The sequence below is a fragment of the Papaver somniferum genome, unplaced genomic scaffold, assembly GCF_003573695.1.
Source record: "Papaver somniferum cultivar HN1 unplaced genomic scaffold, ASM357369v1 unplaced-scaffold_10, whole genome shotgun sequence".
Lineage (NCBI taxonomy): Eukaryota > Viridiplantae > Streptophyta > Magnoliopsida > Ranunculales > Papaveraceae > Papaver > Papaver somniferum.
This window is the reverse complement of record NW_020618825.1, coordinates 118,791-190,879: the sequence shown is the minus strand read 5'-3', so window position 1 is coordinate 190,879 and position 72,089 is coordinate 118,791. Positions and strand designations below refer to the sequence as shown.

The 72,089-nt window shown below is 36.3% G+C and overlaps 1 protein-coding gene across 1 annotated transcript; it reads right to left on the bottom strand.

Moving 5' to 3' along the window:
- Positions 1-46,245: 46,245 nt before the first annotated feature.
- On the bottom strand, positions 46,246-47,062 carry LOC113326835. The gene is made up of 2 exons (XM_026574512.1): positions 46,971-47,062; positions 46,246-46,744 (listed from the first exon to the last, which is right to left on the bottom strand). The coding sequence occupies exons 1-2, from the start codon at positions 47,060-47,062 to the stop codon at positions 46,246-46,248; spliced, it is 591 nt and encodes a 196-aa protein (XP_026430297.1).
- Positions 47,063-72,089: the final 25,027 nt, after the last annotated feature.

Below are 72,089 nucleotides of genomic sequence, written 5' to 3'. Positions count from 1 at the left end.
TCCTAATTCCAAAAAACCAAAACTTTTCTCCCATTCAAAAACCAAATTTTACTTGCTCCCATTTTAACAACCAAATTTTTTCTTCTTTAACCCATTAAAACCAAACTTGCTCCCAAAATTTTAAAAAACCAAAAAAATGTCTCCCACCAAAACCAAATTTTTCCCAAAAATCCAAACCCTTTAAAAACCAAATTCTGAGCTTTGTACATAGTTACTTAGCTTTTGAGCCAATCATGTCTAGATTTTGGCCTGCTTCGGGGAGTGGAAACAAAACACTTAGAGAACTTGCTTACGGGCCAAATTCACATTGTGATCCTCCTCCATTCCATGATGTCAATAGTTATAGGAATTATTATGGACATTTTCAAAGTCCCGAGCCTCAATACATGAACCCTAATAACTATTCACACATGCATCATTCATCACAACGTGAAAATGAACATTTTGCTAGTGCCTCACTCACACAATCATCACTGATCGATCAAATAGAAGCTCGAATCACAGCTTTAGAAATGCAATCACATGAGGAATCTGTCACATCTAATTTTCTTAGGCAACCTGAAATCTATGCATGTCCCGCATGTGGTAGTTTAGACCACCCTGTTGAGAATTGTCATATTTTGCATACTTTTAGGCAATCTAGAGAAAATCCAAGGTATGAAATGCCCATAAATTGTGAGGATGGTAGTCATTGGGACCATAATCAATTCTTTGAGGGTTGCGATCAATATTTTGTAAACCCTAATGACCATGCACACATGTACCATTCACCACAATTTGAACATGAAGAATTTGGTACTCCCATGAATTTAGACTCCACCACAGAAGCTTTAAGACTCTGCAAGCAAGACTATGATAGATCTACATCACGAATTCATGCATATTTAGATCAGATTTTGCTTCACCTACAAAAGGAGGAAATTCATGAGGAAATGTATGTTGTCCCTAATGAAGTGTTCCCATTCATGTAAATAATGTTGAATATGAACCTAATTTAGAGGAACATGAATCGACTAATGACACCACCACTGTTAATGAGGACCAATATGTATGCTACCATGATGATGATTATGATGATTATGATGATATGTTAGAAGAACATGAAAATATTGTGGAACCTGTTGGTTCAAAAACATATGGCTTCTCGCCCTCGACCTTCATGCATGTTGTTCTTTCTAATACTCATTGTAATTCATATGATTTTGATATTGACATGGGATTCGTACAATTATTCTGTGAAGATGAGAATGACATAAGAATAGTTGAATCTTCTGTAGACACTAATATGCATGAAAATATATTTGATGTGTCTGATTCTCTACCTAGGTCACATTGTGATATTTCTCCTGATTTGCCAATGCATGAGAATGAATCTGTTGATGATGTTGATGACTCTGATTGTGATCTTGCCGATTTGTTTAATGATTGTGAGCATGTTATGACACTTGTAGAAGACTTAGGAGATGATGATGTGATTAATAATGATGTGCCTATCGTCCTACATAAGTCACAATATGATGGCCTTCCACCCAACCTAGATTTGGTTTGTACCCATATTGTCAAACCGACTTTTCTGAGAGTCCCTAATCTAGGTTTGGAACTGTGTGCTTCCCAAGTCCTCTTGGACTATTTTGCATCTAAGAATAATATCTTTGAGGAGCCACAGTTGGAATTTTCATGTTTGCCCGTCCATAGCAAAGTACACTTTGAGTTAGATCTTGTGCATGATGAACCCCCAAAGCTGCGCGATTTTGTTATCAAAATTATATCTTCTGTAAAATCCAGGTTTGGGGGTAGCTCATTTGATTTCACAGCTTCACGTGCTTTTCTTTCATGTGTGAAGTTGTTGAAACCGCTACACTTTGTCTTTTGGGTTGATCCTCAACTCTTTAGATTGTTAGTGTATGGTGAATTTTTGTATATAATCCAGTAGATAAAATTTCTTAAAAACCCTTTTGTTCCTTTTGTATATATTTTGCTAATCCAATATGATCTCGGCTGACATATGTTGGATTCTTGCCTTGAATAACGGAGTTCTAATTTTGCTTTCGCCGAAATCGGGTATTCTCTTTCCTTTTTCTCTACTCAACATGATCCTCTTCATATGTTGTATTATAATTTTGTTCATATTTTGAAACATTGAGGACAATGTTTAGTTTAGATTTGGGGGTGAAAAGTAGATACTTTGATAATATGCCATAATTGAAAACAAGAACTCCTTCTTTTTGAAAAAAATGAAAAAATGAAAATAAAAAATTAAAAAATGATAAAAAAATCATAAAAATGGAGCTCATTTACCTTGAAATGTTGACTCTTGTGCAAATATGTAATTTTTAGGAGTCTTAGTCTAGATATTTAGGCACCCTGATTCTAGCACAATTCACATAGTGATAAGAAATTTGCACGCGCACGATCTACCAATACATGTATAGCCTCGATCTTCAAGGTGTTTGATAGGAAGTTAGATTGCCAATCACTTTAGAATACTGAATGAGACTTGACTAGCTTGTTCTTTGGTTGGCTGGGATATAAGTTGGAGGATACGTTAAGAAAAGCAACCATAGAATTTGACCGGATGCATTCGATAAGGGCCACCTCTTGCTAAGAGTCATGTAATTATGTTTTTCTTTTTGTTCATGTATCAAAAGTGTCACTATGTTGTAAAGATCAAAGTTATTTCTTACAAAAAAAAAAAAAAAATCAAGTATTTATTTATTCCATGTTTTGTCATGTTAAAGACAATAGTTCTCTCTTGTTCCAAAAATAAAAGTGAGTAATCAATGTAAATAAGAGTCATGTAAAGAGTTATCTTTTTGTTGTAAATAGTCTTGTAATAAGCAAGGAGGGTGCAGCCATCGATGTATAACGCGGGTAAACTGAAATATCACCAACTCATTGGGTGAACATTCACAATTCTCGTAAAGCCGGACAGCTAGCTTGGCTTAGAATTCGGTTCTTAGCCTAAAAACTATCTCTTGGTGGTTAGTAGTCATAACTTCAGGTCATTCTAGAAACATGTGTAGATACACTTTACACTCTTATCACATGTCTTTATTTGTTATCAGTGCTAGGATTGTGTCTTTGATAGCTAGATTGACATCTCCATTTTGCTGTGAGCTTAAACTATCTTGCACATGTCACATTTGATGGAATCTGAGCTTATATTTTGACCTAGAACTTTGTAGGTACGTTCTAAGCAAACCTTCACGAGACTTCAACTCGTCCACTAGGGACACTTAGTGGTTTAAAAGGCTTAGTGCATACGCTAAATGCATTCGAGAGACCAGCGACAGTGGTATAGTTAGGATTTCCTTAGTTTTGTTTTACTTGAGGACAAGTAAAATTCAGGTTTGGGGGTATTTGATGAGTGCCTAATAATGTATATATTTATCCCTTTTTATTGGCATTTAACTCATCTTTTGTGCATTAATTCTACATTTTATCCCATATTCTGTATTTTCATTGTTTTCAAGAATAAATATTTTTCTTACTTAATTTTGCATTTTTAGGTAATAAATAAAGTTTGGATGAATAGCAGAGCGGAAAAGAACAGAAAAGTAGTGAAAAGCCGGAAGAAATGACGCAAGGAAGACGCAAAGAATGGAGCGCACGTCCAAAAAGCTAGGAATGGGCTCAAGAAGGAAGAATTGTTCTTAAAGAAGATATGGGCTTGGCATACCCAAGGCCCAAAACCCTTACCCAAACCCATTTTCTATATCCATACCCGCCTCCATTCTCAGCCGTTAGATCGGATCCATCTCATCATCCAATGGTCGCTTCTTCATCGTTCATCAAAATCTGAAGTCCCTGCAAAACACCATAGTACCTAGATTCCAAGCCTTCAGATTAGATCACATTTAGATCCTACGGTCGCTTCTTTGCCTGCGCATCAAATCTCGATACTTCCGCTTAACACTACAACACCTAACCTCGATCTTCGCCGTCAGTTTTGATGTATCTCGTCATCCAACGGTCTCCCCTCATCCATTTCCATCGCGCCGTTAGATCATTCCATCATCCTATAATCCTACGGTCCATCTTCGCGAAACATCAAAATCCTCTACACCTGCTCAACACAATAGTATCCTATACCTATACCCTAACCAAACGCCCCCTCCTTCTTCTCCATCGACTTCTCCTCTTTCTCCCCTACCCCGACAGTTGCAGAACCACCACCACCTTCTCCACCTGCTCTGACTCCATCACCACCTCTACCTGTCTCACATCATCCCTAAACTACCAACCCATCATCACCCCCTAACTATCTAGCCCCCTATTCCCTCAATCTCTCACGTTTCTTCCCTGAAACCCTAAGCGTGAGAGGTTGATGAAGTAGGTGACCTAGAGAAGAAATCAAGGTATGGGAAAGGCACCAGGAGAAGCAGAGAAGACATGGGTCGATGCTAATTGAGGAGATTTGTCACATCAAGGTAAGAAAAAACCCAAACCCTAATTTCAGTTAATTTGGGGATTTTCGAGTAAACTCTAATTACTGTTAGGGAGAAGCATGGAGGAGCATTATAGAAGATATGGGTCTGATTTGTACTGTCAAATTAGGTAGAAATAATTTACCTAATTTCTGTTTGATTTTAGGGATTTTTTGGGAAGAACCCTAACTTGTAATTGGGTATAAATATGACTGTGGGTGTGATGTAAAGGCTTATCTCTGGACTAGCCAGTGTATCCCCATGAGGGCTGGACTAGCCAGTTCCTCTTGGGTAGATTTTTCTTCCCTGTTTTGTATTTGTAGATTTAATTTTAATTTTCAATTTTAATTCCAAATTCAGTTTTAGTTTGTCTTGTTTCAATTCATGTTTTGCTATCCATGTTTTGCTATCCATGTTTTTTTCCATGTTCTGTGTATTGTTCAGTTTCTCCATTTGATGTAATGCTCTGTACTGTTTCTGTTATGTATGTTCTGAATCCCAAATGCTAGGACTAGATGAAATTATGAACCAGCTGAGATAGTCTTCATCATGTGCAGCTCATGTTCAGTGTTGCTAAGCCCTTAGACTAGTTGTGCTTTAATCAGACAATTAGCACTTTGGTAATTATTTTAGCTGTGATTAGAATATCCCTTAGGTTAATGGTGGATTCAACGTCCTAGTGATCATCCTCTTGTCTTCATTGTTTTCTTATTTCTGTTATTCTTATTTGCTCACTGTCCCTGCCCTTGGCTCACTGCCTTGGTCTTTCTCTTTGCTTCATTTCCATTGCCATCCTCACTGCCATTTTCACCATTTCCTTTGCTTTTCTTCACTATCACTCTCCACTGCCACTGTCACCTGTTTTGTGTTTTGTATTTGTATCTGTTTTCTTGTGTTTATTGTTTTATCATCCATTGTCTCATTATTTCACTACCATCTTCATTGCTTTGTAAATATCACAGCTTCACTGCCACTATTTGCTCTTTCTTCTCATTTGTTTCTCCTGTTCTTGTTACTGCATTCATTACCTTGTTTTACAAAAGCCCAGTGTAATCTAGTTCATAGCTCAGAAGCCTAGCTAATCTAAAGGCCCAGCCAACTGAGCCCAAAACCATTTCATTGTTACAAAAACCCACTAAGCCCAAAGCACAATTAGAAGCCCAATAGCAATTTAGAGCCTAAATAGCTAGAAAACTCCAAAACACTCCCAGTCTCTGTGGATCGACCCGTACTTGCACGAGCTACAACTGACGACCGTGCACTTGCGGTTATAATTTGTAGGACCTTTTAGAAGCCTACCAACTTTTTGGCGCCGCTGCCGGGGATTCGTATGATTTTGATATTGACATGGGATTCGTACAATTATTCTGTGAAGATGAGCATGACATAGGAATAGTTGAATCTTCTGTAGACACTAATGCTAATATGCATGAAAATATATTTGATGTGTCTGATTCTCTACCTAGGTCACATTGTGATATTTCTCCTGATTTTCCGATGCATGAGAATAAATTTGTTGATGATGTTGATGACTCTGATTGTGATCTTGCCAATTTGTTTGATGATTGTGAGAATGTTGTGACACGTGTAGAAGACTTAGGAGATGTTGATGTGATTAGTAATGATGTGCCTATCGTCCTACATAAGTCACAATCTGATGGCCTTCCACCCAACCTAGATTTGGTTTGTACCCATATTGTCAAACCGACTTTTCTGAGAGTCCCTAATCTAGGTTTGGAACTGTGTGCTTCCCAAGTCCTCTTGGACTATTTTGCTTCTAAGTGTAATACATTTGAGGAACCACAGTTGGAATTAGCATGTTTGCCCGTCCCTAGCACAGTTCACTTTGAGTTAGACCTTGTACATGATGAACCCCCAAAACTGCGAGATTTTGTTTCCAAAATTTTATCCGTTGAAAAATCCAGGTTTGGGGGTAGCTCATTTTGTTTCACAGCTTCACTTGCATGCCTATCATATTATTATTGTGTGAAGTTGTTGAAACCGCTACACTTTGTCTTTTGGGTTGATCCTCAACTCTTTAGATTGTTAGTGTATGGTGAATTTTTGTATATAATCCAGTAGATAAAATTTCTTAAAAACCCTTTTGTTCCTTTTGTATATATTTTGCTAATCCAATATGATCTCGGCTGAAATATGTTGGATTTTTTTTGCCTTGAATAACGGAGTTTTAATTCTGCTTTCGCCGAAATCGGGTATTCTCTCTCCTTTTACTCTACTCAGCATGTCCCTTTCCATATGTTGCATTTTAATTCTTTCCATATTTTGAAACATTGAGGACAATGTTTAGTTTAGGTTTGGGGGTATAGAGTAGATACCACGATAATATGCTATAATTGAAAACGAACTCCTTCTTTTGAAAAAATTGAAAAATTCCAAAAAAAAATTAAAAAATGAAAAATCATAAAAAAAATGGAGCTCATTTACCTTGAAATGTTGACTCTTGTGCAAATATGTAATTATTAGGAGTCTTAGTCTAGATATTTAGGCACCCTGATTCTAGCACAATTCACATAGTGATAAGAAATTTGCACGCGCACGATCTACCAATACATGTATGGCCTCGATCTTCAAGGTGTTTGATAGGAAGTTACGATTGCCAATCACTTTAGAATACTGAACGAAACTTGACTAGCTTGTTCTTTGGTTGGTTGGGATAGAAGGTGGAGGTTACATTAAGAAAGACAACCATCGAATTTAACTGGGTGCATCAAAAAGGGCTACCTCTTGCAAAGTGTCATGTAATTTTTGTTTCCTTTTGTATATGTATCAAAACTGTTTCCTTATCAAAAAAAAAAAAAAAAAATCATGTATTTTTCAATTCCATTCTCTCTTGTTCCAAAAATAAAAGAGAGTAGTCAATGTAAATAAGAGTCATGTAAAGAGTCATCTTTTGTGTTTTATTGTAATAAGCAAGGAGGGTGTATGCCATTGATGTACAACGCGAGTGATTGTGAAATACCTCCTACTCATTCACAATTCTCGTAAAGTCCGGACAGCTAGCTAGATTTCGACCTTGGTTCTTAGCCTGAGAAACTATCTCTTGGTGATTAGTAGTCATAACTTCAGATCTTTCTTTACACATGTGTAGATACAATTTACACTCTTATCACATGTCTTTTTTTTGTTATCAGTGCTAGGATTGTGCCTTTGATAGCTAGATTGACATCTCCATTTTGCTGTGAGCTTAAACTATCTTGCACATGTCACATTTGATGGAATCTATGCTTATATTTTGATCTAGAACTTTGTAGGTACGTTCTAAGCAAACCTTCACGAGACTTCAACTCGTCCACTAGGGACACTTAGTGGTTTAAAAGGCTTAGTGCATACGCTAAATGCATTCGAGAGACCAGCGACAGTGGTATAGTTAGGATTTCCTTAGTTTTGTTTTACTTGAGGACAAGTAAAATTCAGGTTTGGGGGTATTTGATGAGTGCCAAATAATGTATATATTTATCCCTTTTTGTTGGCATTTAACTCATCTTTTGTGCATTAATTCTACATTTTATCCCATATTCTGTATTTTCATTGTTTTCAAGAATAAATATTTTTCTTAATTAATTTTGCATTTTTAGGTACCAAATAAAGTCTGGATGATTTGCGGAGCAGAAAAGTAGTGAAAAGCCGGAAGAAATTACGCAAGGAAGACGCAAAGAATGGAGCGCACGTCCAAAAAGCTAGGAATGGGCTCAAGAAGGAAGAATTGTTCTTAAAGAAGATATGGGCTTGGCATACCCAAGGCCCAAAACCCTTACCCAAACCCATTTTCTATATCCATACCCGCCTCCATTCTCAGCCGTTAGATCGGATCCATCTCATCATCCAATGGTCGCTTCTTCATCGTTCATCAAAATCTGAAGTCCCTGCAAAACACCATAGTACCTAGATTCCAAGCCTTCAGATTAGATCACAGTTAGATCCTACGGTCGCTTCTTTGCCTGCGCATCAAATCTCGATACTTCTGCTTAACACTACAACACCTAACCTCGATCTTCGCCATCAGTTTTGATGTATCTCGTCATCCAACGGTCTCCCCTCATCCATTTCCATCGCGCCGTTGGATCATTCCATCATCCTATAATCCTACGGTCCATCTTCGTGAAACATCAAAATCCTCTACACCTGCTCAACACAATAGTATCCTATACCTATACCCTAACCAAACGCCCCCTCCTTCTTCTCCATCGACTTCTCCTCTTTCTCCCCTACCCCGACAGTTGCAGAACCACCACCACCTTCTCCACCTGCTCTGACTCCATCACCACCTCTACCTGTCTCACATCATCCCTAAACTACCAACCCATCATCACCCCCTAACTATCTAGCCCCCTATTCCCTCAATCTCTCACGTTTCTTCCCTGAAACCCTAAGCGTGAGAGGTTGATGAAGTAGGTGACCTAGAGAAGAAATCAAGGTATGGGAAAGGCACCAGGAGAAGCAGAGAAGACATGGGTCGATGCTAATTGAGGAGATTTGTCACATCAAGGTAAGAAAAAAAACCCAAACCCTAATTTCAGTTAATTTGGGGATTTTCGAGAAAACCCTAATTACTGCTAGGGAGAGCATGAGGAAGAACAGTGGCAACATGGGTATGATTAAATTAGTCGAATTAGGTGAGAAACCCTAATTTTGTCACTGTTCAATTTGGGGATTTGGGGGAATTTTTCTGTAAACCCTAATTTGGGTGTCTGGGTATAAAAAGGGGACTGTGGGTGTGAAATTGGCTCATGCTGGACTAGCCAGTGTCCAGAACTTTGTTGTTCTGTATATGTTCTATTCTTGGTTTTCACTGTGTAATGTTCATGTTCTGTTTATGTTCAATTTTTGAATTCATGTTTCAATTATCTTGTATGATGTATGTTAGTGTTAGCATGTTAGTCATGAGCTAAGTCTCACTAGCTGAGGCTCAGATGAAGCTTTAGTGGACTGTTAGGTAGTGGAATGTTAGGTTAGAAGCCTTAGTTCACTGAATTGATTGAGCAATGGGAGAAATCAGTGCTCACTAGTGCTTGTGATTGATTGTACTGTCAAAAGACAGTCAATACTAGGAGCACATCAGTTGAGCAAGCTGATTATCTTGCTATTCCCTTTTTGTATGCTTAGGATCTTAAGTTGGCCTTAACTGTCACTTAGTTCCATTAAGGATTCAACCTAGAACTACACTATCTGGCTAGGTCACAAGGGTGGATTCAAAGCCTTAGCTTTTACCTCCACTGTTACCATTTGTTTCATTGCTGCTCCCTTGCCTTAGGCTAACTGCCTTTGTGCCTCATTGCCACTGATTTTTGCTTCTTTCCCATGATCATTGTTAGTTTGTTTCACTGCCATTGTTAATCCCTTAGTTATTGTTCCCTATTCTTCCCTGTTCCTCATCTCTGTCTGTGTTCTCTTTTATTCTCTTTCTTTTGCTATCTTTTGCTCTTCTAGTTTCTCTGTTTTGCTCCCCATTAGTCCATTGAAGCTCACTGTGGCCTAAGTGCATTGATCATTAAGAGCCCAGTCCAGTTCACTGTGGACTCATTCAAAAACCAAACTGATAGCTCTATCAACCCCAGCTCACAGTTCACTTTCCAAGCTAAGGCCTGTCACTGTCAAGCCCAGATCCTCATACAAGCCAACTGAGCCCAAAGCTCACTTCAACACTGAGCCCAAGTTCAGTTCATTGAAACCAAAAGCTAAAAGCCCAGGTTCATAGCTAAAAAGCCTAGCTCCAGCTAAGTCCCAAATCATACCAAAAGCCCAGGTTTAATCCCAAGCTCAGTTCACTACACTGAGCCCAAGGCCTAAAGCACTTCATCATTACAACAAACCCATTAAGCCCAATTTACTCAAAGGGTATTCAAATCCCAACAGTTCCAAAGGGTATTCATAACCCATTGGTACCACAACCCTTTGATACCTAAAGCCCAATAGCCAACTAGAACCCAAAATAGCTAAACACTACAAAACACCCCCAGTCTCTGTGGATCGACCCGTACTTGCACGAGCTACATCTGACGACCGTGCACTTGCGGTATTATTGTAGGCCCGTTTTCATTTCGCTTCAATTTTATACGCTTTTCCGGGCCCACCAGTTTGGGAACAAACTGTTGCTATTGTTTGAGTAACCGTAACAGTTTTTATTGAAACTGTCATAAAAACTGACAGTTTTTACTGATTACCATCACCTCCACCACTAGCGCCACCACTACCTCCACCAACATCACTACCACAACCATCAACACTAGCATCTCCACAACCGTCACCACCATGTCCGCCGCGTCCACTACCATGAGTTGGTCTTCTTGGACATGAAATATAAATTCTATAAAAGTACACTTCACAAGATTCGACCTTGAGACCTATTGCATTAATTATAACTCTTGAACCACTCTTCCATGTTTTCCTTTTGTTTAATGTTATCCAAATAAAATATTTACTCTCATTAGACAGTAAACTATACCTCCACCAACTTCGTCGTCACACCGCGCAACTACAACACAATTTATATTTTTAATATTCCTACATATTTTTACAACTTGTGTTATTATTTTGTATTATATTCGATTTTTTCTCAAACCTTAGGTAACCATCAGTACGAGCCATGGCTAGCTCTCGTGCTTAGAACTAAATCAAAATATGTTAAATTAATGTCAGTCCATAACTAGTTATTTTTTTGAACCGGATACCCAAAACTAGTTATACAAATAAATAATTTACAGAAATGTCACGATAATGTCAACTATGGTAACATATTAAACATGTTGCAGTAACATAGATATATAGTAACATTTAGTTTAAAAAACGTTACAATAATGCCAACTACGGTGACATATTAAATATGTTACGGTGACATAGGTATATAGTAACAGTTGGTTTAAAGAACTGTAATGGTAATGTCGACATACGAAATATGTTACAGTAACATGGGTATATAGTAACACTTACTATAATAACAGTTACAGTATGCAACCTGGATGACATTATGTAACAGTTCTTGCGAAAAGTGTTACTGTTATTTAACTATCTAACATTTAGTAACAGGCATTTTACGAACTGTTACTTTATAAAAGTTTGAACTGTTACTAAATGTCACTTTTCTACTAGTGCTTTTTAGGAATTCGTTTTGGTTTTGTTGATTCAATTTCTGTAAGTTTGGATTTTTGGTTTTATTGTTGTTGGGAAAACATGTAGATCTAATTGTTTAAGTAACTATTGTTGGCGAAAAGAAAATCAATCTCATAATCGTTTTCATTCAAAAAAAAAAAGGAAAAAAAGAAAAGAACATTCAATTCTCAATTGGGTTTCAATTTTCTCTATTAAAAACATCTAGTTTATCTGATTAAAGGATGTACTAGTTCGATTTATTTCTAAATAAACGATTTACGGTTTGCAATTATTTGATTAAATCTTTTAATCATGTCTATTTGGATCGAAAAAACAATTTTATGTTAGATTTCGTAATAGGAGAATTTTTCATGGATTGGTTATCAATTAGATGTGTTCCTTCAAAATTCAATTATTCACATGTACTGAAAGGGTGGTGCAATTGCTGATGCTAGACAGGTGTTTGACAAAATGGCTAGATGAATTTTGTGTTGGAGCTTCTGATTTTATTATTATGTTTGGAATTGTTTATGTAAAGAAGAAAAGTGGACTTGGATTGGTTGGTTGCATAACCAAGTAATAAATTATTAACGGTAAATCTTGTCATCATGGCATTATAAGAATTTAGCATATCTAGCAGGATTTTGGTTCAATGAACTTAATGTTAGTAATGAACTTACTATTGGTTGTGCTACGAAGACTCAAGTAATTGCAAATGGTTTTGGTGCTTGTGTATTTCTTTTTGCTGTTGGTGGACATGTCTTATAATTTTGCCTTTTAATGTACATAAGAGAGTATTCCCGTGGTCATCTAGTTTTGTAGAGTTTGGTTGTTACAAGTTATCTGGTGCATATTTTGATCTGTGCATTTTTATGTTGGTTATGATCTGTTTTTCGATTTGTATTGGTGAAGACCATTTTTAATCCCTACATTGATGAACTAACTAGGTGACAGTTTAGATGAATTCTTGTTCCTTATGCTTAAAATTTTAATGTAATCACTTGCAATGGGGTTTAGATAAGTCGTGTTCCTTTTGTGTTTAACCAGATTATTGCTTTCGACCAGATTTCTTATCAATGTTTTATTATTTGTTTGTCTTAGGTTAAAGAGATAACCTAAGTGTCACTATGGATTTTCAAGAATTTGCATCTAATTCTCCACCTTGTTTTCCCTCCATTATTTTCCTTTCTTTTTTTTAGGATCTTCATTTGCCCCAATTCATTATTTTGCTGAGTTTTGAGACTTGAGAACAAACATCAAAAAGCAGAGGAGGAAACTGAGCAGGTATGTTTTTATTAATATTATTATTTTATTTTTTTGTAGAATTTGAATGATTAAACTTCAATTTATGTGATAATAAAGCATGTGATACCTACGTTGTATGTCGACTTTGTGTTTATCAAATCGAATCGTGTTAGGTAGTCAGTTTGTATGGTTAGTAATATTGGGTTTTGTTTGAATTAGGGCTTACTGTGCACCATTGGAGAATGTATTTATGCATATAACATGTTTGTAATATCACCTCTATTATTTTTGGTACTTGAGTTTCAAATATATTTCTTGTTTGATAAGGATGCAAAGAGTAGTAAAAGGATATATGGTAGAATATAAATACTTTCTATAGTTAGTCTTAGCCTTTTCCATCGTCTATGTCGATGAATAAAATTATATATGTATGGGAAGTGGAATGACTTGATTGAGAATTTGAATTTGAATTTCTTGCAAGCACTTTTTTTACTAATCTCACTTTATTGTTTTCCAGGGGTCCTCCTAAAGTGTATTTGTAAGTTGCTGCCCAGATTAGTTGGATTTAAAGAGATTACCCTGGCGTTCAGTATGGATTTCCTAGAAGATGAAACTATCGACAAAAGTTGGTTGGAACTGCCAAGAAACCATCCCGACTATCAAGCGGGTGTCAAAAAGTTCTTGAAATTTTCATGTCGCGACTTAGAACCAGGGGAGGACATAAGGTGTCCGTGTATAATGTGCAATAACAAAAACTTACTTAAACCAAGTATAGTGGAGGGACATATAATATGGAAAGGGTTTCTGCAAGGATATGCCCATTGGATATACCATGGGGAGGGTGAAGAGGAGGACTATACGTCTACTGGTACTGTGATTGGGGATGAGGATTATAAATGAGATGGTGCCTGCATAGTGACGCAGTTTGCACCACTGACGAAGACGATGACTTTGAACTAGGCGATATGGGATTCTAATAGTCTGCATTTGGGGAAGGTAAAGTTTATGCGCTCTGTTCACGTGTATATAGTAGTCAAGTTCTTATTTTTGTTTACGAGGAATTCAACCTTTTTCTGTCTTGTTTTGGTTGTATGGAACTTTTGAACTATATTTTTGGTATGTGCAGCTATATTACAGTGGCTCATTCATGTCTTTTAGTCATTGTTTTTCTCTTGGCAATGAAGTAGGTTTAGAATTGCACTACTGGAAATGTCTTTAATCCTGCAGTGGTTGCTTGGTTATGCAGTCACTTCATGCGTTGTAAACTGATGTAGTCTCTATCTGTTGGTGATCTGTAGTCCAGGTGATACTGATCTTGGCGTCTGCATAGCGATTCTAAACATCTACAATGAGTTTTTTATCTGTGCAGCGATTTCCAGATTGATGTAGGCATGTTCGCCCACTGCAAACTGCTGCAGTTTACATGTATTTGGTATGCAGTCGCTGTGATCACATTCTTAGAGCGGGGTTTTGATTTATATCAAATCTGTGTTGGTCGGCAGCGTAGTGCTTTCACCTGCATAACTTGTTTTTATTTTGCAGTCTCATTCCTTGTCCCAGTTCTTGTCTGTTGAGACTAGATTTTGTTTATGATGTAACCTTGTATTTGTCTTGGCCTTTTCTTTCAATATAACTTTTCAATTTTAAAAAGAAATAATAGCATTTGCAGTCAGTGTTCCATCTCAGATCTCCACTATTAGCCATAAACAACCCCTTTTCAGATAATTTCTTAATAGCCAAAATAGCCTGCTAAGTACTTGATGCTCCAGCTTAACCATTCTTAACCCTTGAATAAAATTTATTTGACAGCAAAAACTTAAATATAATTATGTAACCTCCATCACGCAAAAAATTGCCTTTAGACTAGACGAATGACAATAGAGTTTTCAATCAGAATTCATGTGCACAAGCCTACTACTTTAACTAGCTATCTCGAGTCTTCTTACATCACACTAAGGATTCGGCCCGAAAATTGTATAATTATACATAATTCAATTTTCATTGAATTATGTATCGCATTCACTTGAATAGATCACTCCCTCATTAAATTAATTGGTCCCTTTAAATGAAGCTACTAAGATGCTTAAGTTGGTTCCCAAAAGTAGCTCAATGTATATGCCTACTGTAGTTGGCATGGTTAATTTCCAAAGGTTTAATCAACTAGGTTTACTGGTAGTTGTGCTACTTTAGTGGCTGAATAGAGGGTTAGGCAACTAATATGCCGCCGTTGTTTTTTTCCAAGTGGTTGAATGTCTCAAGCTACTAGTGCATTCGTTTAGTGGGCGCATACTTATTTCTAATGGGTTTTAGAAACTGTAGTTGCTTACTGTTTAGTGGCCTAAATCAATACACACCCCCAGTTGCCTTCCATAGTGGCTTAAACTGTTAAGCAACTAAATTTTCTCTGTTGTTGCAAACATTTAGTAGCCTTTGGTCAGTTTTTTTGTAGTGAGTTATATATGGTTGTGGCAGATGAAGAAGCAACTGAAGAATCAGTCCCAACCTGATAATGCAACTCCACCGAGAAAAAGCAAGTACGCAGAACCAAATGAACCTACATCTCAGAGGCGATCATCACCAAGGTTCAAAGAACCCGCAGAACCAACTGATCTTAGAAGTACTACACAAACTCCAAAGCCTCGACAATCTGAAACTACCATACCATCTATAGCTGATACAAATACTTCTCAAAGGCGAGCATCTCCAAGGTTCAAAGAGTTTGCACAACCAAGTGCTTCTAAACTACCACCATCTCGAAAGAAACTAGCTTCTAAGAACAACAAAGTGTCGACAACTACAAATTCTAAAGAAGTTGCTGGAAGTTCCAAAGCTGGGCGCAACAATGTAAAACGGAAGTTGGACATAAGCACTGGACCTTGTCCAAATGTTCAACTCAGGTATCCAAATGATACTTTTTCAGATTTTGAAGCGGAAGAAGAAGATGAAATTTTACAGCACAACAAAGACATGGCAGAGGAATTGCCTGCAGATGAAGAAAAAGATAATGGTGATGATACTGAGACTGATGTGGGAAAGGAACTGGAGAATGATGATGATGGTACTACTGATAAGCAACAAGGTGAAGAAGGTGAGGTTGTGGAACCTCCGAAGAAAATAAAGTTTGTTCCACGTGGACCAATACATATGCATGCATTGAGGTTAGAAAACATAACTACAAAAAGTGTTGTTCCCTTCAACGTTAAAGAACAGCCGGTTGGTGACCCTTCCGTGCAGCTGGCCAATTGTCTAGGGATGTTAGCCCGGAGAAAAATTCCGCTAAGGCACAAGGATTGGAGACTTGTTCCTCAACAGGCCAAGGCCAACATATGGAAGATAGTCGAGGTAATTAAACTGATTCTTAACTCTTTAATTAACTCTTTTCATTAGTCGACAACTCTTTAACTCATAGCAGATCTAATTAAAATGATTTACGCTTATTTGCAGCAACGGTTCATTGTGCCTGAACATTACCAAGACTACTATTTTGGCAAAATGGGAACGTATCTCAAAGAAGCTCGATCCAGGAAAGCCACTTTGGTACTCGAGACGTATGATAAGCTACAAGGGGAATAAAGAGAGAAAAAGCTTGCAAAGCTAATGCCCACGAGCATGACTGTCAGTGAGTGGGAAAAATTTGTGTAACGTGTAAACTCAGCTGAATTCATAGTAAGTACTGTTTCTAATATAATGAATGACTATTTGAAGCTTGAAAAAAATTGGAATGTGTCTAATGATTGCTCTATTTCCCTTCGCATGTCAATAGAATCAAAATGCAATAAGTCCGTTCGAGGCATACCACCCCTCACACGCTTAGTCGACAAGGTTATGCCCGCATGGAGGTGCAGATGGTATGTTTCATTATAATTTTAGCTTTATTACTTATGAACAATGCCCAAGTTAGTAATGAAGATGTTGAGCGGTGCTTAGCTTTGTGGATTAACTGCCAAGTTTGTCATGCATAAAATTAAAACTTATGTAACTTTTGTATGCATATTTTTTTAGAAGTTGTTAACTAACTGGGATTCACATTTTCTTTGCAGCAAAAAGTTCTGAACACAACTGAACCGAACGATAGAGCTGATTTATGGGTAAAGGGACACAAACACCCTGACGGAAGGGACCCAAATCCTGCTGTTCTAGAGGCTTTTGTGAGAAATCTTCTCTTCCTTCTCTGAATTTATGTGTGCTTCAATAGTGCAAGAATATCTTATATGTTTCAAACTTGTATAGAAAAAATTGAAGAAGCTCAATCAAATCATGGTTCTGATGGTGGTGACTCGTCCCCGACACACGATCTTCTTACAAAGGCTCTTAGTGAAGATAAAGGGGTAAGACTCAAAGGCATGGGGTATGGAGTGACACGTAAAATGATTGCAGCCAATGCCCACTACAAGTTGATCATTAAAGAGTGTCAAAAACCTGTAGAGCAATGAATGATAGGCTTGTGATGTTGGAGGTGAGAATTTATCTTGTTAACAGTTTGGTTTTAGGTTTTCTTTTCTATATCAAACATGATTGTGCCCCTCATACTTCCGGTTTGTTTTTTCTGTAGGAAAGGAGCTCGAAATGTGTCTGCGATGAAGTCTCACACTCTCACAGGTCCAGTCCAGTTGCAAGCAACAACCAGTCTAGCACTAGCAGAGTTGTTCCATGTACTCAAAAAGCCTCAACTACTCCCACTACCACTCCTGTTAGCATACCAAATGATGTGCAAGTGCCAGAGAAATTTACAGCTTGCAAGTTACTATGTTGGTACAAGGATGGCGAGGTGGTGGCTGATACGGAGATACGTGAAACTGATCCATTGCAGGAGATACATGGGATGCCAATAGGTTTTAGAGCCTATACTGTGTGTGTGTGTTGACTCCTCATGTGATGAATGCTCATGTCTACAAGCAGACCTCAGAGTTCAAGTATGTTGCTGATGCTGTTTGAAGTATTATCTCATGGCCCAAGGATCGAATAGTATACTGATAGACATCTTTCATAATCTTATTGGAGTGTTAAGGAAACTACTTTTTGTTACAAACATCTATATCACTGCCATTTTTTTAATGTCTGTGTTTAACTTGAAGAATGTAAATGTGTTTAACTGGCAGGTGAACCTAAAAACAGTTCAGGTGAATGTGTTACACTGTTCAGATGAATGTGAATTACTTTCGACATTTTGGTTTCAGCCCTAATTTTTTTTTTCAAAATAATTTTATGCATACAACTCCAAACAAAGGTTGTAGCTACATATTCATCTACTGAAAACAGAAGTTTTTACTTCAAATATTACAATCCTTAAGGCTGTTGTGTTACAAATTATGACTACACTAGACAAAGGTTATGAGTACTAGTAATTGTAATATACACAACCATTAGGGGAGTTGTTTTATAGAATTTTAAAATACATAGCAGGGATTGTGAAATGAAGTATAAGAATATAAATAAGAGATGTGCAAGATTTTTGAACAACCCTAACACGAGTAGTGACAGGAATAGTCACAACCCCTGAGAGAGTTGTCTTACAAAATTGTACTACACATATTATATGTAGTGAACTGAAGTCTTACAATATTAATAAGAGTAGTGACATGACTATTCACAATCTTTGTAAAGGTTGTGAAAGAAACTCTAGAAAATTATGTTGGAGTGTGACAACCATTACAAGTGTAGTGAAACTCCTACTCACAACTCATGGGGTGGTTGTGATACAGGTTTCTGCTATACATAGGTCTTGTTATGGAAGGATGTCCTACAACTCCTGTATGTATAGTGAAAGTCTGATTCACAACACCTGTATGTATAGTAAAAGTAGGATTCACAACTCATGTAGATGTTGTGTTAGTCTTTCTAAATAAAATCAAAATACAGTCACAACTGAAGCAATGGGTAGTCTAAACTTGAACCACAACTACGTCCTACGACTCATAGATGATGGTTGTAGAAAATCGTGGACCTTCTACAACCCCCGTTCCGCAACCTACTGGAAAGTGTCGTCGTTGTCCTACGACAACCCTTCTGGGAATTGTCAATGTATGTTTTTCACGTAGTGATAGCAGGCGTTTACGCTTCATTAATTCTAAAAGTTAAATATCAACTGTAAATTGAATTCACTAATTTGATCTAAACACTAACACCTACATAGCTAAACAGCAGGGGATTTATATGGGAAGAGACTCAAATCAAGGTGCAAGTGGGGGCGGGGTCTATCGATGCTGCTTGACCCCTTATGAGTCCGGAAATTTAACTAAACTAGTTTAAGTCCATTAACGGAAATTAACCCGACCGTTTAGCCATCGATCATAATATGGGATCACGCGATTTTATCACCTGAATTGTAGCCTTCCAAGAAGTTTCAGAACCCTTGCAGAGTTGTCAAAATTACTATTATTTTTCGGAATTTCCAATTTTGTCCTTAATTTGCGACTGATAGTCATTTACTCCGCCAAGCAATTATAAAATTTCCAGTCCAGACTGAATGAAGTTTTCCTCTATTGATTCCCTCAAACACCACACAGAGGCCAACACTCAACACCTTCACACAACAAACACAATTCTTAGCAAACACATGCTCAATATAAAAGTACCATGCTATTCCTAAAACACTAAGGCGTACACTGAGGGGCGGAGGCAATGTAGTGCAAGTTGCACACCATTAAACGTCAAATATTGTATCTCTAACCAGTGTTAGTTTTGCAAGACCAAATTAAAGACCATGATTTTTGCACCCCTTAAAATCCTAAGTGTCCAACAGTCCAAGACCAATGCCACTACCCAAGTGGAATTATCTCTTTCGTCTCAAATTCATTTATTTCACTTTTCATGACTATCGGCATTGATATTTGTATCTCTAGCGCAAAATGAAGCATACATCCTATCCAAGACGATCCATTCTTGTTCATCATATAATCCTTGCACCAAGCGACATCAACAAGAAGAACCTATTTCGAAAATCCATTTAAAATAACTTTGAGAAAAGGTAAAGCTAATCCTTATGGGCTAAATTGAACTTCTAGATTGGCCAAAAAGTGTTGCAAATCAATAAAAAAGTGTGGGAAAAAATTAAAACTACTTCTGTCTACTTCTCTCTCATAGCATTTGCTCGCAGTTCAACTACCAGTGAGATTGAAACACTGAACTGTTCTGCACTCAAAAAGTAACTTTAACGCTGAACCAATCAGCGCTCTATACGTTTTATTAAATATTTAGACAGAACGTGATGGAGAGAGAGGAAAAAGAGGGAGAGAGAAAGGAAAAAGATGGAGAGAGAGAGGAAAAAGAGGGAGAGAGAGGGAAAAGTTGGAGAGAGAAATGATAATGATTAGTTGTTTGGAAAATAAAATCATGGACGTTGTTTGGTTCAGCGTTCAACGCTGTTCTATTCAGCATTTCGCTGCTAGATTAGAAATACCATAGGACTTAGGAGGTTGTCCTAACTGACGTGGATGGCCAATCTAGATGCTATATTAGAAGAACATAGGGGTTAGCCTAAGATCTCTACTTCCTTCCCCAATTTTGTTTCCCAATTCGATTTTTGACCTAATCTCCCAGCCTAATGTTTCGATAGAATTAAGATGGATTATATACCCCACCGTAGAGACATCTCTTACCGTACATGTTATCATTTTTTACCGAAAAATGATTGATTTTGAGCCATTTATTTTGAGTGTAAAAACGTGTAAATTAAACGACGTTAATCATTTTAACAGATTAGTTATTTGACCAAGTTGACTAACGAGTCAACGACACAAACAGAAAATTGGACAAACTTAGGACCATATCTTCCAATATACCAAAATCTAGGACCCAAATACTAATTAATTCATGATAGACGCATACACGCATATATTATCATTACTTGGGCAAAACAACTTGAAGGATTCCAAAATAGTGGATGTGATTGTAAGTAGAATAAGTAGAACTGCAGCGCACACTGAAATAACCGCTCATGGATTGTTGAAATACTCGCGCTTGAGCATTGCTTTCCAGGTGTGCCTCCTCTATTTGTAATACCCGTTCACTAGCTTTCTAATCTAGGTAAGACTATGAATTTATTTTTAAAATTACCTCTGAACCAAGCTTGGTGAAGATATTAAAGACATCTTCATCGGAGCCTAAAAAACTTTTGAAGATTCTTGTTTTACGAAGAACTGCAACATCTTCGGCAGAATTTATGAAATAATCCATTAAAACAGCATAAGAAGTCATTTGGTAACGTTCGATGTATAATTGCTCGCAAACAATAAGATTTCTAACCATTGTATCGGTTCCACAGTAAATATATGTAGGAGGAATTTCGAAAATACCATCGCTGCTAAATTTGATATCCATAAATCTATCATTTTCAGAACCATTCTTGAACCATACTCCTGCACGAGTCAGCTCTGCTCCACTTGGAATTTTATGTTGGATATTTTCAATAACATAGAAATAAAATGGATTTCGGTTTTGGTTTGCCGCTATGACGGGGAAGCTTCATGTGTTTAATAGACTCAATGGATGATAGTTAGAGATGAAGAGACACCTCTAATAGGTGTGATGGTTCATAAAAGATACAACCATTCCCAATAGACACTTATGTGACTTGTGGAAGTGAAGAGGCATCTCCAATAGGCATAAGTTTCCTATAAGTAGTGATGATTTGTTTTCATTCATACAATGGAAAATATATCTAAATCTCTGATTTCTTTTCTCTCTAAGCATCATCAGAATCTAAATACTGTGTGTTCTTGGTTCGGTCAAGGGAGTACAACTCTTAAACCCAACAACGTTGTTAGGGCTTCAGTGTATCCTGAAGGCAATATTTCACTAACCAATTGTACTCGCCAATTATTTTGGAAGGGTCTTAAATAATTGCTGAATAGAATCGTAAGGCCTTGAAGCTTGTGATATTGTTAGAGCATTGCTTGGTCGAACTCGTATGCGTTACTATCTCAAGCATGTTTGTAAATGTTAGTGATCAAAAATATAAGTCTTGATTTCTAGCCTACATAGCTAAAGGTCTCGGACTAGGATAGAAAGTGTAATTGAGCTCAAGAACTCCTTGGAAATCATCATACAAGACGAAGGTCTACTCAAGGAACTGGTGGATCTTCATCGACTAAAAGGTATGTGGAGACTTGAACTTATCTGTCACTCAAAAGTCTATTTACTCTATCTCTTATTCTTGAGAAAAAAGTCGTTTTGATGTATAGACTTTCATTATACACATTTTTTATTTCGAGCCGAGTTTAAGTCTCCTATCTATTTATCGAAATATGTGTTGGTAAGCTTTCACTTTAGCCAAAATCATCTTTACCTAGTGACTTATTTCATGTTATGTTTCAATCACTTTGAAAATTGCTCTGACGAAAAATGGTCTGTGAATAACGTCTATATAAAGTCCTCTGAGAATGTTTCAATGATTGAAATGAGAATTTGGATTACATAACCATTGGTAGGATATAAGCATTATTGTGGAAACACATATATGTATAAGTCCTTATTCCTTGAACCAAAGTTTGATAACTTCATAGATCAAGAGTAACGGAATGTGGCGTGATCCAAGTCCGCGAACTGGCGGAAGTTCTCGTCCGAGAATTTTTTTTGGAGTTTGTTTACTCCTCCCGTGAGCTTAAGTCCGCAAACCCAGTCCGCGAACTTGAGTTGGTTATATCTAAAACCGGTTGTTCTTGAACTAATGTTTATATAAACTAAGGAATGCTTTTGCAAACCGTGGCTATAAAGTTCATGAACCGATTCGAGTGAATCAAACCGTTTTTGCTTCGATTGTTTCTTCTGTAGTTACATAAGATCTAAGCAATTGAACAACTCTCTAACTAGTTTACTTGAGTCATTTGAACTAGTTATGGTGAAGAAGAATATGGTTGATATGAAGTTGCTCATATGGCTAACCATTTGGTTAACTATTGTTGAACCAACAAATGTTAATGTTTGGGTACGGTTACATAAAACCAAAATTGGATATTTCATTTGTGTGTAACAAGCTAAGGTTTCGATCCAACGGTTGAGAAATATTAGCTTGAATCTAATCAGGTTTTCATCTAACGGTGAATATTGAATGCTTTGTTACCAAGCTAACATTGATTGTAAACCCTGATTTGAGAGACTATATAAGAGATAACTCTAGCAACTGGGAAACCTAATCCCCACACCTTACGTGTGATACTAGTTTCATAAGCTAGAGTCGATTCTCCTTTAACTTTTGGTTTTCTTCTTCTAAAACCAGGTTAACGACTTAAAAACTTCATTGGGATTGTGAAGCCAGACCGATACTACTTTCTCGTAGTTGTGTGATATGATCTTGCTGTTTCTATCGTAGGAGTACAATTGTAATAATTGGATTGAGATTATATCTCCGATAGGCAAGATATAAAATTAATCACAAACACTTCGTCTCATCGTTTGTGATTCTTCAATATCTTTTTTCGCTGCGTCGATTAAGATTATTGTGAGGTGATTAATAATACTAGGATGTTCTTCGGGAATATAAGTCCGGGTTATTGATTGGTTCATGTTCACCTTGATTTATCAAAAGACGAAACAAAACTCGTAGGTATATTCGTGGGAGACGGATTTATCTATTACCGTAGACTTTTCTGTGTGATACAAATTTGTTTATTAAAGTCTTTTACTTTGGGTCGTAGAAACTCTTAGTTGTGGGTGAGATCAGCTAAGGGAATCAAGTACGTAGCATCCTTCTGGGATCAGAGGCGTAGGAGCATAATTGTACCTTGGATCAGTGTGAGATTGATTGGGGTTCAATTACAGTCCAAACCGAAGTTAATTTGGAGTAGGCTAGAGTCTGTAGCGGCTTAATACAGTGTGTGTTCAATCTGGACTAGGTCCCGGGGTTTTTCTGCATTTGCGGTTTCCTCGTTAACAAAATTCTGGTGTCTGTGTTATTTCTATTCCGCATTATATTTGTTTATATAATTGAAATATCATAGGTTGTGCATTGTTCAATCAATTAGAATATCCGACCTTTTTGTTGTTGATTTAAATTGATTGAAACTTGGATATTGGTCTTTGGTACCATCCAAGTTATCTCTCTTTGATAAAGACTCGCAAATTTCTATTTGCTTGAGTAAAGATCAAATCGAGAGATTGAGATATAAACTCTTTGATACACTTTTTATCTAGATTGAGTCTGACTGTCTAGTTGATTCTCTAGAAAGTATATTTGAGTTTGTCCATACAAATTGCTAATCGAATTGTTGGGTGTGGTTGTTGTACCCCCGCTTTTTCAATTGGTATCAGAGAAGGAAAACACGTTCAAGACCTTACAAGTCTGTGTTTGTAGCGATCTGAGGATGAACGATACTATATCCGATAAACGCGCCACCAGAAATAAAAGTTATGTCTCGTCTGCTTCTATTAAAGAGAAATATTCTTCAATCTCAAATATAGACGAACCTTTTGTTCAAACAAGATAGACAGGCTTCGACATGTGTTTTTCCGATTACCCTTCAAAAAAGTCTATCTTTCTAAATGAACGGGAAACAGCTGAAGAGAGTGATTAGATTCTAAATCTTGCTAGAATCCAAGCTGATAGATTTAATCGGTTAAAACATCATGTAAATACTGTCCTTGGTGTAATAAGGGACTGCAAGTTCAAAGAAAATACTGAGAATCACTCCTCACGTATGGTTCTCGAGGAAAACCTCGAAAAGGATGCCGCGGAAATAGAACATCGCTTGAAGAAAATCTCTATTCAAGGATGCTCTAAGCATTCTAATATACCAAGTACTTATGTTACGACTAATAACGTTCCAGCTCCAGAAGTAAAATCGGAATCCCTTCCTGTCAAAAAGAATGTTCTGAATTTCCCATTGATCAAGGATGTTCCACATCACATGGAAGGAAGAAATCTCCTAACAAGGTTGTTAAGACTACTTTGTCTAATCACTCTTGTGATCAGAAAATATGCCTCTTTTGCGATGCAAAAAGCTCTGCTAAACAAAAGAGAAACTCTAGGTTGAATAAAACCTCCTTGGTTCAACATCAACACACCTTAGATTTAATTCTCTAAGGTGTAACTGACATTCGTATGTGTAAACCAGTTGGTTTTTGTACTTACCCTGTATATGTTTCAAGGAAGGTCAATTAAATGAGTTCCTCAAATGTCCAGAAACAGAATAAAAGTCTTAACAAGAATCGCCTAAGAGGAGATAAATTTAATTCCTTTGGAAACAACTTTACTCTTGATATGAATGAAATCCCAGAAGAAAGAAGGAAAATTGATGATATAAGAAACAACCTGATGGAGATAATTGAAGGATAAAAAGAAATTGTCGACAGGTTGTCATCCTCCTCAAGTCAAAATTCTTATGGTAAGAAATCTAACTATGTCTGTATTTTGATGACAGTAAATTTTATGATAATTTCTCACATAAAAAAGGATCTCTCTCTAGATTCAGAAGGAAAAAGAGACTCGACCATAAACACAGTTCTTTTAATGAGCACAGAGCTCATACTTGTGCTAATTAATCACAAGGATCAAGAACTTGCTTATAAAAATCCTGTTGAGCAAGATGTGTAAATTTCAGGTATACTGTGGCATTTTTGTGATCTGCTTAGTTGAGATATTCTCTTATCGTTTATAGATAAACTAGTGTCTGCAGAAGATATTACCTAAAAAGAATTTGTAGTGTATATTATCTTTTCTCTCTTTATGCAAGTCTTGTTGCATTTTTTGTGGTCTGCTACACTTGTGCTCTAAATTGCTTCTCTGAAGTTGTTAAATTTGTTGAGCCAATTATGGATTTACCTGTAGCAAAAGGGTCGAGTTTTGGTTTGGGTCTTGTTGTATACGTATGTGTACACATTTTACCATCTCGAGTCAACAGTTTGAAAATCCTAAAAACCTTCTTCCCTAAGAAACCTTTAAATATCAAACCTTTGAGTCACGTTTGCATACTCTAGGTTTTGTCAAGAATGTCTTCTTCTTCACGAACTTGTGGTTTTGCTAGAGGCTTTCTTGCTAAAGGTATTGGTTTTGAGATAGTGGTAAAAGTGGTTCGATTCTCAGACTTGTGAAAGATATTAATTAGACTTAAATTCTAATATTAAAATAGAAAACTCACTAAAAAATATAGCAAACTCAATCAAAGATGATATCAATACTAAAAGAAACACCGAGACTAAGATTCCACTATTTTCCAAGTTAAAAGTGATTAAACCAATACTTATATTTATGCAATTTTCTTGTTTAATTTGATTCTAAAATATTCCAACAAGTAGATTTTCAAAAGTAATAATTGTAAATACCAAGTATGAAGCATCAAAAGTCTTAAAACTAAGCATACTCCATCAAATTAGATCACAATCACTCAAATAAAAATCATATTCAATAATAGTTCAAGGCAAATAATCATATAATTATTGCAAATAAAAAGATAAAATAGGATATACCACTTTTTGTTGGAAAAATAGCTTCCTCTATCGCCTCAGCAATGGGGTTTAGCTCCTCATATTAATCATGATCTCAAAATATGTGTTTGTTGCTCATAAGATGATTAGAAGAGTGAAAAGTAATAACATAGACTGTTTGCAACAGTGTATTGGTGTTGCAAAACAGCTGTTACAATGGAACTGTTATAGAAAAAATGTTGCTTTGTAACTGATTTTAAGACCCTAAAATACGACTGCCCTGCACAGCTTAATGTTCTTCAGCTGTTAAACAACGACACTGTTGTGCGACTGTTTACCGTGCGTCAATGTTCTTCGCGTTCTTCTTCTTCTTCAGCAGCAGCAGCAGAAACAGAGTTTGGTAAAGCTCTGATTTCTTCTTCTCTGGCTCTCCTTAGGTTCCCAAACTCTCGACACCTCTTCTATATGACCCACGACATATATTTATATCAAAAATACCGATTAAATATCTCCCAAATCTTCCAAAATCTCTTTCCTTCTCCTCACGGCCAAGTTGCGGCAATTTCTTGTTTTAGGATTTCTACGCGTTTCTGAGCTTTCCTTTTTATTCTAAACTCTTCCTTAGATAGATACAAATATTTGGGAAGGTTTACAGCGCTTTAATCTCTCTAAAATTCCCTAAAACAGGTCACACACGTGACTTTCCATATTTTCTGTTGTGAGAAAAATCCGTCGATTGAGCCCAGTCTAATCGATTTAAACACCCATATCATATTCCTAGACCCATAAGGTGTCTATCCTATGAAATTCAGAGGTTTAATCCACCTCAAACTCCTCCAAATCACGATTGCCAAAACTGTTCTTCACTGCACTATTTTCCCGCCAAAAACCTGGTTTTTGAAATGTTGAAGATGGTTGCCCCTTATCCAGAGTAGAGGTGCGATTAGCAACTGCCTGGAAATGGGATGCCCCTTAGTAATTAGGTTACCCCTTATCCAAAGTGAGATTCCGAATAGCAAATGTCCTCCGGGTGCTTTCCGACAACTTTTCGAGCCAATTTTTTCCAAAAATATTTATTAGCCAAAAATACCTACAAATAAATTAAACACCATAATAAGTACAAAAATGAGCCCTAACAATATATAGAATCGAGACAAATCGGACACAAAAATGTGTCTATCAAATACCCCCAAACCTATTATTTGCTAGTCCTCGAGCAAAAATAAAATAGAAATAAAATACTAACTCACTGTTGCAAGCGTCGTCCATTGCATTTAGCGTATGCAATAAGCCTTTAAACCCCTAGGTGTCCCTAGTGGCGGAGTGTTGTCTCCGGAGGGCTTACCAGAGGTATACCCACAAAACCTTTATACTCCAGACCCTAGCTATCTACACAGAACCTTGGAAGGCACTAAAGAATCCTGATGCGAAATTCCAATTGTTGTACACGAGTTTGCACTCAAGCATACTAAAATTCATATGAAGTGACAGAGCTCTACGCAGATAGTCGCACTATGGACATCAATATCCGGAGTCAAAACTAATCACATGGATAGATCAAGAAGATAGATATAGAAAAACATAGATGGTTTTGATGTTTACTAGGTGAACGGTGTTTCTCATATATGTCTGAAGGCCTCCACCAAATGAACCTATCCTAATGGACTGAGATACCGGTCTGACTAATATCAACACACTGGCATATACAAGGGTAACAGTGGTTGATAATCGTAACTCTAGGTCAACACAACTGGCATATACAAGGGTTCCAGTGGTCGACTTTATTGAATTTATTCCAGTTGGTCTGGTCTTTTTTTTTTGTTTGTATCTCAATCACTCTAATTCACCCTAGCATTGGTAACAACTTGAATCGTGAGCCCCACCTAATCACTTAGAGAAACATAGTTTAAAAACAAAACAAAATAAAAACAGAAGTGAAAAGGACTCAACGAGATATGGTGAAACTATCATGTTATTTCTAACACCTGAGCTCTGTGCTTTTATGAATAGACTCTTTAGATGTTTCCATACAGAAGAACTTTTTGACCTGGAGAAAATGACTTTCGTAAAATATTCCTATCATGCAAAAGTTTCATTTTGTTCTTATACTCCTTAGCACTATCGTATGCATCTCTACGAATCTCGTCCAACTCATTGAGCAGGAGCTTTCTTTGAGCTCCTGCCTTGTCAAGTGAAAATTTTAAATTCTTAATAGCCCAATAGGCTCGATGCTCTAACTCAACAGGCAGGTGACATGCCTTTCCAAACACTAAACGATAAGGTGACATTCCAATGGGTGTCTTAAACGCAGTACGGTAAGACCATAAGGCATCAGTAAGCCTCGACGACCAGTCTTTCCTATTTGGATTAACTATTTTCTCTAGAATACGTTTAATTTCCCTATTGGAAACCTCTACCTGACCACTAGTCTGAGGGTGATATGGGGTTGCTACTTTATGGGTAATACTGTATTGTTTCATTAAAAGAGAAAACGGTCTATTACAAAAGTGTGAACCTCCATCACTCATTATAGCTCGCGGCGTACCAAAACGTGTAAGTATATTCTCTTTCAAAAACTGGACTACGAACCTGTGTTCATTCGTTTTACACAGAACCGCCTCAACCCACTTAGACACATAGTCTACATCGACAAGTATGTAAAGATAACCAAACGAAATAGGAAATGGACCCATAAAATCAATGCCCCACACATCAAAGACCTCAATCACTAAAATAGGTTTCAAAGGCATCATATTTCTACGGGAAATGGTTCCTAACTTCTGGAAACTCTCACAAGAAACACAATGACTATGGGAATCTTTAAACAACGAAGGCCAGTAAAATCCACACTGCAAAATCTTAGCAGCAGTCTTCTTAGCACTAAAATGACCCCCACATGCATGTTAATGACAAAAGGAGATAATACTAGACTGGTTACTCTCAGATACACATCTCCTAATAATCTGGTCCGGACAATACTTAAACAGATAAGGATCGTCCCAAAATAAATGCTTAACCTCGACTAAAAACGTAAAACGATCTTGCTTACCCCAATGTTGAGGGGTTCGACCAGTAACAAGATAATTCACTATATTTGCATACCAAGGTGATTGGGAAACAGAGAACAATCGTTCATCAGGAAAGCTATCCCTTATAGGGAGGGAATCACTAGGGGAACTAACAACTAGCCTAGACAAGTGATCTGCTACTAAATTTTCTGCACCCTTTTTGTCTCTAATGTCTGGGGAAAATTATTGTAACAATAGGATCCATATAATCAATCTAGGTTTGGTATCCTTCTTAGATAAAAAGTATTTCAAAGCGGCATGACCTGTATAGATTATGATCTTTGAACCTAATAGGTAGGACCTAAACTTATCCAAGGAAAACACTATGGCTAAAAGTTCCTTCTCGATAGTTGTGTAGTTCATTTGGGCATCATTCAGAGTTTTGCTAGCATAATAAATCACATGAAGTAATTTGTTTTCTCGTTGTCCTAAAATGACGCCTATAGCATAATCTGAAGAATCACACATAATCTCAAAGGGTAGGTTCCAGTTAGGTGCCTGGACTATCGGGGCAGTAGTGAGTAAAAATTACATGAAGTAATTTGTTTTCTCAAAAGCCTCTAAACAAGCATCATTAAAGACAAACTTAACATCTTTTGCAAGCAAATTGCAAAGAAGTCTAGAAATCAAGCTAAAATCCTTAATGAATCGACGGTAAAAACCTGCATGCCCTAGGAATGACCTAATATCTTTTATGGTTTTTTGGACCTGTAAAGTCTTAATAAGGTCAACTTTTGATTTGTCTACCTCTATACCCTTTGAAGAGACGATGTTCCCTAATACAATTCCTGATTTAACCATGAAATGGCATTTTTCTCAATTAAGCACTAAATTTTTTTCCTTACACCTAGTCAACACTAATGTCAAATGATGCCAGCACTCATCGAAAGATGAACAAAACAGTGAAAAATCATCCATAAAGACCTCTAAGAACCGTTCTACCATATCAGAATATATGCTCATCATATAACGTTGAAAAGTTGCAGGGGAATTACATAGCCCGAAAGGCATGCCTCTATACGCAAAGGTACCAAAGGGACAGGTAAAAGTGGTTTTCTCTTGGTCTTCTGGGGCAATAACGATCTGATTATAGCCGGAGTAGCCATCTAAGAAGCAATAGTGACTATGTCCAACTAATCGCTCTAGCATTTGGTCGATAAAAGGAAGGGGAAAGTGATCCTTCCTTGTGACCTTGTTCAATTTCCTATAGTCAATACATACACGCCATCCCGTGGTCACTCGGGTTGGGATTAATTTATTATTATCATTCTGGACTACAGTGATACCTGATTTCTTGGGGACAACCTGAACAGGGCTGACCCACTTACTGTCTGAAATTGGGTAAATAATACCTGCATCTAACAACTTAAGCACCTCTTTTCGAACTACTTCTTTCATGTTAGGGTTCAATCGACGTTCCATCTCCCTAGAAGGTTTGGAGTCTTCCTCTAAATGAATCTGAAGCATACACACAGTAGGACTTATACCCTTAATGTCTGTTATAGTCCACCCTAAAGCTTCCTTATTGTCTTGAAGTACATTTACTAGCCTACTTTCCTGATCACTATCCAAATTGGAAGCTACATTCACAGGTAAAGTCTCAGATGGGCCTAAAAACACATACTTTAGAGTATCGGGTAGTGGTTTAAGGTCCAACTTTGGAGGCTCTTCTAAAGAAGGAATTAGGGTAGTCTCAGAAACTGGTAACGGTTCCAACCTAGCTTTCTATCTATCAGTGTCTAACACAGGGGTAGAATCTAATAGAGCATTCACCTGTTCAATAGTGCTATCGTCGTCAAAATCTAAACCAAAATGGGATAGACAACTTTCTAATGGGTCTTCAGACAAGATGTTTGGTAATGACTCATGAACTAAGGCTTCTATCATGTTCATATCCTCAACACATGTGTCATCTAGCTCATGAGGTTGCTTACTGACATTAAAAATGTTCATCTCCATAGTCATATTACCAAAAGATAAACTCATCACACCATTTGGACAGTTAATGATCGCATTAGACGTAGCTAAAAATGGGCGACCTAAAATCACAGGTATCTGGTTCTCTGGGTCAAGGAAAGGTTGGGTATCTAGGACCACGAAATCCACTGGATAAATAAACTTGTCGACCTCAATAAGAACATCCTCGATAACACCTCGAGGGATTTTAACAGACCTATCAGCTAACTGCAGCGTCATCTGAGTAGGTTTCATTTCACCAGTCCTAGCTGTAAGTATACATGGAATGGCAGTAAGTTCACACTGGCTCCTAAGTCAAGTAAAGCTTTTTCTACCTGGAAGTTACCTATTGTGCAAGAAATGGTAGGAAAACCTGAGTCTTTGTACTTTGGAGTTGTAGTGTTCTGAATGATTGAACTTACGTGACTAGCTAAAAAGGCTTTCTTATGGACGCTAAGTTTTCGCTTTCGCGTACACATATCCTTAAGGAACTTGGCATAAGCAGGAATTTGCCTAATTGCATCTAATAAGGGAAGGTTTATGGTAACTTGCTTAAAAATCTCCACTATGTCATTAAAGTTCCATTCCTTCTTTGTTGGTACTAATAGCTGAGGAAATGGGGCTCTACGCCTAAAATCAGACCTTTCAGGAACCGTTTTCACATCATCAAAAACTTTATCAGTCTCTTCAGCTACTGGTCCTGAGAAGTGAGATCCTGAGGAGTGAACTACAGTATGTTCACTATCGGGCATGGTTACCTTATTGTCTACAACTCTACCACTTCTAAGGGTTCTGACAGCATTCAATTGATTCGATGGTTTTGCACCTAATTCATGAACTCCTCTAGGGTTGGGTTGTGTTTGACTAGGAAACTAACCTTTTTCTCTCAAAGAATCACTTATCAGACCAACCTGGGTTTTTAACTCGGAAATAGCCTGACTATTTTCTTGTCCTATCCTGTTACTAGCTTGTAGACTTTGTTCTACGGATAACTGGAATTTTGCATTTTGCTGAGTTAACAAGGCGAGAGATTCCTCTAAACTTAGGATTTTCTTATCTGACTGATTCTGAAACTGAGCTAGTCCTGAAGGATTCTTAGTATAGCCAAAACCTGGGGGAGCATTAGAATTACTAAACTGACCTTGACTTTGGCCCTTAGACCACGAAAGGTTCGGATGGTTTCTCCAACCAGGATTATAGGTTTCTGAATATGGGTCAATCTTTTGACAGTTATCAAATCTAGTGTTATTATAAAGAGCATTGGCCTGCTTTTCAATATTCTGGCCTTCCCAAAAAGGCTCCACTCTACCACTAGTCTGGCCCACTTCTAAGGCTTCTAACCTTTTTGCTATAGCGAACAATTTTGGCATCTGATTCATAGCCTCCTTCTACCCTATTAACGTTTCCTCTACTTAAAATAATTGTTTTCTGGGGTTCCCTACTATTTTCCATTGCTGGGTTTTTTCGGCGATTTCATTAAAAAATTCCATCGCCGCATCAACAGTTTGGTTTTCAAATCCACCAGTGTATAGAGACTCAACCATGGTCGTTGTGGAATAATCTAAACCCTCATAAAGGATCTGAACTAGCCTAACCTTTTATAAACCATGATGAGGACACTGGGATAATAAATCATTGAACCTTTCCAAATACCTATCTAAAGATTCTCCCTCTTGTTGTGAAAATGTGCATATTTGCGTCCTAATAGACGATGTTTTGTGCCTAGGGAAAAACTTATTGAAAAAGGAAGATGTAAGTTGTTCATATGTCTCAATTGACTCGGAGTCCAAACTATACAACCACGACTTGGCCTTATCTTTCAGGGAAAATGGGAATAACCTAAGTTTCAAAGCATCATCATCTAAGCCTCTAATTCTTAGAGTACTACAAATTTCCTCAAAATCCCTGACATGGTAATAAGGTTTTTCATTTTCTTTCCCTAAAAAGATTGGGAGCATATGTAAGGTCCCAGGTTTCAGTTCATAGGGTGCCTCTGTTTCAGCTAACTTAATACACGAAGGACGGGTAGTCCTAGTTGGATTATACAAAGCTTTCAAAGTTGTCATTTCTGGCGCTATCGGAGCAACATGGATTCTCTCCTCAGTCAAAGAACGTTCAAAAACAGACTCTTCAAAAGCCGGACTTTCTAGATTAAGGTAATCGAGACGCTTCGAACTACTAGGTTTCTCTTTAACAAATCTACCCAGTGCGTCTCTTTTACGTTTAGGCATACAATAGAATTTTCTAAATTGGAAGGGTAAGCAAACACAGATCAAGGCCGACTCAACCAAACCAAACCTATTGATTTCTAGCAAACAAAAAGCATGATGGCTCCACTTAGATTGTTTATAGACCAGCTTCTAATCCTTCAAACGGGAATTCGTTACAATTTATGCAAACCCCTCTAAAATCAATCCGAGTTAACGTAAGTTGAATAGAGGCGAGGGAAGCTCGGTGGAGCTTTGATACCCAAGGCCTCACCGGTATTACAAGGCGGCGCAGTCAAGAACTTCGAAGTATGCTTAAAAGAGTAACCAATATTTTTCGAATGACTTTTATGTTAAGCTCGTTACCCTATCGGTCTCGTTCTAGTCAAAATTTTAGGCTTAGGTTCGCGTAGGTTACGTGTTCCTAAAGCGGGCAAGAAGAGAACGGTGATGAAATCCGAACCCTTATCTTGTATGGCCAGGCCTTGCCCTTTACTAGAAAAATAAATGTCTGTATTCAGTTCTCAACATATGTGCATACGAAGGAGTCCAGTAACTCGCTGACAGGGGATTCGCGAGTGTTTAGAATCTTACCTCCCGTTCCAGACGGGGGATGAATCGGTTGTAGTCGACTCGGGCCACTGACTCCGATGTCTAGTGTACGAACCCAAGGTGCAGAGACAATATCGTAATTGTCCTCCTTCTCTGCAAACAGTTTATATTTAAAGTACCCTTCCGTAGGGTAATAAAAAAAATAATGTCCCAAAGTCCAAAAGTCCAAAAAAATAAAGAAAAATTACAAAAATAATAACCCTAATACAGTTTTTTTTTAAATAAAATAAACAAACCCTAAACTAAAATTGTCTTCTTTTCTGTTCTTTTTGCTTTAGTCTTTAGCTCCAAGTCTTTATGAAATCACAAAACTCCTTGGCTCAATTTTCTTTATGATCCAGAACCTGTAGACACAAGATAAATACCCAAAAACATAAAAGGACAAAAATAATAAAAAATAAAAAATAAAATAAAAAATAAAAAAAAATCTAAAACCCTAAAAACAAGTCCGCGTCGGCGGCGCCAAAAATTGATGTGATTTGTAGATAGTGGTAAAAGTGGTTCGATTCTCAGACTTGTGAAGGATATTAATTAGACTTAAATTCTAATATTAAAATAGAAAACTCACTAAAAATTATAGAAAACTAAATCAAAGATGATATCAATACTAAAAGAAATACTGAGGCTAAGACTCCACTATTTTCCAAGTTCAAAGTGATTAAACCAACACTTATATTTATGCAATTTTCTTATTTAATTTGATTCTAAAATATTGCAACAAGTAGATTTTCAAAAGTAATAATTGTAAATACCAAGTATGAAGCATCAAAAGTCTTAAAACTAAGCATACTCCATCAAAATAGATCACAATCACTCAAATAAAAATCATATTCAATAATAGTTCAAGCAAATAATCATATAATTATTGCAAATAAAAAGATAAAATAGAATATACCACTTTTTGTTGGAAAAATAGCTTCCTCTACCGCCTCAACAATGGGGTTTAGCTCCTCATATTAATCATGATCTCAAAATATGTGTTTGTTGCTCAAAAGATGATTAGAAGAGTGAAAAGTAATAACACAGATTGTTTGAAACAGTGTATTGGTGTTGCAAAACAGCTGTTACAATGGAACTGTTACAGAAAAACTGTTGCTTTGTAACTGATTTTAAGACCCTAAAATACGACTGCCCTGCACAGCTTAATGTTCTTCAGCTATTAAACAACAACACTGTTCTGCGACTGTTTACCGTGCGTCAATGTTCTTTCTGCGACTGTTTACCGTGCGTCAATGTTCTTCGCGTTCTTCTTCTTTAGCAGCAGCAGCAGCAGAAACAGAGTTTGGTAAAGCTCTGATTTCTTCTTCTCTGGATCTCCTTAGGTTCCCAAACTCTCGACACCTCTTCTATATGACCCAAGACATCTATTTATATCAAAAATACCGATTAAACCTCTCCCAAATCTTCGAAAATCTCTTTCCTTCTCCTCACGGCCAAGTTGCGGCAATTTCTTGTTTTAGGATTTCTACGTGTTTCCGAGCTTTCCTTTTTATTCTAAACTCTTCCTTAGATAGATACAAATCTTTGGGAAGGTTTACAACGCTTTAATCTCTCTAAAATTGTCTAAAACAGGTCACACACGTGACTTTCCATATTTTCTGTTGTGAGAAAAATCCGTCGATTGAGCCAAGTCTAATCGATTTAAACACCCATATCAGATTCCTAGACCCATAAGGAGTCTATCTATGAAAATCATAGGTTTAATCGACCTCAAACTCCTCGAAATCACGATTGCCAAAACTGTTCTTCACTGCACTATTTTCCCGCCAAAAACCTGGTTTTTGAAATGTTGAAGATGGTTGCCCCTGATCCAGAGTAGGGGTGCGATTAGCAACTGCCTGGAAATGGGATGCCCCTTAGTAATTAGGTTACCCCTTATCCAAAGTGAGAGTCCGAATATCAAATGTCCTCCGGGTGCTTTCCGACAACTTTTCGAGCCAATTTTTTCCAAAAATGTTTATTAGCCAAAAATACTCACAAATAAATAAAACACCATAATAAGTACAAAAATGAGCCCTAACAACATATAGAATCGAGACAAATCGGACAAAAAAATGTGTCTATCACACATAGCTATGTCCAACGTTTTCATCTTCATGTTTTTAGATTTATTGGCTTAAATTCTAAACTGCTTGGAACATGATTTTTGTGGTATTAATCTTTATGGTTTTATATATTGCAATTCTTTATGGGATATGTGTGTTTGCGTCCGTGAACTATGATTGTCCCATATCTTGTCAAAAGTAAAGTATTTCGTATGTCGATATTTTTATTGATAAAAGGATGAATGGACTTTTTATAAATTCAAAAGTTAAGCCTATATTGTCAATTATTGATAGAAGATAGGTTAATATCTTTTGTTTCAAGGATTATGTCTATTGTTTGTCATTGTGAAAATGGTGATGGAAAATAGAATGAATCCTTGTGTATTCCGCAGTAATTCATCTTCCCTGATCCATATTTTATGTATTACTGTAAGGCTCCGTAATGTGTCTTATATTAAGCACTAAACAACCAAGTTGATTATTTTATGATTAGCTTTGTTGTTGTTACGTAAGGTACTTTATGTCGAGCATATTGGACTAAATTAATCATCTTGTTTGGTTATTTAGTTCTAACTCCATAAGTTTTCTTATGTTTGAGCGTTCTTGACTGGGTTGATTATTTTCATGGTTAACTTAGTCATTGCTCCATAGATTTTCTTATGTCGAGTATGTTCAATTAAATTGATTACTTTTTGTGATTAGTTTGATTGTGTATTCCAATTAAATTAATCATGGGTTCTCTTGCGGTTAATTTAATTGAGAATTTTGGATTCAAATTCATACTTGTATGTGATTTGTTATGTCCAAATAAATTCTTCTTTTCATTCGAAATTAAGGTCGCTCTTGTTGTTCTTTCGGGAATGACATATTATGGGGGAGAGTTCATTTTGAACTTGTGCTTAATTGCCAAATATTTGTGGGGAGTGCGGCTGTGGAATATTAGAGGGGTTATCTTGTATCTTTAAAATCCTTGATGAATGCATTTAGTTTCGGCTTTATGATTGCATCTAAATAAGATGATGTGTGTTTCTTTCTTTTGGTCATGAAATGTCTCTTTCGGAAATTTCATTAGGATCCCGTTCTTGTAACTTTGCCAATTTTATTGACAAAAAAGGGGAGAATTAATATGTAGTTCACAGTACAAATATATATGGTTTTCGGATCATTATGTAAGGGGGAGTGATGTCCATGTGAGATATAATATTGACTAAGGGGGAGTGATACATATCACCATAGTATTGTTGTTGAAGTTGTGATACAATTGAACTTTGACGATGTGTAATGATACTATGACATTGTATAACAATGATTGAGAACTATTGTTTTCTTGTTGTTATAGCTACGGATTTTCAACAACGATGATGCTAAACTTACAACCTTTGGGATCATTGGAGTACTTGGAAGTGACGAAGATTTCGAGTAATGTTGAAGTTTAGACATGTGGAGTAAGAGCTACAAAAGTTAATTTATTTATTTTTTGTATTCCATATGTATTAATAGTTTTGCCACTAAAATTGACAAAGGGGGAGATTGTTAGAGCATTGCTCGGTCGAACTCGCATGCGTTTCTATCTCAAGCATGTTTTTCAATGTTAGTGATCAAAACGATAAGTCTTGATTTCGAACTCCATGGCAATCATCATATAAGACGAAGGACTACTCAAGGAACTGGTGGATCTGCATCCACTAAAAGGTATGTGGAGACTTGAACTTATCTGTCACTCAAAAGTCTATTTACTCTATCTCCTATTCTTGACACAAAATTTGTTTTGATATATAGACTTTCATTATACACATTTGATATTTCGAGCCGAGTTTAACTCGCCTATCTATTTCCTGAAATATGCGTTGGTAAGCTTTCGTTTTAGCCTAATTCATCTTTACCTAGTGACTTATGTCATGTTATGTTTCAATCACTTTGAAAATTGCTCTGACGAAAAATGGTCTGTGAATAACGGCTATATAACATCCTCTGAGAATGTTTCAATGATTGAAATGAGAGTTTAGATTACATAACCATTGGTAGGATATAAGCATTGTTTTGGAAACACATATATCTATAAGTCCTTATTCCTTCAACCAAAGTTTGTGAACTTTGTTGATCAAGAGAAACGGAATTTGGCGTGAGCCAAGTCCACGAACTGGCGGAAGTTGTCGTCCGAAAATATCTGCTGGAGTTTGTGTACTCCTTCTGTGAGCTTAAGTCCGCTAACCCAGTCCGCGAACTTGAGTTGGTTTTATCTAAAACTGGTTGTTCTTGAACTAATGTTTATATAAACTAAGGAATGCTTTTGCAAACCGTGGCTATGAAGTTCATGAACCGATTCGAGTGAATCAAACCGTTTTTGCTTCGATTGTGTCTTCTGTAGTTACATAAGATCTAAGCAATTGAACAACTCTCTAACTAGTTTATTTGAGTCATTTGAACTAGTTATGGTGAAGAAGAATATGGTTGATATGAAGTTGCTCATATGGCTAACCATTTGGTTAACTATTGTTGAACCAACAAATGTTAATGTTTGGGTACGGTTACATAAACCCAAAATTGGATATTTCATTTCTGTGTAACAAGCAAAGGTTTCGAATCAACGGTTGAGAAATATTAGCTTGAATCTAATCAGGTTTTCATCTAACGGTGAATATTGAACGCTTTGTTTGTTACCAAGCTAACATTGATTGCAAACCCTGATTTGAGAGACTATATAAGGGAGAACTCTAGCAACTGGGAAACCTAATCCCCACACCTTACATGTGATACTAGTTGCATAAGCTAGAGTCGATTCTCCTTTAACCTTTGGTTTTCTTCTTCTAAAACCAGGTTAACGACTTAAAGACTTCATTGGGATTGTGAAGCCAGACTGATACTACTTTCTGGTGTCTGTGTTATTTCTATTCCACATTATATTTGTTTATATAATTGAAATATCACAGGTTGTGCGTTGTTCAATCAATTAGAATATCAGACCTTTTGGTTGTTCATTTAAATTGATTGACACTTGGATATTGGTCTTTGGTACCATCCAAGTTATCTCTCTTTGATAAAGACTCGCAGATTTCTATTTACTTGAGTAAAGATCAAATCGAGAGATTGAGATATAAACTCTTTGATATACTTTTTATCTAGATTGAGTCTGGCTGTCTAGTTGATTCTATAGAAAGTATATTGGAGTTTGTCCATACGGATTGCTAATCGAATTGTTGGGTGTGGTTGTTGTACCCCCGCTTTTTCAGATACAACATTTTTTTTCAATCTCTATTTTCATCCTCTTGTACCCAAATTTTCTAAAAATTTTCAGCAATTAATTTCGAGACGATAGAGGATGAAATTTCAACTGCGTTAAAAGATGGTTACCACAATATAAAGCGCATGTTTCCAGAGATTTTTTTTTTTAAGTCTCTGGGATATCCAAAGACAGATCGGATTAACACAAATCTCAAGAAAATATTCGTTGTGACTGAGCGGGATTACCGGTCGGGTTTTATAAAGCAAATAAAACTCCTCCTACGGCCCCAGGAACACTTACAAAAGGTGTGGGTCTGATTTCGTGAAATAAGAAGAGAAAACGAGAAAGAAGGAAGTTGGAAAATAAATTTCAAATTTACGGTGGAGAACGGGAACATGGTAGTGGTACTGGTATATGAAATTTTTTCGAAGATTGACACATAGATTCTTAATGGTTGTCGCTAAGGGAAACTTCTAGCGAATCAGATAAGTACCTATCTCTGATTTTGTTTCATATCTTACCGTGAGGGCATGTATCACAATTTATTATGTCTAATTAAGTAGGATTGGACGATTTGAATTGCTACAATTTAAAAGTTTAACCCCTGATAAGTTATGATTCATATGAATCCACTAGTTTCGATTTTAAAGAGTGAATAAACGTAATAGTTAGTTCCTTTCTTACTAATGTTTATTCATCAGGATAAAGCCATAGTAGAGTTATTAATAGTTTTATCTCAAATAAGATAGAGGCGTCATTTAATTTGAAAAGGACTGTTTCGTATGCATGTGAAAGTTGAAGTTTTTGCTTATCTGTTGTGTTTACCGAACACATGAGCCATTCTGTGGATGATTTTGACTTGTTGTGTGTCTGTGGGTATGAAAATCTATTTTAAAATTGCAAAAAAACGTCAGCATTCTTATTATGGCTTTGAATCTCTTTCATATGTTTATGTATCATATGAGTGTTTTGAAATTGCTCATGAACTGTTTGATGAAATGTGTGCAAGAAATATTATTTCACGGACTAGTTTAATATCCTTGAATATCCCAGAAGGTTTTGCATGAAGGAGCACTAGGACTTTATTTTCAATCATAGATTTGTTGTTTAATCGAACATGCAGTATGATTGAATTGATCCAACGTGAAAGTCTAATCCCCTAGTTCCCAGATTTTTCTATACTTACAGAACTAATAATGATTTCATGATTAATGATCATGAAATATGGGGGAGAAGAAATGCTTTCTTATTGCAATAATTTGTGTTAGAGCATAACTCGGTTGAACCCATCAAGCGCTGGTATGTCAAGTTTGGTTGTCATATTTTAGTGAAACCAAAACTCATTTTAAGAGTCGCAAGATTATGTACTAGAGTCAAATTAGTATAGGTTATCTTGAAACTATTAGGATATGAGACATTACAAATATTGCGAAGACTTGAACAAGTGAAGAAGTAAGAAGCTACAACGACAACATCATCCTTCCACTTGAGGTTAGTGATATTTAACTTGAAGTGTTTCATTCCCTAACGTATCTTTCAAGTCGTGCATAATGAAAATAAAACTGCGAAGCATGAACACTCTAGATAGACATAGTATTAAGGAATACAACACGAGGTTTATGGCTTAACCATTAAACTTTGTAGATAAGACATCGACATAACCGTTTAAATGCTATTGTGATTATGTATAGGTATGAGGTCAGGATTTCATCATAGGAAACAATGTTTTACATGTTTTTTAAGGAAGTAAGTTCATAAACTTGTTTATGAATCGGAAAGGAAATCTCCAGGCGTTATTGGTATTGTTATTCATTGCAAATCTTGTGAACAACCAATATGTGTGATTTAGTATAACTGCTCATGACTTGTTTGTGTTCTTGATAAAACTATTCACAAAGGCCTGACTTATGTATTGGTATGACCTCTATTAGTGAAAACGATCTTAAGTAATCACAGGAGATGGTATGATCGATTTGTGATTTGTGTATGACCGAATCTGGGCAAAGGGGAACCGATCCTAGTAAGAGGTGCAACACATCACAAAGGGGAATCGATCCTTGTATGAGGTGCAGCAAGTTTGTAGCAGAAAGGGGAACCGATCCTATGGACATGTGCAACACGTTTTTAAGCAAAGGGGAACCGATCCTATGGACATGTTTAACACATATAAGTTAGATACCATATATATGTGGGGAACCGATCCTAGTATGTAATCAACCGAATTTTGGAAAGCTAGTGTGACTATGCACAATACTCACATGGTAGAACCGAAACTCGTTTTGGTAGAAACGTTAAACCCATGATTTGTGATTGAGTGTTCTTGATCAATCACATAGTTCTTGAAAGTCAGATGAACCAATTCTAAACTTGTTTGGTAGTGTGGAAAATCGTTTTCAAGGTTGTAAGTATGAAAGAGGACTAACAAAGTAAGGATGTCGACATACTTTGAACACATGAAGTAATGTTTATCTTTAATTGTTCAAAGTTATTCCTTAATAGCTACACTAAGAAAATCACAGGATCAAAACATAAATAAGTTAAGAATCATTTCATTAAGGTTTTAATTTTATTTTAGGAATATAAGAATTAGTAATGTGTATTTACTAGTTAAATATTTTCCAAAGAGATTTTCGGTCATTATTTTGGACAGAGCATTTCCAGGAATTATGGAAACCGAATTTGGAATATATTGAATATATTTGATAATATTTTCGGTTTTGGAAATTCCTTGGTGTCCAAACTTCCTTGTCCATAAATACTTGAAGTTTGCATTTCTAGCAAACTAATCCTTCGTGACAGCAAACTTCCTCGGTTGTGTTGTTACTGGTTAAGCCGCCTATTTGGAGAGAAGAGTAACCTAATTAGGAGAAATCTCTTACGGCCGCTCAGTTTAAAGTCTTCTTTGGGATTGAGAAGCTCTATTAGTACTGTTGGTGGGAAACTAGATAATTCGGTTTATCTTGTGTTTTCGATTGATTTGATTGACTAACAGTGGTTGAACTTTGATTGCACCTAGTTTGTTTATGCTTGTGAATCTTCTCTTCTAATATAAGATTCACTCAAACTAGATCGAATTTTCGACAGGGATCTTTAGACTGTTGTTAGTGCTAAAGATGATCTTGTGATAATCCGTTGTTAACAGACTCCATTCTGTGCGTGATTGATCACAGGAGATTCAAGTTGTTGTGTGCATGTGTTTATTGAAGATCTAAGAAGATTTGAAGAAAAAGAAGATATTGAAGATTTCTGATTTTGGGTACATAATCTTTGGTATGCACAATACTTGTTTCGGTATAAGAGGATCAAACTATAATCGGTTTATCCTTGTGGTAGACTGGATCGATTAGTTGTGTAGCTCGGCTTCAATACAATTCTTTGTGATTAAAAGTATTGATTGCAAAATCTTAACAATTACTTCGGTAGTTGAGAATAAGATAGATCTAAGAACCCGACGAAGGAGTTTATTGAGATAAATATAAGAGACTTTGTCGAACTCACATCACTTGGTTGAAGAGAGTTGATACCAAACAGATTTGTTGTTCCTTTACTGTTTGGAATACGAACCAAAGGAATTGTTCCAAGTACGTGACTTATTCATAAGTTGGATGCGTGGGAATCCAGGCGGAACTAGGTGAACTGTAGGTTTAGTTGCTTGGTCTCAACTATACGAAGTTGGTTTAATTTTATGTAGCGGCTTAATCCTGAGAGTATTCAATTATGGACAAGGTCCCGGGGTTTTTCTGCATTTGTGGTTTCCTCGTTAGCAAAATCTTGTTGTTTCATTTACTTTATGTTTCCGCATTATAATTTTTTTTTATTATAATTAAAGTAAATTGCACAAACGTTAGTTCCTATTTACTTGATAAGCAATCCTATTGTGTTTGGTTAAGTCTGAACCTTTTTATCAAGTAAACACACTTCGTTGTTGTATTGTCTCGATCTCATGTCCATAGACGATCACACGAAGTGTGAACCAATTAGTTTCATTGTCTCGACCCAGTCCATAGACAATCACTTTCGGAGAAAGGACTTATAGGTAGGAAAACTTTTAGATTGAGGTATATTTGGGTACCCTCGCCTTTTCAACTTGGAAGTTGGAACTCTCTAAGTGTGTGGATGGTATTTATCAAAGAAGTATCCAGTAACTGGTCCCTTGAATATGCCCAGAAAGAGATATAAATTTGGATATACCCATTGGTACTATATATCAGTATTAGCATGTTTTGTTCCTCGTTCAAATTTGTCCTCTGTTGTGTACTGTAAAGTAAGCATGTATCATTTATGTGCTTGATTTCTATTGTAACCACAAAAGAGAGCCAAATCCAAGAAGATGGCATGTGTACCCGTCATTGGATTTGAAGTGTTTCTTTTTGGAAATGTGAGTGACATGCTTGGTAGAAACTATTACTGTAAGCCCGCTTAATGACATTTAATTGCATTTGGCATTTGAGAACTGTTTAGAAATGGAAGGGAATGATACTATATGAGAGTTTCATGTTATCTTTTCTTGTGGTTGGTTTTTCGTCGATAATTGTTGAGAAAACATTTTTACGACATGAATATAATTCTTGCGATAGGAATTATAAATTTTTAAGTCTGGAAATCATCAGTATTTTGTTGAGTTAAAAAATATATTATATGAATATAATTCATGTGATAGGAATCATAGATTCCAATTTTTTGGAAATTGCGATGTCTTAAATAATATTGAAACTAAATTGAAATTCATGTTAATGTGCAACGTGTTGGAAGATTGGGCGGTCGACCAAATATCCAACGGTGAGGTGTTATAATATATTGCCGATGCTTAAATTTTGAACACTTGCATTGCATGGTGTCAAATATTAAATAGACATTGTCTATGTTTTTGGGTATAAATTTGTAGAGGATTGGGCATGATTAGAGCAGTTACTGATCGTAATAATGTGCTTGTTGAAATAACAAGCAAGTTGCCTACAAATTTTATATGCCTCTAATGTATGCAAGTCTTAATGACTTTTTTGTGAATTAACCGTAAATATTAATTAGAATCACTAGAGAGGTTGCAACTATTTTGTAAAATCAAATAGGAATATTTTTAATAATGTTTTCAGAATTGATTGCATGAGTAGATGCAATTAATGAGGAGGAATGGCTTAGAACCTAACTTGTAGAGATCCCATTTTCGGAAGAAGCCATCTTAAGCGGTCTTGATTAATTGTGAAACAGGCTATGATCTGTAACGTCTCTAACAAAGACTTATAATGAAAAGTCAAGACATACAAGTCTTGTACATTGAACAGTAAGTCAAATACTCAAGAAAGGAGTAATTGCAGTTGACCATTGAAACGGAGAAAAACTTGGCAGACTAATCATGAATAGTCTCCCAAAGGAATTGTTTTCAATGAAGTACACAAAAATGGGACTAAGGTATGTGAATGAAGTTCGATCACCCATAGCAGAAACCCAACCTATGTTTTGATAAAGATAAACAAGGTTCAATGTGGTACCAACAAGTTATGGAAGTGATTATGGTGCACTAAGTAAAATTTCTCATTTCTATTTAGTGCAAGTTCTGCAAGAAAAAAGGATGGATGAATATCCTTAATAAGTCTAACTGGTATATGAAATTGTTCGAAGATTGTGTTGAGATTATTATATTAGTCCCACATTGTTGGGCAATCTAAAATCCTGCGGTTTATAATTTCTTAGTACCTCTCCACTCATTGTCAATTGGTTTTGAGTTGGATGCCCGTACACTAATATGGTATCAGAGCAGGCTATTTGCGACGAGTCATTGACCGTGCCTTTACTCTGTGTCACCCGATTTATTGTCCACATGTTAGATCCAACGAGGCTACACGTGAGGGGCGTGTTGAGATTATTATATTAGTCCCACATTGTTGGGCAATCTAAGATCCTGCGGTTTATAATCTCTTAGGACCTCTCCACTCATTGCCAAATGGTTTTGAGTTGGATGCCCGTATACTAACATACACATAGATTCTTAATGATAGTCGCTAAGGGATAAAGCCATATTAGAAGTTTAACCCCTGATAAGGAATCCACTAGTTTGGATTTTAAAGAGTGGATAAACTTAATAGTTAGTTCCTTTCTTACTAATTTTTATTCATCAGGATAAAGCCATAGTAGAGTTATTAATAGTTTTATCTCAGATTGGATTAACACAAATCTCAAGAGAACATTCATTGTGACTGAGCGGGACTACCGGCCGGGTTTTATAAAGCAAATAAAACTCCTACGGCCCCAGAAACAGTTACAAAAGGTGTGGTTGTGTGGGTCTGTTTTCGTGAAATAAGAACAGAAAACGAGAAAGAAGGTAGTTGGAAAACAAATTTCAAATTTACGGTGGAGAACGGGAACATGGTACTGGTACTGGTATATGAAGTTGTTCGAAGATTGACACGTAGATTCTTAATGATTGTCGATAAGGGATAAAGCCATATTAGAAGTTTAACCCCTGATAAGGAATCCACTAGTTTGGATTTTAAAGAGTGGATAAACGTAATAGTTAGTTCCTTTCTTACTAATGTTTATTCATCAGGATAAAGCCATAGTAGAGTTTTTAATAGTTTTATCTCAAATAAGATCGAGGCGTCATTTCATTTGAAAAGGACCATTTCGTATGCATGTGAATGTTGAAGTTTTTGCTTATCTGTTGTGTTTACCGAACACATGGGTCATTCTGTGGATGATTTTGACTTGTTGTGTGTCTGTGGGTATGAAAATCTATGTTAAAATTGCAAAAACCGTCAGCATTCTTATTATGGCTTTGAATCTCTTTCATATGTTTATATATCATATGGGTGTTTTGAAATTGCTCATGAACTGTTTGATGAAATGGGTGCAAGAAATATTATTTCATGTAGTAGTTATTTTTCTATTGATCAAAGATATATTAGATGTCCTAGAAACGATTTAAATACATGCATATATGAGTTTATTTTGTGTTATTTCTATTTTTTTTTTTTTTGAAGGAAACAGAATTTCATTGAATTAATCCTCAAACAAAGTGAGGTGCTGCATAATACAATTAGGTGGTTCATCATAAGACCACCATCTGTTTACATTATTAGGGACTGCACTTTGAGCTAAATCATGTGCAAGAGAATTGACATCTCTAGGAACTGAAGTAAAACTAATTTCACTAAAATCCTTGATGTGGTCACGGATAGAGAGAATTGTTGAACGAATACTCCACGGTATCTCATTCGTACTCCCTTTTATAGACTTAGGAATGTCTGAAGCATCCCCTTCCACGATAATTTTGGAAAATTGCAGTCTTTTTGCTAGATGAATACCTAATCCATAATCCTTAGCCTCTGCAACAGTAGAAGATATGGTATTGAAGCAAATAACACCACTTCCAAGATGGTTTCCAAAGGAATCTCTGGCCACAACCATTGCTGCCGCATCACCATTATTAAAGGCCGCATCGACATTAATTTTGATGACACAATTTGGAGGAGATTCCCATGAAGCAACATTGTTCTGACTAAGTGCAATATTTGAGCAGAAATTTAAGGCATTATGAAGATCAAATAACTTGAAGTCTTGTAAATCCTTCTATATACATTGAGGGATCGATGGTTGAGTATTATTGAAGACTAAATCATTCCTCATCTTCCATATGTTCCACAGGATGCAAGAACCTAGATTCAACATGATACCTTGATCAGGATATGATAACCAGTGTTGAATAATTTTTCTCAGATTCATACCAGCAATTACTTCTATAAGTATCGGACTTTCCTGTAAAACTGTCAATGAAAATTGAGATTCGAAGAGTAGATGAAAGTCGTCTCTTCTTCATTATTACAGAATGGACAAGCACTGTTTATCTGATTATTAAATTTACTGAGATTATGATAACCTGGCAGACCTTCATGAAGAACTTTCCATAAGAATATTTGTATCTTAGGTTGAATCTTTATATTTTTTCCAAAAGCATTTCCAAGGAAACTCCGATTCTGAAGAACTTGTAGTTGTATTATCCATCAAAAACTTGTATATAGGTTATGAAATAAACATACCTGAAGGAGTTTTCAGCCAGCTTAATTTATCTTCCACCTCAGTATCTAACGTAATATAGATATCCAAGATAGCCTCGACTTGATCCTGAGGAAAAACTTGAGAAAGAAGTTCCAAGTTCCATGAGTTATCTTCATGATTAATAAGATATACCCTTGTCACGTCAACCGTGGCATTTGGAAGTTTTGATGGCCTAAAACCCGGGATCCCCGGAATCCATGGATCATGCTAAATATGGATATAGTTTCCAGATCCTAATTAAGAACCAACAACAATTATTTATGAAAAGATCCCTTATTGAGAGCATATCTTTCCAGGTATTTGAATCAGTAGGCTTAGGAATACAATCCCAGAAAGAATTATGTTGAAGATATTTTGCAGAATAAAGATGCACCCAGACTGCATTCGAATTTGTCAGATATATCCATACTAGCTTCGAGACCAATGAAATATTCACAAATTCCATATTTCGAATGCCTAAGCCACCATCTTCTTTTGGTCTTTCCACCTTTTCCCTTTGATAAAATGAGATTTTCTTGTGCTTACATCATGACCCCACCAGAATGATCTTTGAGTTCGAGACAATTATTTTTTGACTCCCCTAGGAAGAATACAAGTACCCATAGTATAGTTATAGGACTGTTGATAGAACACTTTTTGAAAGAATAGTTCTTCCTGCCGGATTGAAGAAAAAATTCCTCCATCCTTCTAGTTTTAAACCGAATTTGGAATTCAATGGTTCAAAGGTCTCAATACTGCAATATGATTTCAGAGGATAAATGCCTAAATATTTTTCATATTTTTCCATTTCCCTCACACCTAGTTTCTGGATTGATAACTATCTATTAGAAGTAGAAGTACCTTTACTGAAGTGAATTGAAGACTTCATATAATTTATTATCTGCCCTGAAAAAGAAGAATAAAGTCACAACATATTGAATATCCTAAACGCGCTACGAAAAACTCTTGAAGGATGCGGAAATGATCTTCATATTCGAAATTATTTCTTTTCCGTTTTCACCATTCATTTTTATATGTTGGAATGATATCTTCGTAGGTTTCACCCCTAAGTCGATAACGCCTCACAATCCGAACTAAAGCCGTAAATTCCTTTACTCTCTCTCTAATATTTCCAAATCGAAGGAACAAAGCTATGTGGTCAGGGTTATGAGGGTTTGTTTTGTCGGAGCAGAATTTCTCATTAATTTTTCCCCAATAACCCTGACTCGTAAAACCATTCATTCTTTGTTCTTCGCCCCTCTTTAGATTGTATTTTATGTAGTTTCTGCACAGAGAAAGATCTTCCTCTAGAGTAAATTTAGGACTAGCAACTGCTATTTTTAAGAGATTTTATGACATAATGTTAGTTATGAGATGGATATATAATGGAGGTGTATAAAGACCATATTTTCAAAAAAAAATAGTTTTTCCTCGATATTTTTGTTACATACATATCAATGTGATTTAAAATATCAAAGTTCGGTTATCAGGTAAATATTGTGATCTTACCAAACTTAAAGTTTGGTAGACAAAATATTTGGGAGCAAACTGAACTCAGAGTTCCGCAACCTTTGTGAATGTATCTGGTAGCCGAACTGCTCTTTGTAGCCTCAAATTCAAATTAGTGTTGCATTTCAGTTGCAAACAAAAAAAAATAAAAATTGATACACGAACCAAGCTACAACAAACATAAGAATGTAGTTTTTTTTAATTTAGGCATAAAGGTTATGTATTTTTCTAGCTTGTTGACAACATAGGAATTCAGGCTACAGAAAAGAGTTTGCCAACCTCAAAAAATGCTCTAGGTAACCGAACTTCAGAGTTCGGTTCTCTATGGAACTTAAGAGGTAACCTAACTTTTATTTGTAACCTCAAATTCAAAGAGGTGTAGGCCTTGAGTTAGACCTACGGCGCAAGGATGGCCACGGGTGATTATATAATGGCGTCGTTTTTAAGGTTTGGCGGGTCCCACATGGCTCGTGGCATGTTGTGGGTCCAAAGTAGCGTAATTTGGCCACGACTGGAAATTAGGGTTTCGACTAATGCCACTAAGGCAGAGCCGTGTTTAGAATACCCTAATTGGAATATGTTATGGCGTTTGTCCACGAATAAGAAGTGGGTTAGCACATTGGCGCGCTATTCATGGTACGTTGCCACGTTCGGCATGATTCTGTGGCAAAGTGGCACCTTTGGCATGTTTGGCATGCCAATTAGCGTATTGGAGAGGAATGGCATGTTTTGCATGTCACTAGTATGCCGGATCGGAATGGCACGTTTGGCATGCCAATTAGCGTATTGGCGTGACTTTGGAAATCCAATTTGGCATTGTGACCATCTGGAACAATTTTGCCTCTTTTAATATTGTAGCAGGTTTAGAGCGACCTGATTGGTCGAATAAAAAGAGGGGCCAGCCAAACGTTTGCGTGGCCACACTTATGGTGTGCGCGTGGCGGATTTAAAGCGACCTGATTGGTCGATGGGAAATAGGGCCGGTAAGTATGATCCCAGCCACAACTCATGTGCGTGTGGCGGGTTTAAGGCGACCTGATTGGTCGTCGGGAAATAGGGTCCGGTTGAGAAACATGGGGTGTGGCCACTTGCAAGTGGCACCGGCTGGCTTATGGCATCGACACACCTCCCTTGGTTGCTGTTCTTATTCCGCGACTCTTTTTATTTCTTATTTTCTAATTTTTGGTAGTATTTTGCACCTACTAATCCATGGAGGATTAATTGCCTAGTTCTCCTAAGCTTAATTTCGACGGGCAAGGTCTAATATACTGCGCAGGGCACAAAACCCTAATTTTTGTAAATTAGTTAGGGTAATATCTGAATTTGTGAATTATCACTAACTTGATTGAATTCTATATGTTGACACAAAGTTCTTTTTAAGTTTATTTTCCAGAGAGCAGTATGATTTCCGATTGAATACTTTTATGCAAGTACCTTAACCTTGATACTTGGAAATTCGTGCTACTCTGTTGCGAATGAACACAAATTGTCATGCCACATCAATATTAAGGGTTCAGCCGGGGAACACAGCACAGAAAGCATTCAAAGAAACTTATATTAACTGAAAAATACAGGCAAGGTGCCAAAATTTACAGAATATCTGGGATTGTTGCTGCATGCACCATTCTGGATAAATTTCATGTGAATATATTAAATTCCTCAATAAATCTGCCAGCGAAGAGGTTAAACACTCGTCACTTTTACATGGCTCTGTTTCTTTGCTGAGTGACGGCACATTAAATGTAGGGTTTTACAAATTTTAACCCTGAACTAAACACCACCATCAACACCTGTCAAATTATACAGGAAACCAAAGAAAAATTTTGGTTTCCTGTGCTCTTTCACAGGTTTCCGAACTATAAGTTCGGTTCGCTGTTTAAATTTTATGCCGAAATATACTCTGTAGCGTGTTGATTGAGTTGTTGGATTCTACATACAAGTTACACGTAAAACTAAAACCTAAACCCAATCAAAATAAATATAAAACTGTAATACATACAAAACTAATTGTTTAAAACACATAAACAAACGTAACTAAACCATACGAAATCCATAACTAAGATGTTTTTTGAAACTACTAACATAAGAAACCCGTAACTAAGATGTTTTCTGAAACTAAACAGTACAAAATCACTGCCGACCACTACGACGAACCCTTTTCCTTACTCGTTGATTACGAGAGTTAAGTTGAAATTAATCCTCACTTGGGGTTTCACCTCCTGCACCAGTTTCTTACACCGTGGGACGAACAACGCAAGTTGAAAATTCTCCTTGTTGTCGACCCCTCTTCATTGGCTTAGACTGACTTGGATCCACCGTTTTTTGAGATATAATACCGTCCCACTAGACATAGATGTCAATTTGTTCCTAAGTCAACATCGACTCTCCATTACGGATTTTAGTCAGAATTTTCTTCAACAATTTCTTACCCTTCTTCACCTGATTTTGATTTTAACCATATTTAAATATATTTTCAACATTTTTTAACAACTTGAAGTATAAAGAGAAGAAAGTTTCTTACCACATTATCCCATAACTTAAGGTCATCTTATCCACAAATAAGTATCTCCTCCTGAACTCTCTTAGCCTCCCTCTCCTTAACCTTCGCCTTATCAGCACGAGATTGTTGTTGTATTTATTACAATATGATGACTAATACCTTGATACCGCTCCATATAATTTTTGACACATTCATTTGGATCTTCACCTAAAGTTACATAATAAATTAAAGGTAAATAATGAATACTTATTAAGTTTAATCCAATGTTGTACCGATGAAGTTGGTTCATGTTTTAGGATAAAACAATTTTCAGTATTCTTTGTTCCTCTAACCACCAAATTGAAATTTTTATTCTCCTCCTCGGGTATAATTTGGATACAGAAAAGTTGTCTTATTACTCTATGTGGATTATACATTGAGTAGCCGTTAGGATACCAAAAGGGTCCGTAGTAACCCTAGGCCAAAGACAAATCCTAGATTTCATCTAGTTCATCAGGTACACCATATGGGTGAAACACCACATCTGTCAACGTCATATTATCCAATTTATCCCTCAATAAAATCAACTGAATTTTTTTGGACTTCTCTTGTGCGTCCAAGAAAACCCATTTTCCTGTCGTAAGAGCGCCGTAAGGATAATATTTCTTCTCTGAAGCCAGTTCCTCAGAGAAGTGGTCGTACACCCAAACCTATGCGAAGAACCGAAAATATTAACCACATAAATAAAAAATAAATTGGAAGAACAAAGTCTTGTCGAAGAATATGATAATTTATAATGTAAAAGGTCATCTAACTAAGTGTTAAGTAGCCCCCAATTTGAGTTATCTTAATCCTCGGCCATTTATTTATGTCTCCTTGAATGAATGCAAGCACCCAGTGGCCCAAGAGTAGTTTTTCATCTCATCGAGGTCCTTCAAAAGTTGTAGATAATGTGCATAAAACCTATATCCAGAAGTGTCAGGAAAAATAATAGTTTCTAGCTGATATAACCAATGAGCAGTGATATGGTTCTTAATCTTCTCCTCGTCCATCGCATACTTTCCCTTCTTTACCTTTCTTGTTGTCCTTCCAAATTGTTCCTTCAAGGGTACCAACTTGAATTTCTTCACCATTTTCTTCATCGCATCCCATCCTATACACTTTAGAGCGAATGCTTCAAGAGATTCATAACGTATCGAGTGGTTGTAGCCTTCTCGAAGACATTTACCTCCCACTAGTAGGATGTTTATCATGCAATGATCGAGAGTAATTGTCATCTCGCCAAACAGAAGATGTATGGTAACCTGGCCATTGTCTCTCGAGAAATGCAGATATGGTGACAACATCAAATTCTTCATTGCGTAATTAATGACGAATAAGACGAACTGCATCATTGTGATCGTACAAAAAGAACATCACACTATTAATACTTAACAAAATATATGTACACAAAATAACCATAGTTGTTCTGATAGTTAAGAACAGATTTGTCGCATCCCATGAGTGTTTTTAACCAAATAATACATTCCCTCCATCATTTAGAGTACCATAAGTTTGGCTCTTTGGCGACAAATACAAATCATCATGAGGAATGTGTGAACATTTAGAACAAGGCGGCTTCGGCTTATTTTTGTTTTTATCATGAACAATTTGCTTCTCTTCTTGTTCTTCAGACTCTTCCTCTTCTTCCGACTCTTTCTCTTCTTCTTGCCCTTCTTATTTTTGTCCTTCTTCTTCTTCAGACTCTTCCTATACTTCTTTTCCTTATTATTCTTTGGAATCTTGATCTTGTTATCCTTTTTTGCCTTTTCCTTGTTTTTCTTCCTCTACATATTCATCCTCTTCATTTTCTTTCTCTTATTCATCATCTTTTTCTTCTTCAATAGCATGATCAATTGTATTCTCTATCACCTCTTCATTGACATCTTGTATTACATTCCGAACATTCTCTTGGTTGACTTCCGTTAACAATCCCCCTCCATGTTAAGTCTTTTTGGTACAACAGTTTCGTAAATCTAAGTGTATTCTACCACAATGGTTGGGAGTTCTCAAATCTTCGTCAAGGTGTAGATTAACTTTTCTTCATTTGGTCTTAACGAATGAAAACCAAAGTATTGGCCTAAATTTCTCACTTCTGCTATAAAATATTTTGGTCTCTAGTTCTGCTAAATTTTTCTCACTTATGCTAAAAACTATTTTCTCTAAAACACCCTACTAAATTCTAGAAATTTAGGCCTTTTGAGATTGGATAGAAATATACAAAAGAGGGTTTGTTTAAGGTTTCGGGGAATATTTCGATGGAATCTTACCTAAGAATAGTTGGATTCATCGTTCTTACGCAGTTTCCGACTTATAGTAGTCCACTCCCAGCCACCTTTCGAGCTCGGAGCCGCTTTCTTTCTTGAAGTCGCATAAAAGGGTTTGTTTAAGGTTTCAGAGAATGTTCCCATGAAATCTTACCTATGAATGGTTGGATCATCGTTCTTACGAGGTTTCCAACTTATAGTAGTATGGACCTATAACAGTTGTGCCACTATATGAACTGGTATGCATACTGTCTTGTATCCAGATGTACAATAGTTATATATCTCTCTATTAATCAATGATACATATCACTTTTCGAAGCTATTTTCAAATGATTAAATTTTGAATCATAATTTATATCATAACCAATAAATGTTTCTTAACCAAATTCATCAAGCATGAACAAATGTTCTTAAGCTTAGTCAACATATTTCAAGAATGATTAACAAGATAAATTTGACTCGAAATTTATTTATGCATGTACCTATTTAGTCACGCGACAGTGTCTCATAGATAGAAATATGAAAACTTAATTAATAGGCGGTTCAATCTTCACTTACCTTTTGTTAATGAAGTTTTTCAAAATCTTCGGTTGATCTTCGCCTTTAAACAGTAGAACACAGTGATGTCTGATACTAAACTACACACTTATATCCTAATCCGATACTTGACTAAAATGTAGATCCGAAATTAAGATATAATTTTGATCAACTAAATTTGACAACAAGCTTGAGATAGAAACACTTGTGAGTTTGACCAAGCAATGCTCTAACACCATGTTTATGCCCACATAGCCCGATTCAGTTATGATAGGGATAACCGTTTTTTTGTAAGTTTTTTTTTTTATAATTAGATTACATGTTTTTCTATAAAAACCGATTGTGTATCCTTCGGTTTCTCAAATGCTTATCCCATAATCGGATTATATGAGCACTTGTAAAAATCAATTCTTGTTGTGCAATGTTAGGAATCAGTCTTTATATGTATATCTTGTAAACCGTCTCTTGTGAGCAAAAATGCTCAACATTTTTGTATGTTTTAAAAAAAAAAATTTAAATTACATGAGAACTTATATAAACCGATTGTTTATGTATAGTGTTAGGAATCGGTCTTTATATGTGTATCGTTTAAACCGATGGTATACCTTGAATTAAAAAATATACATTGAATTCCATTGTTGTTTGTCGTTTATCTTCGTATTATCCATGGACAACAAGGAAAAGCAACAAATGTAAGATGAAAAGAAATATATGAAGAAACAAGACATTTCTTTTCCTCAAAGTTCGTAACCTCGTCGAAAGGACGGTAAAAATTTGGATGCTTCCTGCCGAAGGGTTTCGGAGGAAAACCGCGTCAATACCACACCACCTCAACCGGAGCAACAAACAAAAGAAAAATTTGATTCCGCTAAACCTACTGAAGAAGAAGGTAATGAAGAAGAAATTGGTGATAAAGAAGTTGATGAATAAGAAAGTGGTGACGAGGAAGTTGACGAAAAAAAAAGTGACAAAGAAGTTGGTAAAGAAGAAAGTGGGAAGGAAGTTGATGAAGAAGTAGGAGAAGTTCAAGAACAAGTCCAAAGAGGATAAATTCAAGAACAAGTCCAAGAAGGATAAGTACAAGAACAAGTCCAACAACAGTTTCAACAACAAGGTAAGAAACATGGTAAGAATGATAGTCCAAAGAAGAATAAAGGGGACCACGTGTCCGACCCGCTGAAGATGTATTTTCGCGGGCCTACTGATCCCATTTACGGGTTACCCGATGATGAAGGACAATTGTTATGGGGGTACATAGAGAGTTGGGTCGTTGTTGTCTGTCATAACATAATAACTACCTAAACCTTATGTTATTCGTTTAGTGTTTTGATTATTGTTTATGGGATTTATTTTGTTTTATAGGATCATTAGGATGTCGTTCATTGTATGAAACCAGGAACGTCAGTGAGTATGATGAAGAATTGTCCACGGGAAGCAATAGAATCAACCATAGGACAAGTAGAGGAAGTAATCGATCTAGTCAAATCAATAGGGTTGTTGGCTGCGGTCGACAATTTAGTTGTTGGTTACGACAGACGTCTTGTTTTCTCCTTCGCCAAGAGATTTTATGGGGAAACAAATACTTTCCATCTTTCTGTTGCCGACATGAAGATAACTCCAAATGATGTGAAGTTGAATACCGGGATAACCATAGAAGGTAAAGCCGTGAAGCACAAAAACTAGGTTCAAGAGTTTGAGTGGGACAATATTTACGAGTTCACCAAGAATGTGTTCGAATGGGATAAGGAGATGACCAAGTTATAGATGCTATTAGGTAAAGAAAATCAGGGGATATTTCATCTAGAGGATTTGAGGTACCACTTCGTGAGAACAAAGAAGCTTCGTGCTCAGGAAAAAGAAGTGACCAAGGAATGTATCTTCGTTACAGCCAATGGATATGTCCTCTACATCCTGGGATCTGTTATCTTCCCCGACATTTTCGTTTCCCGTGTCAACGCCAACTTTATTTAGTGGTTGCAACCATTTGACATGATTCACGAATACTCTTAGGGATCTCCCATCCTAGCGCACTCGTTGAACGAGTTGAGAAAGGCTTCTATGGCTCTAAGGAACAAAATCGGAGGGAATACTTTTCTGCTTGTGTGGATATATTTTCACTTCTTAATATTTGCTAAAAAGGCTTTTGTGAACAAGAAACGGGACAGTCAGTGTTATGGATACAAGTACAACTTCAACGGTAATTCGAAGTCCTAAGATGAGGAATATCTGGAATTGAGACGTCAGTTGGACAACTTGACGACAAAAGATGTTGTATTTCACCCTTACAAGGAAGTTTTGGATAAAGCAAAGATTGTTAGATGCACCGAGCAAGAACGTTATTTTGAGCCTTTGTTTCACCCAAGAGGATATGTAATGTACAACCCGACGAGAGTCACAAGACAATCCGGATACGTACAAAAAATCCCAGAGGGACACAAGAAGTTTAAAATCAATGAGACCAAAATTCATTCAGTTGATAATGATATTGAGGTTGTTCACAAACCTTTACCAACATCTAAATACTGGGAAGATAGAAGGTACAACAAACATGATACGGATGGTTGTTCACAAACAGATGACGATGAAACTCCGGGTGACGTGCCATGGTACCTCAACATTTCACATACTCGAGTGGTACGAGTATATGAGTGGCCCCAGATACAGGAAAAAGATACAACTCTCGAATACCTGGTGGGAATTATTTCTCAATTATGGTTTTGTTAATGGCTTTGCCATGATTTGTTGAATGTTTGTTGTTTAAAATGGAAACAGAGAAGATGAATTATGCATCTCATAACCCAATAAACATTATGTATTAGGGAAGGGAAATATGTTGAGGCAAATAAAAAAATGATTGATAAATTGAACAGTCTCAAAGATGTAGATGCGGGTGCAAAGTTTAGGGAAGCGGTGTTGGAGAACAAAAAGAAAAAGATAAGGAAAGCCATTCCGAACATGTACTATTAATGTGAATCGAGCAGCGCGCAAAAATATGCATGATGTCGGCGAAGAAGACCTGCTAAATGAGGACGAGATGGTTGTGGTACTGGACGTGGACGTGGTCGTGGTGGGAATGTTGATGAATGAATGGTTTCTTTGTTTTCCAAACTTATGTCTTAAGTATGGACAATTATAGAGTCAAAAATTATGTCTTAAACTTATTATCGAATTATTTTTGGTTGTGTTTTCTAGTTTATCAATGATTGTGGTTTGTTTTGATTTTTTGTGTGTTTGCTTAAGATGCGACAAAAGAACCATATACAATGTGTGTGCAAAAAAAAGGCAGGATTCTGGCAGTTTTTTCAGTCAGAATCGGTATACATTTACCTACATAAAATCCAATTTTCCAATTTCTCTATGGGTACAACTTCAGAATCGGGTTTTAGGGGTGCACCACATAGATCAATTATGAGAATTCCATGCACTATATCCAATTATTTTGAAAGAGGGTGAAAGAAATCTATTATGACCACACCATGAATCCAAAAGACCGTAAATGGAGAGACTTAGCTTTTCGGTTCCAATACATAGAAATTACAACGCGAGAGTATGCTAAAATTAGAAGAATGGTGTACGACCATCATCCACAATCTCCTCTAAGTGAGAAAGAGAGTAATCCGACATTTTTTTATAGTACCCATGACAGTATTTAATGTTTGCATACTAACATTTAATTCATTTAACTGCAGCTGGAATTATTCACCGGCTTATGGAGAATTCGTAATGGGGAAAAGAAGTTCATTCACCACAAGGAATACATGGTGTTGTACCCTTGTGCTCGGAGGTTTATTGACGATGTATTGATGTGCGAGATTTAAGAATTCTCATACTGAATTGTCCTATATATATAATGCGCTAATATCCTGAATTATGTAATGAATAATTTTTTTTGTGAAAATATGGCATAGTCGGTTTATATAGACGTTTATAAACTCTGCTTTTTATAATCGATTTATGTCTACATAGACAAAAACCGATTCTGAGTTTTCTTCGTCAATTGAAAAAACTCAAACCAAAATCGGTTTACTACTGCACTAACATCAATCGATTTTGCGTTTAATTTTTTCAATTTTCTTATAGAAATTTTTCAAGTTTTGATAATGAATTAGCGGTCGTTGATTTCAGGGTTAACTTAGCTATTTAGGAAAATAGTTGGATAAAAGGTTATCCACTTTACTTCAAAAAATTGTTTTTGTCTTGTAGGCCTCAAATGAAATGCGTAGGCCCAAAACTAGGCAAGGTTTCTAAGGGAAATTCCTATGGGAATCACCAAACTCAAAAATGCATTACAAGACCACCTTAGTTATATTGAAAGGATTAGCAGGAGAAGAAGAAGATATAAAGTTTATGGAGTCAGGCTACGTTGAGAAGAAATCAGCTGAAATTGTGGGTGAAGTGCTGACAGTCAAGCTGTATAAGATACATGGTAAGCTTCGCTGAGCTTCTGAGGTAACTCATGTCACTTTATTTTCTACTTTGTTTGAACTTGAGATTGCATAAGTTTGATTCATAGTAAACTTACTGACGCAGGGTCTAGGATTCTCAAGTGGATTCATTTACCTTTCACATTGTCTTGATGACTAGCTATTACATAAAGCTTATTATTAATTTGTTCTTTATGTTGTCAATCCTCAACTTTATGGCAGTATTTTCTGCTTTAGTTAAGTTATATTTCTTTGTTAATATGCATTTTGTTGCCCTCTTCATCTAATTGCATTTGGAGAACATGATGCATGGTTTAGTTACTTGTTTCGTTCTTATGCATATGGAAGCATAATTGTGGAAGTGAGGGAGATTGTTCTTAATTCTTAGCGTAGTGATAGATTTTTTGGGCTCTAAATTTGCACATCCACATGTTATGCTAAGGTACCTTCAGTTTCACATCGTAGAATTAGAAGTCTGAATTGGAAACAACACTCAAGTGTTTGCCTTCATTCATCAGTAAATTTCATTTCCTGCATATGGTACTAATGTGTTAGCTAGGTACCTAGCCATAATTGAGCTTTCTTATGGAGATGTAAACGTAGCATTATTCGAAGACAAATAATTAGCTTTGCTTGTTTTAGTTAACATCAGAGTTGATACGTAAATCATATTAGCTGTCACACAGAACCTTGCCTACTTGACTCAAAGACTCGAGAGAGATACACACAGAGTATAGCATAGGATACCATTACCACAATGGATAATTTCGAATGCTAGCCTGAACCAACTTCACTTAACTATCAGGTGGTTTTAAAGCAATAGAAAATATCCAACAATAAAGCAGCTAGATAGAGAGAAAATATCAGGTGGTCTAAAAACCTGATATAGGGCTTGTTTTGTTACTCACTTAACTATCAGGTGGTCTGAAAGAAAGAGAAAATATCCAACAATGAAACAGCTAGCTAGAGAGCATTGTGCCTGAGCTTAAGTTTAAAAGAGGTCAGAAGATGAAAACCACAACTGATTAGGCGGAATAGAAATTAAACAAATGTTTAATCCACTACAGCAGATGTGTTTGTTTTGTAATTTTAAATATGCGGGTGTAAGAATGGGTAATTCTATCCATGTGTTGAATATAAAAGGATACCATAGGATAGTGTTACGTACTTTGAAGCTGACAGTATCGGTTAGTTTCGTTATCATCCTTGAGAATTTTATGTTTTGCTTCCATGGATAAATAAACTTGTCGACCTCAATAAGAACATCCTCGATAACACCTCGAGGGATTTTAACAGACCTATCAGCTAACTGCAGTGTCATCTGAGTAGGTTTCATTTCACCAGTCCTAGCTTTAAGTATACATGGAATGGCAGTAAGTTCACACTGGCTCCTAAGTCAAGTAAAGCTTTTTCTACCCGGAAGTTACCTATTGTGCAAGAAATGGTAGGAGAACCTGAGTCTTTGTACTTTGGAGTTGTGGTGTTCTGAATGATTGAACTTACGTGACTAGATAAAAAGGCTTTCTTATGGACGCTAAGGTTTCGCTTTCGCGTACACATATCCTTAAGGAACTTGGCATAAGCAGGAATTTGCCTAATTGCATCTAATAAGGGAAGGTTTATGGTAACTTGCTTAAAAATCTCCACTATGTCATGAAAGTTCGATTCCTTCTTTGTTGGTACTAATAGCTGAGGAAATGGGGCTCTAGGCCTATAAATCAGACCTTTCAGGAACCGAATTCACATCATCAGAAACTTTATCAGTCTCTTCAGCTACTGGTCCTGAGAAGTGAGATCCTGAGGGGTGAACTACAGTATGTTCACTATCGGGCATGGTTACCTTATTGTCTACAAATCTACCACTTCTAAGGGTTCTAACAACATTCAATTGATTCGATGGTTTTGCACCTAATTCATGAACTCCTCTAGGGTTGGGTTGTGTTTGACTAGGAAACTTACCTTTTTCTCTCAAAGAATCACTTATCAGACCAACCTGGGTTTTTAACTCGGAAATAGCCTGACTATTTTCTTGTCCTATCCTGTTACTAGATTGTAGACTTTGTTCTACGGATAACTGGAATTTTGCAGTTTGCTGAGTTAACAAGGCGAGAGATTCCTCTAAACTTAGGATTTTCTTATCTGACTGATTCTGAAACTGATCTAGTCCTGAAGGATTCTTAGTATAGTCAAAACCTGGGGGAGCATTTGAATTACTAAACTGACCTTGACTTTGGCCCTTAGACCACGAAAGGTTCGGATGGTTTCTCCAACCAGGATTATAGGTTTCTGAATATGGGTCAATCTTTTGACAGTTATCAAATATAGTGTTATTATAAAGGGCATTGGCCTGCTCTTCAATATTCTGGCCTTCCCAAAAAAGGCTCCACTCTACCACTAGTCTGGCCCACTTCTAAGGCTTCTAACCTTTTTGCTATAGCAACAATTTTGGCATCTGATTCATAGCCTCCTTCTACCCTATTAACGTTTCCTCTACTTAAAATAATTGTTTTCTGGGGTTCCCTACTATTTTCCATTGCTGGGTTTTTTTAGGCGATTTCATTAAAAAATTCCATCGCCGCATCAACAGTTTGGTTTTCAAATCCACCTGTGCATAGAGACTCAACCATAGTCGTTGTGGAATAATCTAAACCCTCATAAAGGATCTGAACTAGCCTAACCTTTTATAAACCATGATGAGTACACTGGGATAATAAATCATTGAACCTTTCCAAATACCTATCTAAAGATTCTCCCTCTTGTTGTGAAAATGTGCATATTTGCGTCCTAATAGACGATGTTTTGTGCCTAGGGAAAAACTTATTGAAAAAGGAAGATGTAAGTTGTTCATCTAAATGTGTCTATCACACATAGCTATGTCCAACGTTTTCATCTTCATGTTTTTAGATTTATTGGCTTAAATTCTAAACTGTTTGGAAGATGATTTTTGCGGTATTAATCTTTATGGTTTTATATATTGCAATTATTTATGGGATATGTGTGTTTGCGTCCGTGAACTATGATTGTCCATATCTTGTCAAAAGTAAAGTCTTTCGTATGTCGATATTTTTATTGATAAAAGGATGAATGGACTTTTGACAAATTCAAAAGTTAAGCCTATATTGTCAATTATTGATAGAAAATAGGTTAAAATCTTTTGTTTCTAGGATTATGTCTATTGTTTGTCATTGTGCAAATGGTGATGGAAAATAGAATGAATCCTTGTGTATTCCGCAGTAATTCATCTTCCCTGATCCATATTTTATGTATTACTGTGAGGCTCCGTAATGTGTCTTATATTGATCACTAAACAACCAAGTTGATTATTTTATGATTAGCTTTGTTGTTGTTACGTAAGGTACTTTATGTCGAGCATATTGGACTAAATTAATCATCTTGTTTGTTTATTTAGTTCTAACTCCATAAGTTTTCTTATGTTTGAGCGTTCTTGACTGGGTTGATTATTTTCATGGTTAACTTAGTCATTGCTCCATAGATTTTCTTATGTCGAGTATGTTCAATTAAATTGATTAATTTTTGTGATTAGTTTGATTGTGTATTCCAATTAAATTAATCATGGGTTCTCTTGCGGTTAATTTAATTGAGAATTTTGGATTCAAATTCATACTTGTATGTGATTTGTTATGTCTAAATAAATTCTTCTTTTCATTCGAAATTAAGGTCGCTCTTGTTGTTCTTTCGGGAATGACATATTGTGGGGGAGAGTTCATTTTGAACTTGTGCTTAATTGCCAAATATTTGTGGGGAGTGCGGCTGTGGGAGAATTAATATTTGTGGGGGAGAGTTCATTTAGTTTCGGCTTTATGATTGCATCTAAATAAAATGATGTGTGTTTCTTTCTTTTGGTCATGAAATGTCTCTTTCGGAAATTTCATTAGGATCCGTTCTTGTACCTTTGCCAATTTTATTGACAAAAAAGGGGAGAATTAATATGTAGTTCACAGTACAAATATATATGGTTTTCGGATCATTATGTAAGGGGGAGTGGTGTCCATGTGAGACATAGTATTGACTAAGGGGGAGTGATACATATCACCATAGTATTGTTGTTGAAGTTGTGATACAATTGAACTTTGACGCTCTGTAATGATACTATGACATTGTATAACAATGATTGAGAACTATTGTTTTCTTGTTGTTATAGCTACGGATTTTCAACAACGATGATGCTAAACTTACAACCTGTGGCGTGAGCCAAGTCCGCGAACTGGCGGAAGTTCTCGTCCGAAAATATCTGCTGGAGTTTGTGTACTCCTTCTGTGAGCTTAAGTCCGCTAACCCAGTCCGCGAACTTGAGTTGGTTATATCTAAAACCAGTTGTTCTTGAACTAATGTTTATATAAACTAAGGAATGCTTTTGCAAACCGTGGCTATAAAGTTCATGAACCGATTCGAGTGAATCAAACCGTTTTTGCTTCGATTGTGTCTTTTGTAGTTACATAAGATCTAAGCAATTGAACAACTCTCTAACTAGTTCATTTGAACTAGTTATGATGAAGAAGAATATGGCTGATATGAAGTTGCTCATATGGCTAACCATTTGGTTAACTATTGTTGAACCAACAAATGTTAATGTTTGGGTACGGTTACATAAACCCAAAATTGGATATTTCATTTCTGTGTAACAAGCTAAGGTTTCGAATCAACGGTTGAGAAATATTAGCTTGAATCTAATCAGGTTTTCATCTAACGGTGAATATTGAACGCTTTGTTTGTTACCAAGCTAACATTGATTGCAAACCCTGATTTGAGAGACTATATAAGGGAGAACTCTAGCAACTGGGAAACCTAATCCCCACACCTTACGTGTGATACTAGTTGCATAAGCTAGAGTCGATTCTCCTTTAACCTTTGGTTTTCTTCTTCTAAAACCAGGTTAACGACTTAAAGACTTCATTGGGATTGTGAAACCAGACTGATACTACTTTCTGGTGTCTGTGTTATTTCTATTCCACATTATATTTGTTTATATAATTGAAATATCACAGGTTGTGCGTTGTTCAATCAATTATAATATCAGACCTTTTGGTTGTTCATTTAATTGATTGACACTTGGATATTGGTCTTTGGTACCATCCAAGTTATCTCTCTTTGATAAAGACTCGCAGATTTCTATTTACTTGAGTAAAGATCAAATCGAGAGATTGAGATATAAACTCTTTGATATACTTTTTATCTAGATTGAGTCTGGATGTCTAGTTGATTCTATAGAAAGTATATTGGAGTTTGTCCATACGGATTGCTAATCGAATTGTTGGGTGTGGTTGTTGTACCCCCGCTTTTTCAGATACAACATTTTTTTCAATCTCTATTTTCATCCTCTTGTACCCAAATTTTCTAAAGATTTTCAGCAATTAATTTCGAGACGATAGAGGATGAAATTTCAACTGCGTTAAAAGATGGTTACCACAATATAAAGCGCATGTTTCCAGAGATTTTTTTTTTAAGTCTCTGGGATATCCAAAGACAGATCGGATTAACACAAATCTCAAGAGAATATTCTTTGTGACTGAGCGGGACTACCGGTCGGGTTTTATAAAGCAAATAAAACTCCTCCTACGGCCCAGGAACACTTACAAAAGGTGTGGTTGTTTGGGTCTGATTTCGTGAAATAAGAAGAGAAAACGAGAAAGAAGGAAGTTGGAAAATAAATTTCAAATTTACGGTGGAGAACGGGAACATGGTAGTGGTACTGGTATATGAAATTTTTTCGAAGATTGACACATAGATTCTTAATGGTTGTCGCTAAGGGAAACTTCTAGCGAATCAGATAAGTACCTATCTCTGATTTTGTTTCATATCTTACCGTGAGGGCATGTATCACAATTTATTATGTCTAATTAAGTAGGATTGGACGATTTGAATTGCTACAATTTAAAAGTTTAACCCCTGATAAGTTATGATTCATATTAATCCACTAGTTTCGATTTTAAAGAGTGAATAAACGTAATAGTTAGTTCCTTTCTTACTAATGTTTATTCATCAGGATAAAGCCATAGTAGAGTTATTAAATAGTTTTATCTCAAATAAGATAGAGGCGTCATTTAATTTGAAAAGGACTGTTTCGTATGCATGTGAAAGTTGAAGTTTTTGTTTATCTGTTGTGTTTACCGAACACATGAGCCATTCTGTGGATGATTTTGACTTGTTGTGTGTCTGTGGGTATGAAAATCTATTTCAAAATTGCAAAACAACGTCAGCATTCTTATTATGGCTTTGAATCTCTTTCATATGTTTATGTATCATATGAGTGTTTTGAAATTGCTCATGAACTGTTTGATGAAATGTGTGCAAGAAATATTATTTCACGGCCTAGTTTAATATCCTTGAATATCCCAGAAGGTTTTGCATGAAGGAGCACTAGGACTTTATTTTCAATCATAGATTTGTTGTTTAATCGAACATGCAGTATGATTGAATTGATCCAACGTGAAAGTCTAATCCCCTAGTTCCCAGATTTTTCTATACTTACAGAACTAATAATGATTTCATGATTAATGATCATGAAATATGGGGGAGAAGAAATGCTTTCTTATTGCAATCATTTTTGTTAGAGCATAAGTCGGTTGAACCCATCAAGCGTTGGTTTGTCAAGTTTGGTTGTCATATTTTAGTGAAACCAAAACTCATTTTAAGAGTCGCTAGATTATGTACTAGAGTCAGATTAGTATAGGTTATCTTGAAAGTATTAGGATATGAGACATTACAAATATTGCGAAGACTTGAAGAAGTGAAAAAGTAAGAAGCTACAACGACAACATCATCCTTCCACTTGAGGTTAGTGATATTTGACTTGACCCGTTTCATTCCCTAACATATCTTTCAAGTCGTGCATATTGAAAACAAAACTGCGAAGCATGAACACTCTAGATAGACATAGTATTAAGGAATACAACACGAGGTTTATGGCTTAACCATTAAACTTTGTAGATAAGACATCGACATAACCGTTTAAATGCTATTGTGATTATGTATGGGTATGAGGTCAGGATTTCATCATAGGAAACAATGTTTTAGATGTGTTTTAAGGAAGTAAGTTCATAAACTTGTTTATGAATCGGAAAGGAAATCTCCAGGCGTTATTGGTATTGTTATTCATTGCAAATCTTGTGAACAACCAATATGTGTGATTTAGTATAACTGCTCATGGCTTGTTTGTGTTCTTGGTAAAACTATTCGCAAAGGCCTGACTTATGTATTGGTATGACCTCTATTAGTGAAACCGACCTTAAGTAATCACAGGAGATGGTATGATCGATTTGTGATTTGTGTATGAACGAATCTGGGTAAAGGGGAACCGATCCTAGTAAGAGGTGCAACACATCACAAAGGGGAATCGATCCTTGTATGAGGTGCAGCAAGCTTGTAGCAGAAAGGGGAACCGATCCTATGGACATGTGCAACACGTTTTTAGGCAAAGGGGAACCTATCCTATGGACATGTTTAACACATATAAGTTAGATACCATATATATGTGGGGAACCGATCCTAGTATGTAATCAACCGAATTTTGGAAAGCTAGTGTGACTATGCACAATACTCATATGGTAGAACCGAAACTTGTTTTGGTAGAAACGTTAAACCCATGATTTGTGATTGAGTGTTCTTGATCAATCACATAGTTCTTGAAAGTCAGATGAACCAATTCTAAACTTGTTTGGAAGTGTGAAAAATCGTTTTCAAGGTTGTAAGTATGAAAGAGGACTTACAAAGTAAGGATGTCGACATACTTTGAACACAGACATTAATGTTTATCTTTAATTGTTCAAAGTTATTCCTTAATAGCTACACTAAGAAAATCACAGGATCAAAACATAAATAAGTTAAGAATCTTTTAATTAAGGTCTTAATTTTATTTTAGGAAAATAATAATTAGTAATGTGCATTTACTAGTTAAATATTTTCCAAAGAGATTTTCGGTCATTTTTTGGACAGGGCATTTCCAGGAATTATGGAAACCGAATTTGGAATATATTGAATATATTTAATAATATTTTCGGTTTTGGAAATTCCTTGGTGTCCAAACTTCCTTGTCCATAAATACTTGAAGTTTGCATTTCTATCAAACCAATCCTTCGTGAGAGCAAACTTCCTCGGTTGTGTTGTTACGGGTGAAGCCGCCTATTTGGAGAGAAGAGTAACCTAATTAGGAGAAATCTCTTACGGCCGCTCAGTTTAAAGTCTTCTTTGGGATTGAGAAGCTCTATTAGTACTGTTGGTGGGAAACTAGATAATTCGGTTTATCTTGTGTTTTCGATTGATTTGATTGACTAACGGTGGTTGAACTTTGATTGCACCTAGTTTGTTTATGCTTGTGAATCTTCTCTTCTAATATAAGATTCACTCAAACTAGATCGAATTTTCGACAGGGATCTTTAGACTGTTGTTAGTGCTAAAGATGATCTTGTGATAATCCATTGTTAACAGACTCCATTCTGTGCGTGATTGATCACAGGAGATTCAAGTTGTTGCGTGCAGGTGTTTATTGAAGATCTAAGAAGATTTGAAGAAAAAGAAGATATTGAAGATTTCTGATTTGGGGTACATAATCTTTGGTATGCACAATACTTGTTTCGGTATAAGAGGATCCAACTATAATCGGTTTATCCTTGTGGTAGACTGGATCGATTAGTTGTGTAGATCGGCTTCAATACAATTCTTTGTGATTAAAAGTATTGATTGAAAAAACTTAACAATTACTTCGGTAGTTGAGAATAAGATAGATCTAAGAATTCGACGAAGTAGTTTATTGAGATAAACAGAAGAGACTTTGTCGAACTCACATCACTTGGTTGAATAGAGTTGATACCAAACAGATTTGTTGTTCCTTTACTGTTTGGAATACGAACCAAAGGAATTGTTCCAAGTACGTGACTTATTCATAAGTTGGATGCGTGGGAATACAGGCGGAACTAGGTGAACTATAGGTTTAGTTGCTTGGTCTCAACTATACGAAGTTGGTTTAATTTTATGTAGCGGCTTAATCCTGAGAGTATTCGATTATGGACAAGGTCCCGGGGTTTTTCTGCATTTGTGGTTTCCTCGTTAGCAAAATCTTGCTGTGTCATTTACTTTATGTTTCCGCATTATAATTTTTTTATTATAATTAAAGTAAATTGCACAAACGTTAGTTCCTATTTACTTGATAAGCAATCCTATTGTGTTTGGTTAAGTCCGAACCTTTTTATCTAGTAAACATACTTCGTTGTTGTATTGTCTCGATCTCATGTCCATAGACGATCACACGAAGTGTGAACCAATTAGTTTCATTGTCTCGACCCAGTCCATAGACAATCACTTTCGGAGAAAGGACTTATAGGTAGGAAAACTTTTAGATTGAGGTATATTTGGGTACCCTCGCCTTTTCAACTTGGAAGTTGGAACTCTCTAAGTGTGTGGATGGTATTTATCAAAGAAGTATCCAGTAACTGGTCCCTTGAATATGCCCAGAAAGAGATATAAATTTGGATATACCCATTGGTACTATATATCAGTATTAGCATGTTTTGTTCCTCGTTCAAATTTGTCCTCTGTTGTGTACTGTAAAGTAAGCATGTATCATTTATGTGCTTGATTTCTATTGTAACCACAAAAGAGAGCCAAATCCAAGAAGATGGCATGTGTACCGGTCATTGGATTTGAAGTGTTTCCTTTTGGAAATGTGAGTGACATGCTTGGTAGAAACTATTATTGTAAGCCCGTTTTATGACATTTAATTGCATTTGGCATTTGAGAACTGTTTAGAAATGGAAGGGAATGATACTATATGAGAGTGTCATGTTATCTTTTCTTGTGGTTGGTTTTTCGTCGATAATTGTTGAGAAAACAGTTTTACGACATGAATATAATTCTTGCGATAGGAATTATAAATTTTTAAGTCCGGAAATCATCAGTATTTTGTTGAGCTAAAAAATATATTATATGAATATAATTCATGTGATAGGAATCATAGATTCCAAATTTTTGGAAATTGCGATGTCTTAAATAATATTGAAACTAAATTGAAATTCAGGTTAATGTGCAACGTGTTGGAAGATTGGGCGGCCGACCAAATATCCAACGGTGAGGTGTTATAATATATTGCCGATGCTTAAATTTTGAACACTTGCATTTCATGGTGTCAAATACTAAATAGACATTGTCTATGTTTTTGGGTATAAATTTGTAGAGGATTGGGCATGAGTAGAGCAGTTACTGATCGTAATAATGTGCTTGTTGAAATAACAAGCAAGTTGCCTACAAATTTTATATGCCTCTAATGTATGCAAGTCTTAATGACTTTTTGTGAATTAACCGTAAATATTAATTAGAATCACTAGAGAGGCTACAATTATTTTGTAAAATCAAATAGGAATATTTTTAATAATATTTTCAGAATTGATTGCATGAGTAGATGCAATTAATGAGGAGGAATGGCTTAGAACCTAACTTGTAGAGATCCCATTTTCGGAAGAAGCCATCTTAAGCGGTCTTGATTAATTGTGAAACAGGCTATGATCTGTAACGTCTCTAACAAAGACTTATAATGAAAAGTCAAGACATACAAGTCTTGTACATTGAACAGTAAGTCAAATACTCAAGAAAAGAGTAATTGCAGTTGACCATTGAAACGGAGAAAAACTTGGCAGACTAACCATGAATAGTCTCCCAAAGGAATTGTTTTCAATGAAGTACACAGAACTGGGACTAAGGTATGTGAATGAAGTTCGATCACCCATAGCATAAACCCAACCTATGTTTTGATAAAGATAAACAAGGTTCAATGTGGTACCAACAAGTTATGGAAGTGATTATGGTGCACTAAGTAAAATTTGTCATTTCTATTTAGTGCAAGTTCTGCAAGAAAAAGGGATGGATGAATATCCTTAATAAGTCTAACTTTTATCACAATGTGTCTTGCAGAAACACCTCCGAGACTTACCTATATGAGTATGGAAATCAGGATGTTTCCTAAGAGAATAAGACTGTTCTCTAAAGAAGACTCATGAATTCAGGATAAGCACAGGGACATTAATGTGCTGAGCTACAGAACACACGATCTCTGAAATCAGTATGTGTGGAGATTCCGGTTTTATCACATGGGGTACTTGGTTCAAGACTGGTTTCACCATTGAACCCTGATAAGTCTTTGAATTTCTTACACTAAGTGAAGGTTCAAATCCAAAATATACCTATCATTTATGTATTGATTTCAAGGATGATGCTTATTTCCCAATTGAGCTTGAACTACGTTGGATTGATCCCACTCGGGTACGTAGGCAGTCACTTGAGTGATGCAATCACTCTGTTTTGTAAATATTTTACTTTATTTTCTGTTTTTTGGTTTTTGAAAATATGGGGAGATTGTTGGATATTTTGAATAACATAGAAAATAAAATGGTTTTCGGTTTTGGTTTGCCACTATGACGGGGAAGCTTCTTGTGTTTAATAGACACAATGGATGTTAGTTGGATATGAAGAGACACCTCTAATAGGTGTGATGGTTCATAAAAGACTCAACCATTCCCAATAGACACCTTATGTGACTTTTGGAAGTGAAGAGGCATCTCCAATAGGCATAAGTTCCCTGTAAGTAGTGATGATTTGTTTTCATTCACACAATGGAAAACATATTTGAATCTCTGATTTCTTTTCTCTCTAAGCATCATCAGAATCTAAATACCGTGTGTTCTTGGTTGGGCCAAGGGAGTACAACTCTTCAACCCAACAACGTTGTTAGGGCTTCATTATATCCTGAAGGAAATATGTCACTGACCAATTGTACTCGCCAATTATTTGGGAAGGGTCTGAAATAATTGCTGAAAAGAATCGTAAGGCCTTGAAACTTGTGATACAACATTTTTTTCAATCTCTGTTTTCATCCTTTTGTACCCAAATTTTCAAACAGTTTTCAGTAATTAATTTCGAGACCATAGAGGATGAAATTTCAACTGCGTTAACAAATGGTTACAACAATATAAGCCCACATTTCCAGAGATTTTTTTTTTAGTCTCTGGGATATCCAAAGACAGATTGGATTAACACAAATCTCAAGAGAACATTCGTTGTGACTGAGCGCGACTACCGGTCGGGTTTTATAAAGCAAATAAAACTCCTACGGCCCCAGGAACAGTTACAAAAGGTGTGGTTGTTTGGGTCTGTTTTCGTGAAATAAGAACAGAAAACGAGAAACGAGGAAGTTGGAAAACAAATTTCAAATTTACGGTGGAGAACGGGAACATGGTAGTGGAACATGGTAGTGGTACTGGTACTGGTATATGAAATTGTTCGAAGATTGTGTTGAGATTATTATATTAGTCCCACATTATTGGGCAATCTAAAATCCTGCGGTTTATAATTTCTTAGTACTTCTCCACTCATTGTCAATTGGTTTTGAGTTGGATGCCCGTACACTAATATGGTATCAGAGCAGGTTATTTGCGACGAGTCATTGACCGTGCCTTTACTCTGTGTCACCCGATTTATTGTCCACGTGTTAGATCCAACGAGGCTACACGTGAGGGGCGTGTTGAGATTATTATATTAGTCCCACATTGTTGGGCAATCTAAGATCCTGCGGTTTATAATCTCTTAGGACCTCTCCACTCATTGCCAAATGGTTTTGAGTTGGATGCCCGTATACTAACATACACATAGATTCTTAATGATAGTCGTTAAGGGATAAAGCCATATTAGAAGTTTAACCCCTGATAAGGAATCCACTAGTTTGGATTTTAAAGAGTGGATAAACTTAATAGTTAGTTCCTTTCTTACTAATTTTTATTCATCAGGATAAAGCCATAGTAGAGTTATTAATAGTTTTATCTCAGATTGGATTAACACAAATCTCAAGAGAACATTCATTGTGACTGAGCGGGACTACCGGCCGGGTTTTATAAAGCAAATAAAACTCCTACGGCCCCAGGAACAGTTACAAAAGGTGTGGTTGTGTGGGTCTGTTTTCGTGAAATAAGAACAGAAAACGAGAAAGAAGGTAGTTGGAAAACAAATTTCAAATTTACGGTGGAGAACGGGAACATGGTAGTGGTACTGGTATATGAAGTTGTTCGAAGATTGACACGTAGATTCTTAATGATTGTCGATAAGGGATAAAGCCATATTAGAAGTTTAACCCCTGATAAGGAATCCACTAGTTTGGATTTTAAAGAGTGGATAAACGTAATAGTTAGTTCCTTTCTTACTAATGTTTATTCATCAGGATAAAGCCATAGTAGAGTTTTTAATAGTTTTATCTCAAATAAGATCGAGGCGTCATTTCATTTGAAAAGGACCATTTCGTATGCATGTGAATGTTGAAGTTTTTGCTTATCTGTTGTGTTTACCGAACACATGGGTCATTCTGTGGATGATTTTGACTTGTTGTGTGTCTGTGGGTATGAAAATCTATGTTAAAATTGCAAAAACCGTCAGCATTCTTATTATGGCTTTGAATCTCTTTCATATGTTTATGTATCATATGGCTGTTTTGAAATTGCTCATGAACTGTTTGATGAAATGCGTACAAGAAATATTATTTCATGTAGTAGTTATTTTTCT

What these genes read in the sequence shown, in the direction of transcription:
- LOC113326835 (XM_026574512.1), bottom strand. Translation starts at nt 47,062, where the DNA reads ATGAAGAAGAGACGACTTTCATCTACTCTTCGAATCTCAATTTTCATT. An exon ending in ACTTATAGAAGTAATTGCTG is followed by an intron (nt 46,745 to 46,970) that starts GTATGAATCTGA and finishes TATTGCACTTAG; the next exon opens with TCAGAACAATGTTGCTTCAT.